This window comes from Vanellus vanellus (genome assembly GCF_965231255.1).
Source record: "Vanellus vanellus genome assembly, chromosome: Z".
Classification (NCBI taxonomy): domain Eukaryota; kingdom Metazoa; phylum Chordata; class Aves; order Charadriiformes; family Charadriidae; genus Vanellus; species Vanellus vanellus.
This window is the reverse complement of record NC_138908.1, coordinates 25,727,388-25,797,047: the sequence shown is the minus strand read 5'-3', so window position 1 is coordinate 25,797,047 and position 69,660 is coordinate 25,727,388. Positions and strand designations below refer to the sequence as shown.

At 52.5% G+C, this 69,660-nt stretch overlaps 2 protein-coding genes across 2 annotated transcripts; both read left to right on the top strand.

Annotated features, from left to right (window-relative positions):
* Positions 1–13,210: 13,210 nt before the first annotated feature.
* On the top strand, positions 13,211–18,326 carry LOC309683190 (tektin-3-like; the record flags this gene model as incomplete). The annotated part of the gene is made up of 7 exons (XM_082497391.1): positions 13,211–13,768; positions 14,315–14,398; positions 14,861–14,931; positions 15,181–15,324; positions 15,813–16,035; positions 16,863–17,017; positions 18,110–18,326. 7 exons carry the CDS (start codon positions 13,211–13,213, stop codon positions 18,324–18,326), a joined length of 1,452 nt encoding a protein of 483 aa, XP_082353517.1.
* Positions 18,327–46,774: 28,448 nt separating this feature from the next.
* Positions 46,775–51,903, top strand: LOC309683189 (tektin-3-like; the record flags this gene model as incomplete). The annotated part of the gene is made up of 7 exons (XM_082497390.1): positions 46,775–47,332; positions 47,879–47,962; positions 48,424–48,494; positions 48,744–48,887; positions 49,376–49,598; positions 50,426–50,580; positions 51,687–51,903. The coding sequence occupies 7 exons, from the start codon at positions 46,775–46,777 to the stop codon at positions 51,901–51,903; spliced, it is 1,452 nt and encodes a 483-aa protein (XP_082353516.1).
* Between the last annotated feature and the right edge of the window lie 17,757 nt (positions 51,904–69,660).

The window sequence follows — 69,660 nt, the reverse complement described above, 5'->3', positions numbered from 1 at the left end:
CCCTGTTAAGACCGTGCTTTTGTTGTCAGTTTTCCTGAATGTGATGCAGGGGTGGTTTCATGTGAAACACCGGTGCAGGGAGAGCAGTAGGGGGACCGGGCGCTGCCGCCACTCAGACCCGCGCAGCCGCTCGGCGATCTGCAGCGGCGCAAACCGCGGCCCCGCCCGGCCCGGCCGCAGCCGCCCCCCCCACCGCAACGGCACAGGCGCCTGCACCGCCGCGCCGCCGCCGCCTGCAGCGGCACCGGTACCACCGGCAGCCGACCCCCCCCACACACACCGCAACGGCACAGGCGCCTCCGCCGCCTGCAGCGGCACCGGTACCACCGGCAGCCGACCCCCCACACACACACCGCAACGGCACAGGGGCCTCCGCCGCCTGCAGCGGCACCGGTACCACCGGCAGCCGAGCCCCCCACACACACACCGCAACGGCACAGGCGCCTCCGCCGCCCTTCCCGGCGCAAGCCCTGCCCCCGCCCTGCAGCGGCACAAGCCACGCCGCCGCCTGTCCCGGCACAAGCTACTCCAGCCACTACGAGTGTGATAAACTCAGTATCGTTTGTTCACCAAACCTAAAAACTTACATTTCCACAAGAAGGCAACTGCTTAACAAGAGGTGGCAAGATGGCCAACATTTTACTGTGTAAACAAGATATGCATGATTGTGCAGGCAAAACTAAGCTGCAGGGTCAAGTTATGTAGACAAAGTATAATAAATTGTGAAAAGACTTGAAGGAGAGAAACCTTCACCCCAAGACCACTGGCAATACTAGTGTTTAAGATGTTAATTTGTGTAATTTTAAAGGTGTTCGTTTAGTACTGCCAGAGTTTTAGAGATACCTATAGCACTTAGATAAATACTTTGAGAAAATGTTAGATGAAGAATCCTTATAGAATTTACTAACTCTTTAGAAAAAGGGGGGGGGACTAAGTCAAAGATATAGTACTAATTAACTAGTAGTAATTCATAACCTAAAAGACAGGCCTGATAAAAAATGGACGAAGCAAGAAGTCTTGAGGCATTGCCAAGGACAGCTCCTGATAACAAATAAAAGAAGGCCTTGAAAGGCGGCTGAAACCAACCCTGCAGTCTGGACAGAGACCAAAAAGAAAAACTGAGTCTGCGCAGGGACAAAAGGTTACTTGAAGTGATGAAGAAGAATTTGCAGCCTTCATCCTCAAGACCCTCAGCAACCACCACCACAAAGCATTGCGCAAGCGCAGTTAGGAGGAGTTTATGAAAATGACTTCTTAAAGCTAATTTTAATACGAAGCGGGGATAGGTTATGCATATGTATAGCCGTATTAAGAGATCTTATGATTATGTAAAAAGTACCATATATATTTGAGAAAGCCGCTGCATTGAGTGCGCGCCGTCGGTGGAGTGAGACTCCCGGGCCGCCCAGCGCTGTTTTGCTTGCTGCCGCTTGCTAATAAATACTCCAAATTTTAATTGACTCTGTCTCACGTCAATTTTGTGAGATCAACTTATAACACGAGCAGTACCAAAACTACTCAATCTCCATCAAAATCGGTACAAGCTGCCCCAGTAACCAGGAAGAAGAGAAAGCAGTCAGATCGTTCCCCTGTCGCTCACGACAAGGACCAGCTGTCCCAAGACAGCTTGGGAGGGAGTTCTGAAGGAGATCCAGGAGAAGGCCCTTCTAGAGTAGATCCAGGAGAGGGTCCTTCAAGCAGCCAGGGACCAGGTTAGGAAAGCTAAAGGCCTGAAAGAATTAAATCTTGCCAGAGAGGTCAAGGGCAACAAGAAAAGCTTCTACAGGTATGTCGGTAATAAAAGCAAGACTAGGGAAAATGAAAGGAAGAGGAAAACATTAAAAATAGAAATGATCCAGAAAAAGCCAGGTCACTGAAGCCTACAAACAACTTAATACCTTGCAAATGGATAATGTTAGTTATACACGAATTTCAAGTCTTTGATCTAAAACACAGGACACAATTATAGTGTTGATCTTCTCTGCTAAAAGTTTGCTCCTAGCAAGAAAAAAAGCTCCTATAGAAAGTTCTTATTTTGGACAAAAGATGCTTAAGCACAAGGTGCATTAAACACAGTTGAACCACATCCATTTTTAGAAACACTTTGTGTCTGTTTCACAGATATTTATGGCCTACACAGTTGATTTGATTTCTCAGACGCAAAGGATATTGCATTCTTCCTGACCTACACTATGTATTTTGAACCTGGGGCGTTTCCACACAAACAGATTGTTGAACCGAGTCCTGTGAAAGTCAGTGTGCCTCTGAGCAGGTGAAGAGCCTGCCAATACAGATGAGCCTAAAGGTAAGGATTGGAAGCCCACGTGCTTATGTTGTAGTATCGGAGGCTTATTTGCAAGCCAAGATGAGTCCACACTTAATTCTGACAGCAGGATGAAATAGATCAGCCTTTCAAGGTCCACAGGCCACTTGCTGTGCTTGTTGGGGACGGCAAACACTCCTTCATTAATGAGCGTGTACAGAGTTGGAAGTTTAACTTTAACGCTGCTTTACAGTTTGGGGATTTTCACTGCATCTCTTTTTTACGCCAAACTCTGTCTTTATTTTAAGAACTGCAACGTGACAGCGTCCTCCTTTATTCCCTTAACAATCAAACCAACTTTCGATTTAACTTAAATGGACATTTGTTCCTTAATGGAAAACTTTGTCATAATTTTGTCAATATCGTCCCAGAGCAGTTCCGTTTACCTATACAGATCGGACCTTGCAGACTATCTATGGAAACGACATCGCAGTTACTGTGGCTCTTCTCCTTTACTGATATCGGTCAGTGCTGTCTTGTCTCTCTGTCTTACTCTTTTCCACGCTGCAAAAAGGAAAAAGCAGACCTCGAAATCAATGCGAGTTCCTCTTTTCCCCAAATTAATCCTCAGGCCTCCTCTTTTGAGAGTGAGGGGAACAGGTCTCTCTGAAGAGCAGCAACAGTGACACCCAGTGGCCACCTACAAATTAGACTTGAAACAGCCCTCAGGGCACAGGAGGTCTGTGTTGTCTACCACTGAAAGTGAACAGCTCGAAAGAGTAGTTTAAAGTCATAACGGCCTGGGCAAGCTGGAGAGGCGGAGCTGCCGGCATCCCCAGCAAGGGCAGCTGTGGGGGTGCTGGGGAGCTGGCCCACGTTGTGTGTGGCAGGGCTGCCGGAGGGGGCTGGGCTGGGTGCAGGAGACCCTCCCCGGGAGGCAACAGGGCTGCCCTCCCACCCCCCAGGAGCATGGATGCCCTTCAGCTCCAGCACATGGTGGGCCCCCCTGCCGCACATTCGTGTCACAGCGTTGACAAGATCGTTCACAAACATCGCTGTGCGCTTACGTAGCAGGAGCCGCAGGAGCCAGACCAGGAGATCTTTGTCCGGTCCAAAGCTGACGAGGCAGGACAAGATAATGTCCTCTGCGATGGACGCCTGCTGATGGTGGTCCTCAAACATCAGCTCCAGCACCTGGCGCAGCCAGGGCAGCAAGTGTTGCAGGAGAAGCGAGTACTCCGCGAAAAGGCTTGCCCATTCGTGAGCCTCGAGCCTGTCCACTACAGCCATGGTCAGCTGTCCAGCAGCCCGTGGTGGAGAAGCTGCAGGGCTGTGGGGGGCCTGGTACGGGACGGCTAGTGATGCTGGAGGTGGTCTGACGGGATACTGTGGGAAGTAATAGTCCGTCTGCACTGAAGGTATGACGGCATCCACCTCCCCCTTGCAGAGGGGGTACTCGGGCTTTATCTCAGCCCACCGCCAGAAGCAGACGAGACAGAAGTGGTGGCAGCATGGCAACACATAGCTGGCTTCCTCCCAGCTGTCCAGGCATATGGGACAGTGGTCGTCCAGCTCTGTGGCCATGCTGTCTATCTGGGGAGGTGGGCTGGGGAGAGACAGCGATCACAAGCTGCTCCCTCTCACTGGTCCTCGCAGCAGCAGATGTCGCACTAGAAAAGGAAGCGAGGCCATGCTCATTGGCTGGCCTGGGCAGGGGTGGAGGAAATGCCCAGGCCCCTCAAGAGGGAAACCCTCCCAGTTCCCCAGGGTGAGGTTTCCCCGTACAGCTCACCTCTGCTGCTGCAAGCACGCCTCCTGGCTGCCCCGGCTGCCCGAACCTGGCAGGGCCGGGGAAAACCAGAACCCATCGCTCAGTGATGTCACTGTCCCTTCCTCGGGGACATGGCAATGGGCTGTCCTTGCCCACGGCGCTTGCCCTGGCAGTGCTGCGGACCCAGCACATGCCTCGGGGGTTACCGCAACGCCACTGCTCATTCCGTCTGCCACCTCTGGTCCCGTGCTCGGCGTCAGTGTTTCATGCCAGTGAGGTCTTGGCTGTGTCTTCCCAGGGTCCCGTCAGGTTCCGGTGGCCGTGGTACATATCTCCAGGCACATACAGCAAGAGGGTTCATTTGATAATGTCCCATGCCTCCCTGGGAGGCTGCAGGACAACGTCCCACAGGCTGTCCACGTACTCCAGGACTGTTGGCCAGCCCTTTGGGCTCCCCTGCTTCCTCCCACAGCACATCGAAGAACCAGCGCCTAAGGACAAATAGAAAGAGGGGAAGAGGCCTCCAAAGGCTGTGCCTCTCGTCCTCTGCCTCACCTCCAGGAATTCTTTTCCAGACTGGGTGGAAAGACATGTTCAGCTGCTGAGAAATATGCGCCTATGACACCATACACGGGAATGGGTGAAATCAATTCTATTTTGAAATAAAAATCTTCCTCCCCGCCTTGCTTTGAACTTTGCAAAATTTTTGAGATTTGTTGCTCCTGTTTACAACAGAGGATTTTATCTGGGATGCCCTGAATACCCCAGGGAATGCTCACAAACTCTGCGTGGAGACCAGTGATGCAACTTGATCAAAACAATTCAAGGATAAGATTACTTACCATATTGCATGGCCCTTCTCCTCGCTCACAGTGCGGTTTAGGGGGCACATTGCTATTCAGGAGTTAAAATCATTCCATTTCTAAATGAATACAGTGTGCTATAGGGAGTCTGGAAGCAAAGCATGGCCTCTACCTGTTTCTATATCCCCAGGTTCTTTATTTGAGTCTGACATTCTAACATATGTTGCCTCACGTTCTAACGTGATATACGTTTCCGCATGGGGAAACATATAGAAAAAAGAGTGAATGCCTTGCACTATCAGAAGCTGTCCTCTAATTTGATGGTATAGTTATAACCTGCTGTGCACGTGGTCACAAAGCAACCAACAAAGACAAGAAAAACAAGCCAGCAAGCAAAGTCTCACAGTCTCTCCCCACGCTTCAGCACTGCTGGCCAGCCCTCTTGGGCTCCCCTGGTTCCCCCCACGGGGAGTCAGGGGCAGCACTTGGCTCTCTTGCAGGGAGTTTTTCCAATTTTTCTCCCCTAGCCAGAGGGCGCAAGGCTGATCACCTCTGCTCAGCACCCATCAGGCCTCATCTGGGCACTGCGTCTTGTTTGGGGTTCAGCAATGGGCCCACGTTTTCTCTAGTGCTTGAGAGAACAGACCGGTGAATGTAGCATTACAGCGTTGGTGGATAAGGGAAGAGCAACTATCACCTACCCGGAAAGGATTTGACGCTGTCACACACAACGTTCACGTCTCCCAGTTGGAGAGACATGGGTTCCACGGATGGACTACTCGGTGGAGAAGGAATTGGCTGGGTGGCTGCACTCAAAGAGTTGCGGTCAACTGATCAATGTCCAAGTAGAGACCAGTGAGGAGCGGCATTCTTCAGGCGTCGCTATTGGGACTGGCGCTGTTTAGCGTCTTTGCCGGTGACATGGGTGTTGGGATGGAGCGCACCCTCGGCAAGTTTGCCAATGGCACCCAGCTGCGTGTTGCAGTCGACACGCTGGAGGGAAGGGATGCCATCCAGAGGGACCTGGACAGGCTGGAGAGGCCGGCCCGTGCCGAGCTCGTGATGTACAACAAGGCCAAGTGCAAGGTCCTGCACGTGGATCAGGGCAATCCCATGCACAAATACAGGCTGGGTGGAGAATGGATTGAGAGCAGCCTCGCCGAGAAGGACTTGGGGGTGCTGGCTGGTGGGAACCTGCTTAGCATGAGGCGGCAATGTGCGCTCACAGCCCAGAAAGCCAACTGCCTCCTTCTGGTACCTTCCTCATCACCACCTACCTGAAATATCAATAGTGGGTAGTAAGCTGATGTCTTAACCAGGGAAGGGAGTTTTCTCTGTATGTCCTTAATTCTGGCGCCAGGCAGGCAGCTGACTTCCCTGTGGGATGTCTCCGGTCTACAGATAGGGCCCTCTGTTCCCCTCAGAAGGGAGTCACCTACTACAATTACCTTGCTTTCTTTCTTGGTTGAGGAAGTCCTGAGGCGTGGGGGTGGGTGCCCAGCACTGGGCATCTCACTGGAGGGATCATCCTTTCCATCCTCAATCGCCTGGTCCTCGATTTCCAAAGCCCCATACCTATTATGCAAGGGCAATTGGGATGGTGAGGGGGGCTGTGAGGGGTTTCGCTTGCCTCTCCGAGGAGGGATCTGACTCCACTCCCCCTTATCCCTTGAGTTCTCTCCTTCTGCAAACTGATGAGCAAACCGATGAGTTGAGCAAACTGATAAACTGTTTGATAAACTAACCAAGGTGGAGGAAAAACTCCTTCTTTCCCTGCACAGACCCATGTTGCAGCTGCTAAGAAGAAACGCCCTCCTACTCAAGAGAAAAAACACCCTCTGACTCAAGAGAAATCAAACCCGATACGAGATATCCTGTGGTTTTGCCTCTGTGAATATGGAGAAGACATGAAGAAACGGGATGAAGAACCTACGTCAGCCCTACAGGCACGGGTGCTTGAGTTGCAAAATGAAGCAGATAGAAGAAAGGATTCTTACAGGAGGAAGGCTGCTCTGACCTACGGTAGGCGATCCTACGGACCAGGTAGGAACCGATCTGATAATCGTAGGTACTACGGTCAACGTTAGAGGTGCCCTGCCTCCGGCCAGGAGGAGGAGAGGGACAACCGAATTTATTGGACTGTGTGGATTCGATGGCCTGGCACATTAGAGCCACAAAAGTATAAAGCCCTGGTGGACACTGGTGCACAGTGTACCCTATTGCCCTTGAATCATAAAGGGGCAGAAACTGTCACCATGTCTGGAGTGACAGGCGGATCTCAAGAACTGACTGTATTAGAGGCTGAAGTGAGCCTACCTGGGAATAAATGGGAGAAACACCCCATTGTTACTGGTCCAGATGCTCCGTGCATCCTTGGCATAGACTACCTCAAGAGAGGGTGTTTTAAAGACCAAAAAGGGTATCGGTGGGCTTTTGGTATAGCAGCTGTAGACACTGAGGATGTTACACAGCTGTCTACCTTACCCGGTCTTTCAGATGACCCTTCTGTTGTGGGACTGCTGAGGGTTGAAGATCAGCAGGTGCCAATTGCTACTGCCACGGTGCATCGACGACAGTATCGCACCAACCGAGACTCCCTGATTCCCATCCATCCCCTGATTCGCCGGCTAGAGAGCCAAGGAGTGATCAGCAAAACTCGCTCACCCTTTAACAGCCCTCTATGGCCAGTGCGAAAGTCTGACGGGGGACTGGAGATTAACAGTAGACTGTCGTGGCCTGAATGAAGTCACACCACCACTGAGTGCTGCTGTGCCAGACATGCTACAACTTCAGTATGAACTGGAGTCAAAGGCAGCCCAATGGTATGCTACAATTGACATTGCTAATGCCTTTTTCTCTATTCCTTTAGCAGCAGAGTGCAGGCCACAGTTTGCTTTCACCTGGAGGGGTGTCCAGTACACCTGGAATCGACTGCCCCAGGGGTGGAAACACAGCCCTACTGTTTGCCATGGACTGATCCAGACCGCACTGGAGAAGGGTGGAGCTCCAGAACACCTACAATACATCGATGACATCATTGTGTGGGGTAATTCGGTGGAAGAAGTTTTCCACAAAGGTAGGAAAATAATTAAGATTCTTCTGAAAGCAGGTTTTGCCATTAAAGGAGGTAAGGTCAAGGGACCTGCACGAGAACTCCAGTTCTTGGGAATTAAGTGGCAAGATGGCCGTCACCAGATCCCAACGGATATGATTAACGGAATAACATCTATGTCCCCACCTACTAACAAAAAGGAAAGACAAGCCTTTTTAGGTGTTGTGGGTTTCTGGAGAATGCATATTCCAGGTTATAGCCAGATTGTGAAACCTCTCTATGAAGTGGCTCGAAAGAAAAATGAGTTTCTGTGGGGCCCTGAGCAATGACAAGCCTTTGAGCAAATTAAACAAGAGATTGTGCATGCAGTAGCCCTTGGAGCAGTCCAAACTGGACGGGACATTAGAAATGCACTCTACACTGCAGCCAGGGACAATGGCCCTACCTGGAGCCTCTGGCAGAAAGCACCAGGGGAGACTCGAGGTCGACCCCTAGGATTCTGGAGTGGAGGATATAAAGGCTCCGAGGCCAACTATGCTCCAACTGAGAAAGAAATCTTGGCAGCATATGAAGGAGTTAGAGCTGCTTCAGAAGTAATTGGTACTGAGGCACAGCTCCTCCTGGCGCCCCGATTACCAGTACTGGGCTGGATGTTCAAGGGTAAAGTTCCTTCTACTCATCATGCCGCTGATGCTACCTGGAGTAAGTGGGTTGCCTTAATCACGCAGTGAGCTCGAATAGGAAAGCCAGATGGCCCAGGAATCGTAGAATTCATCACAAATTGGCCCGAAGGCAAAGACTTGGGGAAGGCACTAGAGGAGGTGGTGACACGTGCTGAGGAAGCTGCACCATATAATGAACTGTCAGATAATGAGAAACAGTATGCCTTGTTTACTGATGGGTCTTGTCGTATTCTAGGAAAACATGGAAGGTGGAAAGCTGCTGTGTGGAGTCCTACACGACAAGTCACGGAAGCTGCTGAAGGACAAGGTGAATCGAGTCAATTTGCAGAGGTAAAAGCCATCCAGCTGGCGTTAGATGTTGCTGAACGAGAAAAGTGTCCAATACTCTATCTCTATACTGACTCATGGATGGTGGCAAATGCTCTGTGGGGGTGGGTAAAGCAGTGGAAGCAGAGCAACTGGCAGCGCAGAGATAAACCCGTCTGGGCTGCTGAGCTGTGGCAAGACATTGCTGAGCGGCTAGCGAACCTAGTCGTAAAGGTACATCACGTAGATGCCCACGTACCCATGAGTCGGGCCACCGAGGAACATCAAAACAATCAGCAAGCGGATCAGGCTGCTCAAATTTTCCAGACAGACTTGGACTGGGAACATAAAGGTGAACTATTCTTAGCTCAGTGGGCCCGTGACACTTCCGGTCATCAAGGAAGGGATGCAACATATAAATGGGCCCATGACCGAGGGGTGGATTTAACCATGGACACTATTGCGCAGGTTATCCGCGACTGTGAAACATGCGCCGAAATCAAGCAAGCTAAATGGTTAAAACCTTTGTGGTATGGGGGACAGTGGCTGAAATATAGGTATGGGGAGGCTTGGCAAACTGATTACATCACGCTCCCTCAAACTCGCCAGGGTAAGCGCTATGTGCTTACAATGGTGGAAGCAAGCACCGGATGGTTGGAAAGCTCTGCCGTACCCCATGCCACTGCCCGGAATACTATCCTGGGCCTTGAAAAGCAAGTCGTGTGGCGACATGGCGGCCCAGAAAGAATTGAGTCAGACAACGGGACTCATTTTGAAAACAATCTTATAAGTAATTGGGCAAAAGAAGATGGCGTAGAGTGGATATATCCTATCCCCTATCATGCACCAGCTTCTGGGAAGATTGAGCGATACAATGGACTGTTAAAAACCACCCTAAAAGCAATAGGAGGGGTGGAACCTTTAAAAATTGGGACAAGCATTTAGAGCAAGCTACCCGGCTAGTTAACACCAGGGGATCTATCAATCGAGCTGGTCCTGCTCAATCAGACCTTTTACATACTGTAGAAGGGGATAAAGTCCCTGTGGTGCATGGAAGGAATTTGTTAGGGAAAACTGTTTGGGTTTTTCCTGCTTCAGGCAAAAGCAAACCCATTCGTGGGACTGTTTTTGCTCAAGGACCTGGATGTACTTGGTGGGTGATGCTGAAGGATGGAGAAGGTCAATGTGTACCTCAAGGGAATTTAACCCTTGGTGAGAATACTCAATCCTGAGCAGTATGATGCTGATCACTACATAATACTAACAGTGTTCCATACGTGCTTTTCAGGATAATAGAGAGGTGATGAAACCTGAGATAGCTTCATCAAGTGGCATCCAGCAAGCTCTTCAAGATGAACATGCTATCCGTGGGCACAAACCAGAGTGAATTTCGTACCATCTTTCCTGCCCTGAGATGAGATCCTGCAATCATGAACTAAATGGACTTTTGCATATAACTTTTGTAGGTAAATGTAAACCATAGATGAGTGACCTGCATGTATCCATCTCATATATATAATCTGTGTGTGTGTAAATTTGATAGATAAAAGTAATAGTAATCTGAGCAAGATGCAAATGGTATGGAATAAGGGGTGGAATGTCCTGGTTTGAGGTAAAACAGAACCAATTTTGTTCAGTAACTTCGCTTGTTAGCTGGGCCTCTTCTAACTACTGAAATTAACTGCATATTGTGCAGACAGTGTTCACTCTCTCAGAGTGATAAGACCACTTGTTTGTAGCTGATGCCCAGACATGGTATGCAGAGAGGCTCCTGCTTATACTTATTGCTATAACCCCCAAGGCCAACCAACTTTGTTATTTGCCCCGTTGGAGGGTCGGAAGCGGAAAAGCATAGTGGAGTCCCACCTGCAGGGAGAAGCGGACAGGACAGGTGACCCAAAACTCACCAACAGGGTATTCCATCCCATCTGCCTCATGCTCAGTATAAAAGCTGAGGGATCAAAGGGGCAGCTCTTCCTTCAACGGCCGACGTCTGAGGAGGACTCTGTTCATCTGCCTGTGATCCCGATTCTGAATCCAGATCCGGAATCCAGTTCCCGTCCGTCACTGCGTCCAGCCTGGGACTGCCCCAGTGCCAGCCGGTGACGTCATTGTCATCTCGGGAGCTTGATAGGGTTTTGTGTCTATTTTTCATTTTTTCTTTTCTTTTATTATTAATACTTCATTAAAGTACTTTAGTTCCTTCTAAACTCATAAGTCTCTTTTTCCTCCTCTGCCTCTCTCTTTGAAGAGGGGTAGAGGGGAGCATCTGTCGGTGCCATCTGGGGTGCCTCAGGTCCCCAGTAGTGGATTTTGGCCTAAACCACGACAGTCCCGTAGCTTGTGAATTTGACTGGTTTCCCTGTGCCATGAAGTCGATTTTAACCCGACTAAAGCAAGACATGTATTTAAAGTGAAATCAAAGTGTGCTAACCTTTGTATACAGAAAACAGTTGGAGTTCTTCTCTATCTCAGATCTTTGGCAGCAGAGGCATTGCTTTCTCATGGAGGCCGGCTCCGTGTGTATGTGTGCACAGAAAGCAGGAGCGGTGGGGCAGGGTGTCAGTGCACCCCTGAGAAGCTGTAAAACATTTGGTCCGGTCTCAGTGTGCAGCTGCAATAGCTGGGAAAACGGGAGGAAACCAAAGGCGGCAATGAGAAGACAGCTGTATCAGCCTGAGTATTTGATGAGCCATATACATAGCTCACAGTTAACCTCAAGTGGTAACATGAAGGAAATGAAAATGTTTCTTCTGGGGACTATGGGGCACAGGGGTGCTGACAGTTGGCCTGATGGGTGTTATCAAAAGTTGGAGACAAGTCCCCTTGATTGGCCGGAGCAGACGCCCAAAGGCTGTACTGGGTTGCCCATGGATGGCAGCGGGAGCTGTCCAGGGACGGGATCAATTGTCCCAGCAAAGGCAGTCTGGTTGCCCAGAGTCTGCACTGAGCTGCCCACGGGTGGCCCCGGGTTGCCCATCAAGAGCACCGGGCACCAAAGTGCTGCATCAGGTTGCCATAGCGGCTGCAGGGAGCTGCCCGGGCAGAACCCGGTCCCTGAGCGCCCTGCGCCCCTGGCAACGCTGCCCTGGTTCTGTGTCACACAGGGCACTGGGGACGCTGCAGTGTCTGGCAGTGCTGCCACCGAACCCCACAGCACAGCAGGGAGTAGCCGCCCTCCCGGGCACTCCCAAGCCTCTGGAGGTTTCGGGTGAGTATGTACCATTATGGGAAAGTATTTTTTATGCAAACTTCCCATTTTTGAAGGACTCAAGTGGCTTTCACGCTGTAACAGATGGGATTGAGCACATGCTTTGTGTCAAACCCCACTCCCACCCAGGCATCTTGTTGCAGCACACCAGTGTCCTCACCTTTCACTGGGCTCTGAGCCAGGCTGGGAGCCGTGGGGAGGGGATGGGGTACCTCCTGAGTCCCCTCCTGAGGGTTTGGCCTCAGATGCGGTGTGTTAGGGACATTTGCTGGCCCTCTGCATGATGTTTCTGACAACAACTGACTGATACCCTGAATCTGAAAAGAGCAGTAGCACCCACAATGCCGTATGCAGTTCTCGGTAGCAAAATCTTCACGTGTGGCCATTCCTCCTAGGGCTCCTGCAAGGCTGCTGTTTACACACCCCTCTGAAAAGACTGTCTGGGATTTCTCCTTTCCAAGTGCATCGATTTTACGTCAGGTGAGGCGTAGGCATTTTTCTTCCTTTGCAAGTCAAGAGAGGGCTGTTCTCTTGAGACTGAAATAGCTGGAGGGGGGTCAAATTTGGATATAGATCTGCAAAGCATCAATGCAAGTGAAGGTGGGGGGTGAGGATTGAGTCCCTGACCCACCAATCACACTGGGTTGGTCCAAAGGGGCGCAGCTATCGGGGCTGGAAAGGGCACTTTGAAAGAGAAAAGGACATCTGGAGTACTAGAAGATCAGCACATACGCCAACCAAAAGAAGCCAATGAACACAAGACAATCACCAGCTACACTTTCACGGGATTGACAGATTTGAGGAGAATGAAGGCTAATATCTGTCATTCTCCTGAGCAGCCATGCTTTGCTTTTCTCCGCATTTCAATACTTGAGGCTAGATACTAAACAAATTCAAATCCCTTTCCAGATACAAATGCTTGGGGTGCTGTGAGAAGGCATTTGCTTTCAAGAGTTTTAGGCCTGTACAGGTGACCAGTGGGTGCTGTGTGCGTTGCTGTTTGTGTTAGAAGCTGCATGTGTTGCTGTAAGAAGGAAGGCAAGTGCAGGAGCTGACTGAGGGAAGTTGTCTTCTATCTCCTCCTCTGTGCAGGACAAGTACTTGAAGAGCAGTGGTCAGGAATGGAGGCTGTCGGCTTTCCCTTAACGGCAAGACGTGCCAAGGTTCTGCCTGCCATCAACACCATGACTGCCAGCTATAAGGACCGTTTCCCGTACTACCCGTTGCCTCAGAGCTCCAGCCTCCCCTGGATGCCCAGCACCTACTCTAAAAGAGATGCCATCAAACCAGCTTTGGCTCCCTTTTCCAAAACTTCCCAGGGGATGACCACCAGCGAGAAGCTCCCTTACATTTCCAACAGAACAACCCTCTTCACCCGCTACACCCCTGACGACTGGTACAGGTCCAACCTGACCAAGTACAAAGAGTCAGAGACTTCCCGGCACAATGCGGAGGCTCTGAGAGTTGATACCACCCGCATGATTGAGCATAAATACCAGCAGACAAAGAAAACACAAGCAGAAAGCACCAAAAGCCTGGGAGGACGTGTGAATGCTATTGAGTTTTGGAAAGGGGAGCTCTGCCGTGAGCTGGATGAGATGATCGGGGAGACCAACACGCTCACAGACATGAAGAAGAGACTGGAGAGAGCCTTGGCCGAGACGGAGGCCCCTCTCCAGGTAAGCACTCTGTCCAGTGGGCTGCAAGCTGTAGCCTACTGCTGGAACAACTGCAGCCATTCAAATGTCTAACTAAGTTCCACTGCAGCTCCGCAAGACCTAGAGAGTTTTTATGAAGAGACCATAAGTTAAGTTTGCAATGTCTTCCCATCTGCTGCATCCCCTATCAGCCCGTTATGAGCTCATCACAATTCTATTTGCTTAACCAAATATTTGTGTAGGCGGAACATCCAAATTCCTGGACTGGGAGACAGAAGCCCATGTCTTCCTACAACACCCTGGGGAGGTCAGCATCAAGGCTGACACAGGTGCCTGTGCCACAGCTCTGGTTGCAGCTGGGACACGCGTGCTTCCTCATGTTGATTTGATGCATACGGTGCAGTTCGGTTTCTTGTTGTCAGCTGAAGCAGCCGCCCTGGGCACTTTGTTCCCCTGGTGTCCCCTCTGTGCCCGCCTAGAATTTCTTTTCTTCCATTTCTTGAGATGGGGACTCTCTCTATAGAGAATCCTGCCCCTGCACCGACAGTGATGGCATGTCCCCAACAGGTCGCTCAGCAGTGCTTGCTTCAGCGGGAGAAGAGGATGGGCATTGACCTCGTCCATGATGATGTGGAGAAAGAGCTCTTCACGGTAAGTTGGGCCACCCAGATCATGTGTTAAAGCCAGTTTTACCTAAACTGCCCTACTGAGGCTTTGCAGCCTTCTTCCCTACCTGGCTCCTTACCGCTGGGGAGGTGCTCAGCTCTTCAACCCCCCCAAAACCTGCTGGGCCAGGGGATGGGGTTCCCCCAGGCAGCAGCATGCCCACGCAGTGTGGGTATGACTTGGCCGTACAGAGGAAGGAATAGCTGAAGAGCAGCTGCGTGTTTGGGTAGCGTGTGGGGGTTCTGTGACCATCTTCAGGGAGTAGTGCACTAAAGACATGCACGCAGTTTGGGGGCACTTTCTCCACTCCCTGCCTGTTTACTCTGGGCAGAAAGACAAGCAGGCAAGTTCTTGCTGTGTGCAGGGTTGGGGAGGTCTGAGGGGACGAGTGGCATCAGGACAACTGAGTACAGACACTGATGATGGGGCCATGTGTCCTTTACCCAGGAAGTCAATGTCATCAGGTCGTGCCAGGAGAAGATGCAGCGGTACCTGGATGAAGCCAAAGCCCAGCTCGCGTAAGGAGGAGCTCCTTATGTCATGCTGTAGGGCTGATGTGCATTTGCAGTTGTGATGTGGACCCCCAGCAGACCCCGACCTCTCCCCACACCCTGCAGATGGAAAAGCCAGGCGGGCTCCCCGGGAAGTGGGCAGTGATGCTCATGGGAGGACAGAGCTGCGTGGGAGGGAGCTGCGGGGAACTGGAGCGGGGAGGAAGCCCTTCCACCTGAACATCCCCAGCGATGGCTGTTGTTTGCATGTTGAAGGTCCAACAGGGCGGCCCAGCACGAGCTGGAGAGGGACCTGGCCCACAAGCAGGCGGCCCACCGCATCGATGACAAGTGTCACCACCTGAGGAGCACCTCCCACGGCATCAGCTACTACCCAGCGGTGGAGTGGGTCGATGCCACGTGAGTGCACGCTGGGCGGCACGCCAGCAGCAAGCTGTGCCCGGGATGCACGGTGCCTCTCCCTGGCAGGGAGCTGCTTGTCCCCAGCCCACTGTCAAGGCACGTGCATCCCGCCTGGAGACAGCTGCCTGAGTGGGACCGTTTCTCTCTGCTTATTGTTATTCTTACTGTTATTGTTATTGTTAACCTTACCTTTATTCTTACCCTTACTCGTACTCTTCTTCTCATTCTTATTTTCTGTTGTTGTTCTATTAAACTGTCTCTATCTCCACCCGTGAGTCCTGTTCTTTCTCTTTCCCCTCCATTGAGAGTGGCTGTGTGGTCCTAGCTGCTGGCCAGAGTTAAACCACAACCTATGCTCAAATTAAAGACGGAGATTTCAGATACGTTTAATCAGTGCTGCTCCCAGGCAGGCTTCATGCCTGCCCACGTCCAGCTTCAGCACTACGGGCTTACCGGGGCCTCTTCTTCCCCCTCACCTCCTGAAGGATCTCGGTGCCGGACTCTTGGGCCAAGATCACAGACGACAACATCCTCCGCTCACAGAGCCAACGGGCGGCCTCCTCCAAGCTGCGGGACAACATCGAGAACCTGCTGGTGGTGGTGGCAAACGAGATGCGGAGCCAGTTCAACAGGGTGAACATCGCCTTCACCAAACGCATCAGCGAGACAGCCGATGCCAAGAGCAAGATCCGGACCCACCTGGCCAAGGTAGTCGGAACCCCTCCCTTTCGGTGTGTCACTGTCACTTCCTAGTGACACCCCTGAGGTGGGACCCTTAGGAGTTGGCACCGTAATTTCATCTCAAGGGATCTGTTTTTGCTAGGGCATCCTCACTGGCAGCCTGGGAGCACAGGGATTGCCAGCAGAAAATGCCAATGCTGGTTGCATCTCCTGGTAGTTCCTTCAGAAGCGCTGGCTGCCCTCCAGAACGGCCTTGCTGGGCCTCTGCTGGGCTGCCTGCTGGGGGGGTTGCAGGCTTGCTTCTCCTCCAAGGACGTGCTTTCACTCTCCGTGCTCTGGGGCTGCTGCACGGGCATGCGTGTGTTTGCTTTGCCAAGCAGAGTCAGTGGAAATCAGTGATGGACACCTGCCTCAGAGCTGTGGGTCTCATAGAAAGCTTCCTGAAACGTGCCCGACACTGTATTGAGTAACTGAGGGAAGACGGGGCTTGCAGCACTGCGAGCTGATGCCACGTCTTTCAGTGAGGATCCATGAAGAACCTTCCCTCTCTGAGTTACTGTTGATGGATGATTAGTTCCAGCAAGCGGTAATTTTGGGAAGCTGGGAATTCAATAGGTCCATCAGTGCTCCAAAACCTCCTCTGATGTGACAGCAAGAGCCAAGAGAGGTTTTTCCCTGAAGAAAAATTACTCTTGGCTCTGCGCCTTGATGTGTAGCAGAATGACAGGGGTCTGAGCCCAGGGTCTGCTTATTGAACTTGTATTGTTCTGCAGATGGACAAGAGGAAAGGGTAATTATGTTGTCACTTGAGAAGATACTTTTTAATTTGTGCATGGGTTTCTTTTTTACGCCAGACGCTGCAGGAAATCTTCCAGGTGGAGAAGACCATGGAAGCCATCCAAAAGGCCATTAGGGACCAAGGGCCTCCCTTAAAAGTGGCTCAGAGCCGTCTGGACGAGCGCACACGCAGACCAAACGTGGAGCTGTGCCGGGACACTGCCCAGCTCCGGTAAGGCAGGAGCGTGGGTCTGGTGGGCTCCTTGAGGAGTTACGGCTGGTAGCACCCGGGGGTAGCACTGCATGAAAAATTAAGCATGGGCTTTTCTTTCAACAGTCCTTCCATAAGCGCACTGCTATAATCAAAAGCAATGAGCAGGTATTGCAGCCTTTGGGTGCTGGGAGAGCTCTGCGCCCACAAAGGAGGCTGTACACCATGGCCGGGTATAGCCTGATGGCACCCCATGAGGGGATGGATTCTTCCCGCTTGGGTAAGCCCCATCTTCTCTCCAGCCTGCTTCCCGGCAGTTGGATGTGCTCAGTTTTGAAGGACGAGCCCTTTACTCTCCAACAGGATCCTGCTGAGATCCCTTAGGCCCTTCCTTTTGGGGAACTGCAAGGAAGGGTGCCCCCTATGGAGAAGCAGAAAGGGCTGTCCTCACCTTCTCCGAGGACACTGGAAATCCTTTCAAGGACACAGTGGTCTGTTTGGGATTGCACGCCGAGGAGCTGTGGAGGAGTAGGCTGGCCTGAGCGCCCAGCAGCACCCCCTCTGAGGCACCCCAAAGTTCACCCCTCCTGGGAGCCCGTTGGGCAAGACTCCAGCTGAAGCCTTTTCAGAGCAATTGAAACCCAGCCCCACAGCCTTTGCAGCATCTCGTACAACAAGGGTTTTTTCCATCCTCCCCTTGTTTCACATTCACTTTTAGCCTCTCCCAGATGTCCTGTTTTCTTTGTGTGCATCTGTGGGCATGGGGAGGATGCCTGCACAGGGAAATCCAGGAGGGGGAGCCAACAAACCCCCCAAACCAAGCAGGAACAGGAAACCACACCTGCTCATCCCTCTTCTTGCTGGCCCGAGCTGCTCTGGGAGAGGCGGCTGCGCATTGCCAAAGCCTTTGAGCAGACTTAACCATGCCTCCCCGCTGAGGTCTGGAGGAACTCTGCCCTCAGCTTTCCCATGCGTCTGCCAGAAACGGGGGTCTGAGTTAGTCTGAGCACGCTGAAGGGGGAAATCCTGTGACCAAGGGGCCCTTCAGCAATGCCACGCTAGAAACCACCCCCACGATGGCACTGTTAACCAGGGTTTCTTGCTGTTTTCCAGCCTTGTCAACGAGGTCCACAAAATCAACGAGACGGTCCAGAGCCTCCAGCAGCGCCTGAGAGACACCGAGGACACCCTGCAAATGCTGGTTCATACCAAGTCGGTCTTGCAGCATGACCTGGCCGTCAAAGCCAACACACTCTTCATTGATGAGGAGAAGTGCATGGGCATGCGCAAGACCTTTCCCAGCACGGTGCGGCTGCTGGGTTCCATTTAGGCTCAGCTGAACTCACTGAATCTGTTGTGGGAGGGATTCCCAGTTTGGCTAAGAGGCTTTGGAAATACTTGATTAGAGTTTCACTTCCTGCTGAAAGCCATGAGTAGAAATTAAATGATCTGTTTGTGTGTTATACGGTCTACCGGTATTTTTTTTGCCTTTGTTTTTTCTCTTTCCACTGTACTTTCACGGTGTGCCAGAAAGTCACTGAAAATACTTTGTAAGCGACTAAGAGTAAATCCACCCACGGGGATTCAGTCCTACCCTCTCAGTCGGTGATTTTAGGAGAAAAACTGTCGTGTCTGCCTCCTTTTGAGGCACCTTCTTATCACCTTCTTAGAGGAACACCTTTTCATTCCTTGGTGTTTCCTTCTTGCCTCATCGCTGGAAGACTTCAGGTGTCCTGCAGCGTAGCCAGCACATCTCAGAGCAACAGCCTGTGGGCCCTCGCTAGCACCCTGTCCCTCTAACCTTGGCGTGTCATCTCACAGCTTGTCACAGGTAAGCCTGATATTGTCCCCCTCTCCCTTCAAGCCTCGTTTTAAGCGCTGTCAGGGAGCCCTGATAGCTGGTGAGCAAAGACCTTCTTCCCCCTTTGAGACAAGTGAATCCCATCTGACGCCGGCAAGCCTGGTGCTGTGTAGGCCATCCCCTTATCAAAAAAAACAAAATTCTGTTGGTCACACCAGCCATGGAGCCACCTATTAATAGACTGGGCTTGTCTGTATGTTTCTTCCAATGTCGCTGCCTGTAACTGGAAGGAAAGAGGAAAAAATAACCTGTGCCCCACATCCCCTTACCAACCGTCCCAAGGCCCTGAAGTCTCTTTTGATCGCCATAGGAGGACATGTTGCAGCTTCACCACCACACACACGGAAGAGCAATAATGGGTAATAGTCCAGGTGAGCTGTGTGGGGACATCGCACCCTGGGGAGCTGGGAGGGTTTCTTTCTTGAGGGACCTGGGCATTTCTTCCAGCCCTCCTCAGGCCAGCCAGTGACCGTGGCCTCTCTTCCTTTTCCAGCCTGACACCGGCTGCTGCAGCGCCACAGGGAGGGAGCACTTGGTCACCCCCAGCTCCCCCTAGCACGATGCAGCGAGTGGAGAGCATGGCAATGGACCTGGACAACCGCTGCCCAGTGTGCCTGGACAGCTGGGACGATGCCGCCTATGCCATGCCATGCCTCCACCAATTCTGTTACCAGTTCATCCTGCGCTGGGCTAACAGCAAGCCCGAGTGCCCTCTCTGCAAGAGGAGAGTGCGATCCATCGTGCACTCGGTGAGGGCAGACAATGACTTCGAAGAGGTTCCCATCGCGTCATCTGCCTCAGCCCCCGCACCAGTTGGCACCCGGCAGGCCGGAGGAGCGCCCAGGCACCCAGACACCCACAGCCCCCCTCGCCGCTCTGTAACACCTCAGCCGCTGGCAGTGGAGTCGGTGCCCAGGGCTCTGGTGGGCGGCCTCCAGCCCCATACCTGGGCGTTCCTCTTTGACGACCACCCGGCTCTCCTCCAACGCTTTCTGCCCTGGCTCCAACAGCAGCTGGGGCTGATCTTTGCCGAGGAGCCTTCAGCAGCCGTTGTGATGGAGGACCTCATCTTGGCCGTCCTGGGCTTCTTTGGTCTGGACGAAGAGGTCCTGGTCCGGCTGCTGCAGGTCAGCCTCCAGGATCGCGCGGCGACATTTGTACAGCAGCTTATCAACGTCGCCGTGCAACGCTGCAGCGCGGAGGCCCACCGTCTGCTGGGCCTCGAGGACAGCCATGCTGCCGAGGAGCGGGAGGGCAGCCCCGTGGCTGTCCCTCCTCCTGCTGCCTCCAGAAGGGGGTCTCCTGGCCCTGGCCAAGCCACCTCCCGCAGCCCTGCCGCAGACGATGAAGAGGAGCGACCCAACACCTCCACCGCTGCTCTTCATGGGGCTCCCGGCAGCTGCCCGATGCCCCTGTTCCAACCAACGGGGAACAGGAGGAGCTGCATGACGATCCAGGGGAGGTTGCCGCAGGTCCCTCTACTCCCAGCCGCAGCAGGGACCTCTCCCGTGGGGGGCCACGGCGAGGCCCGAAGAGGAGGGCCAGCAGCTCCCAACATTCACCTCAGCCACCCAAGAGGCCACCCCGCCGGCACAACTAGAACAAGGCCCCAGGAGCTGCCAAAACCAGGGCCAGGCCAGCAGCTGGGACACATGCCGGCCAACGGTTCAGTCAGAAGGGGGACTCCAGGGCTGGACCATTCCCCACTGCCAAACGTCCCATGCCTGGTCTCCTCCTCACCACATCATCTGCCCCCACCTCCCGGGGATCTGCTCTCCTACCAGCCTCTACTGCCCCGTCATGCCCTGCAACACTGGCACCCAAATCTTTCCTCCTGCTCAGAGTCTGCACCACTTGGCTCTGCCCTCTGCATCACCCCATGCTCACACCCTGCCAAGGCAGGAGCCACAAGAAGTTCAACAGGAGAAAGAAGTGAAGTCCAGAACCTGGCGAGGGACAACCCCAGGAACCAGCACATTTGGCGCGCTGCTCGGCTGGAAAGCAGCTTGGCGTAAAAAGCCCTGCAGGTCCTGGTGGCCACCCAGCTGATCATGAGCCAACAGTGTGCCCTTGCCACCAGGAGCACTGATGGTGTCCTGGGCTGGACTGGAGAGAGAGTCTGGAGAGAGAGTCTGGCAAAGGAGTGTGAAGATGATAAAGGCACTGCAGCATCTCTCCTCTGAGGAAGGGCTGAGCGAGCTGGCACCGCTTAGCCTGGTGAAGAGAAGGCTCGCAGGGGAATTGATCAATGCATAAAAAGCCTGATGGGAGGCTGCAGAGAAGATGGAGCCAGACCCTGGCTGAGCGGCGCTGGCTGTCTCTGCTGCAGCAGGCGGCTATCGCAAGATGACATCCAGAGGTCCCTTCCAACCTCAGCCTTTCTGTCATTCAGTGAAAGTATTTGAATTGCCTAAAGAATCTATATGAATAACTTCAGTGCTGTTCTATAAAGTCAATAAAGAAAAGAAAGTAGTACAAACTTGCTGACGTTCCTCAAACTCTATTGATCGAATCATTAATACTGTGAAGTTCCAACACGCAGGGACGTCCCCAAATTCACTTATATGTTCTGGAAGACTGCCTCAGCTCAGTGAGCATGACCCCGACATGGGGTACAATTCTGCTGTGCTTATACTTAGTTGCCATCCTCAGGACACGTACCAGATGTATGACACAGGTGCAGGTTCTGCTGCTGAATAAAAGGACTGTAATCTAGGGCTGCTAAGAAAGACCCATAACAATTATGCTATAGAAGAAATATTTCCTCTCTCTTCTGCTGATCTTGCAATTTTTAGTTTAGTGGAAACTGCTCAGTTTTCTTCACCTTACTTTGAGTATTTCCCACTGTTATGCCTGTCCTCAAGGATAAAAAAAACAACAGCAACAAAATCACACATCTCTACTTCCACTATTACACGTAAAACCATTCTGGGAGCTCAATACAGTTTTGTATATATTCATTATTTCCTTTTTATTTTATTCTTAACGTTTTAGTCAAGTAGTTCAGTTCCTTCTGAAATCCTGAGTCTCTCTTTCTCTCTCCTGCCTCTCTTTGAAGACACGTTGACGAGAGCATCTGTCCTGCCACCCAGTGGCCAATCCGGCCCAAACCACAACAGCCATAGAGAATCATACCTCCAGTATCAACTCTGTGCTACAGCTCATAATCAAACCTTACCAGCTATTTAGTCCTCTCAGTTTTTATTGACACAGAGCAAGTTTTGCAGACCCAGTCCAGTTTTGTTCCGGGGAAATTCTATCTGGCCTCATCTTTCCAGGGCCAGGCATCACACACCGCAGCAGGTAAAACATCCTGTCCTGCAGAACGCCCGTTTTCATGGGGGAGGGAAACAGCACTGCGGGTAGCATGATAACGTAGACCACAGAAGCAAGTGGGCAGAGCTCCATGAAAACACTGCCAGGCTTTTTGCCACACAAGGACTACCCCTGCAGTCTTGTCAGAGGTTGCTTACTTAGCTTATAGCAGTCCACCCCTCCAACGTCAAAGGTGTCGCTGCAAGACTGAGACCCCAGAGATGCCACAGAAAGCACCATCTCCACCCCTTTACCAAAGCGGTTCCCGGTTAAGTACCAACAGCAGGAATTGCTGCTGCCCACTGCTCTGGGCATCCGCCACCATCCACCCCACACAAAGGGCCAGCTGGGTATCTCCCCCATGGGCACGCCAACTCTGCAGACTCCTTTCAGGTGTCTTTTCAGGCAGAGCAGACACAGACCAGATGAGTTTCAAGCTGAAACACGACTTTGTCATGCAGGCAGAGAAAAAAGCTCTCAGAACTTGAGAGTTTTATTTCACAATCTGAAAAATGACACACAGCGTAGGTACAAAGACAAGGAGACGCTACAGTCCACAGCAGGAGCGGTGGTCAGGCACTCTCCCTGCACCTCTTTGCCAGGGACGGTGCTCTTGCACAGGCAGAGGTATCTTCTCCCCTCCCCAAAAGCGCACCGACCCCACAGACAGACATTTCTCCCACACCTCCTCTGAAGGAAGGCTACCAGCGTCCCACCTGCAGAATTAGCCAGAGACTTCTCAGCACCTTATCATGCCGCTGTGCTTTCAGTCAGAACGGCATTTTTGATTATAAGCAACTAAGGGCAGAACTAAAGTAAATCTCCATCAAAATGCAGCAAAACCATGACACTGTTCTTATTCCTCCGGCTTCTTTCCAGAGTCATTTACAAAATACCATTCCTCTCTAGGCCACTCCTAATGGACAGCCTTTCAAGATTTTTCAAATCCACAGCAGCATCTTCTTTAAGAGTTTAGCACCCAACACAGAGCTGAAGGCATTTCTCCTTCTCCTAAGAAAGCCCAGCTCAATCTCTACTTTGCTTCCCATCTTCCCCACCCCAACTCACACCAACACAGCGCACGCACCTCCTCAAGCAACACTTTCTTTCACCAAAACACAGGACCTGTTTCTGAAGTCAACTGCCGGAGGGACCAGCGAGAACTGCTTGGGCTCTTCTACCTGTGACATTGAAAGGGATGTTGAAGTGGGATTTCAGTAGTGAACTCAACATGACAAACTCCAGCAGAGGTAAGAAAAACACGTTTTTTAGGAACTAGTTCAAAACAGGGCCCAGGAGCACCACTAAGTGTTTCAGTGCCACATCCCCCCTCTCCAGTAACACCAGAGTCGCAGCAGAACTCTAATCTGTAACAATAAACGTACGAGGCACATACTGCCTGTAAAAGCAGAATATCCAAAACTGCAGGCAAATCCTCACTGGCACAGAGCAGCACACTTCAGTCCTCCTCAGGGTCTCTGTTGAAAGGGTGGTAACTGGAGCAACGGGATTTGCCACTGCCTCCTTTCTTCCTACAGAAGAAAGCTATCGAGTATTGCCATACATTTGCCTTTCTGCTCTGGCAGAGCCCTTTCTTCCGCAGGCCTCTCTGAAGTCCTTGGGAAGTGCGGAGTGCCCACAGCTCTCCTGTCCCACCCCCAGCGCTGGAGGCAACCCAGGGGAGAATTAGAGCAGTCGAGAAGCTGCTCTGGCTTGCGTTGCTGTGTGAACGCATGCCGACCACCTCCACAGACGCAAGGCTAACGGCAACCCACCAGCAAGGAACGCTTCTTGCACCAGCCTTCTTCAATACCTACATACTTTTGTGGGCCTAAGCCCAGGTCTCCCATGACAATTTTCATTAAGCTGCATTCTAAGTGATGATTTTTCAAAACACTCTGGAGATTGTCCTTTCTTAGCAGCTTTCTAACTGCTCAATCAATGCAAAGTATTATTTTTCCCACACAAATGGAAACTCATTGGTCTCAACCTGATATTACTCGGTGTTCCTCAAGAGTATCAGCCTTTTCTCCCAGCTGACACTTCAAGAGCAGATGCAGCAGCTCAGCCATTTCCCAAGAAATTCTACACAAATTTGCAGTACCTGGAACTAGGTGCCTACACAGAAGTCACATCTCATGGGAAAACACACGTTTAAGGCCATCCCTCACACTCTGGTGTTGCTGGCCTTCTTTTGCATACATTTGTTTTCCTAGGTATAAGGATTAACAAAACCATGAATCATTTGGGTCAGTCTGCCACACCCTGCAGGTAATACTGCATAGCATGTTTTCCAAGTGTTCACGGCCCTGGGAGTCACGCTTGCCCACATGGAACAATAAATGCTCAATAATGCCCAGATCACAAAGCCAATACGCTGCTTGTGTGCACCAAATAGAAGGCAAAAGCACAGGAACTCCTATGCAACAAGGGTCCGAAGAAGCAGAAGAAGCTGCAAGTCGAAACCTGAGTCATCAGATCCCAAATTTGGTCCAGTTGTTTTGTGAGTACGAGTAGCAATGAAGACACACAGAGCGACAAACACAGCAATCCTCTTGGTGTCTTCAGGAAGAACCTAAATCATTAGGCACAGTCAGAAATGGTGAGCGTCCTCAGATCATGTGCCTGAGCTCAAAAAGGAAACGTTTCTCCTCCAGACTGGCACAACCTGTGGAAATAAGACTATCAGGAATGCTGCTGAGAAGGAGAGAGATTAAGATGGGCAGATCAAAAGTCAGCATGTTGCACCTTAACCTGCGGAGGGACAAGGGCAAAAGGTTACAGAATTTGCAAACGCGTGCTCAGGGAACAAAGAAATACTGGAAGCAAAGCCGCGGCTCCCCAAGGCTTGTGTCCTGGGCTCATGGGAAGGAAGCACGGCTAGCAGCTTGGAAACCTGCAAACCTGATGCTCAGGCTTTCCTGAGATAAGGCTCCAAGGCAATCCTCAACAGCTGTCTTTTCCCTTTACTTCCAGGAGCTGCAACAACAGAAAGGAAAGAAGGAGGAGAGAGACAATGGAGGAAAAAGGAATGAAACCAAGCTCACCAAGTGCCAAGGTATAGCCATCCCTGCTGAAAGGAGCACTCCCCCATTGTTTAAATCCTTCCTTTCTGCTCCTTGGCTCCGTCAGGATCCTGCCAGCCTGTGCTTTCAGCAGCAGCCTTTCTCTCCCGGGTGAAAGCAGAGCGCTCCAGCTCGCTCTTAGCTGCCCTTGAGCATCTGCCCGTGACAGCACACACACCCAACTTCACGCATCTCCTGCCACGGGCAGCCGAATCCCAGAGGCGTGCATGCAGCAGCTCTCTTCTCCCCCAAACACTCTTGCTGGCATGTTACCCACCTGCCTACTCAGAGGTCGACAACTGCTTAGAGGGTCTGCTATCTTAACCGGCAGTCAAGTAGTGCCAGACTATCCAGTCCACAAGCCAGCTGTAGCTCGCAAATCTCTGGGTGGGGGTTCAGCACACAAGTAAAACTTTTGCTGCCACCCACCCACTGATGCTCCGTGGATTCCCTCCTGTGCTGCAGCCCTGACTTCTGTGGCTCCCTTTGCTCAGGGGCACTTCAGACTTGCAGCAAATTGTGCTCAGATTCCAGCCCTTCAAATACAAGCCGCATGTTTTAGTCATTCCACATAGGGGAATCAACCCAAGATCACAGTACATCATCAATCAAGTTCATAAAGAAAAAGGCTGTCAGTAGGTGAGGGGTTTGGGGGTATTTTATAGGAAAGAGCACCTGCTCTTCCAGGTGTCTCAGCCTTCCAAGACCAAAGCGTGGAATACTAAGAACTACGTAGATACAGCATTTCCATCGCTTGAGCCTGCACTTGTTTGTGGCCTCAGAAGGGTCCGCACAGCTCCGTCATTTAAGAGAGCTGCTGCTCTAAAGGCAGGCACTCCAATGAAGAATTCTCAAGCAGTTCACCACACTCCATCATGAAGCTGCCTCTCCTGAACAATGCAGAAAAACAGGCTGCATATAAGGTGTTTCTAAGGAATCATTTTTCTGGTACTGGTTCAATAAGTCACACACCTACCTAAGCACTAAGGCTCTGCCTAAGAAAGCAACGACACAGAGAATTGCTCACACCACAACTAGAAAGTACAAAGTTAAATCTTATCAAAATGAAACGGAAATATTGGAACGGTCACAGGTTTGTTGTTGTTTTAGTTTTTGGGTTTTTTTTAAATTTATTGGATGTCACCAGGTCTCTCTTTAAGCCATAAAGCACTGATTCAGCTGATGAAGAACATGACATGACATCATTGAGGCAATGAGCTCTGTGCTTGAGTTCTCTTCCCTCAACTCTGAAGGCACAGAGAGTCCCCACCAAGCAGCAGATCTTCTCTGTGCAACACCAGGGTGGGTCTGGCGTCATCTTCAACCACCCATTGGGTAGCTGAGGCAAGAACCGGCCGGGGACAGCAACCCGCCATGGGCCTTCCCGTCCGCAGACTGAACACCCCTCCTCCAGGCCCCAAGGACCTCGGTGGCCCTACAATGGACTCCTCCTGTCGCCCCTGCGCAGCAGCATGCACCAGGCCAGGCCCTCTGACACTGTGGCCGCTGTCCTGTTGAGGCCTGGCACAAGGAGGGGGCTGGAGCCCAGGGCACACCAGGGGACATGGAGGGCAGACCCACTGCTCAAGGGGCAGCCTTTCTCTCTGGAAGCAAAAGGGCCGCCCGCAATGGGGCCTTCAGGGCCTCAGGGGCCCCCCTCCCAGCCACAGCAACGTCCGTTGGTGACATCACCGGCTGGCCGTTAGGCAAGCAGGCAGCCCTGTGGCTGGCCCACAGCTCGCTCAGCAGCCGGACACAGTCATGCCAAGCCTGCTTGCGAGAGGAGGAGGCGGCCAAGGGAGGCGAGTGCCCACAGTGAGTGGCACCAGTGCCTACATTGAGTGGGCCCAGGGCCAAGAGGCTCATTGGAAGCCCTGAGGATGCCTCCCCAGCCCAGGAAACGCCAGTGGGCTGGTGCCAGCAGCAGCAGCCCTGCCCAGAGAGATGAGCCCATGGAGGTCGACCCGCCACAGAAGAGGGATAAGGAAGAGCCCATGGAGGTGGATCCCCCCACAGATGACACAGAGCCCATGGAGGTGGATCCATCTCCCGCAGGCCTGGTGGGGCACACCACCACCACGGCCAGGCTGCCTCCAGCAGCACGCTGTCCAAAGCGCCGCAGGACCCTCGCAGGCTGCCAGGGACAGCCACAGCGCAACAAGCGGCGCCAGCCGCACAGACGACGCTAGCCGTAAGTGGGCAGCGGGTGGAGGGAGGTGATGGGTGCCCTCTGCTGTGTCCTGCTCTGGGTTCCCCCGTGCCAGACAGAGATGGCCATAGTGGAGAAAAGCCATGCCCCGGTGCCTCCCGGTAACCACCCAGCTTCCGTTGAGCTCCCAGTGTTTGTCAGTTGCAGCCAAGAGCCACCAGAGACAGCAGGATGGAGCTGTGCTGGCCCAAAACAGCACCAGCAGCAGCACCCCGCATCCCATCCTTACTGTGGCTGCCTGGGCCGTGTCCTTGGGGCACGGCCAGGGTCCTCCAGTCCCGGGTGGAATGGGCCAGGCCAACTGCTGCTGTGGCTCTAGGTGGGCTCTCCCTGGGGCTCGGGGACACGCGGGCATGGCCGGGCCCCACAGCAGCAGCCTTTCACATACCCACCGCTCTCTGCTCTGCAGGGAGCCTCTCAGAAAGGGCACGGTGGTGCTGAGCATGGATGTATGGTTGAGCCAGGGCTGCAAGAGAAGCCAGAGGTGCCTTTGCCTCCTCCAGCAGAAGCTGCTCATTGCCAAGTTGCAGTAAGTGCCTGCAAGCCCAGCCGCCTTTCCCCCAGCCCTGTCCCTGGCAGCGGGGCAGGGACACCCTGGCACCAGCCTCAGCCCCCGGGGGCACCTTGCTGCTGGATGCACCCATGTCTGCCCCAACGGCAGGCGGGGGACAGGGCTCCGGCAGGCTCCACCTCCAGCTCCCTGCCTGCCTCTCCGCTCTTCAGATGTGGCACCACCCTGCGCCCACGGCTCTGCCTGGCCCTGGACCAGCTGTGGGTGCTGAGTGCTGACAAGGAGGCAGCAAGAGCAGAAAAGGAAGGAAGTGATGAGGATGGGACCTCCATCATCCTCTCCTGGCCCAGCAGCTCCTGTGTTGCCCCTTTCAGGTGAGTCATGGTGCCACGTCCCATGACTGGGCAGGAGAGGTTCCCAACTGGGCCCATGGCATCCTGTGAATGGCCTCTGCCCTCCGAGCAGAGCCTGAGCAGGGAGCAGGCAGCACGCTGGCACATAGGAATAGGGGCATTTCTACATCCTGAATCCCCTGGTCACCTTTTGGTGCCCAGAAGGGAAGGGCAGAAGAAGCTGCAATGCCAAGAGAAAGGGAGAAGAGGCAGCTTGGGCTTGACCCAGCTCCCTCCCTGTCCCTTCCTGGTGCACAGGACACCAGAAGGAGACAAGAGAGCCCGGGTGAGCTGCCTCCCATCCATCAAGCACCTGGAGAAGGAGCTGAGCCGCTGCCACGCTGTGAGTGTTTCTGTCCCTAACAACCGCTCCTCCAGCCGAGCAGCAGATGCATCGCTGCTCACCTTCTTCCACTCCTTCTTGCCCAGTGGAGGACATTCAATCCCAGGAGCCTGGAGAAGCTGCTAGAGGTGAGAATGGCCTTTCCCCCACCCATGGCTGTGCAGGATGTGTGGTGAGTGGGGTGAGCCCCGGAAGGCAGAGGGTCCCACCGCTAATGCTCTCAGGCTGCTGGTGCCGCCTGGCAGCTTGCCAGTGGCCCTTTCTGCTGCGAGGCTGCTCTCTAACCGCTCTCTGATTCTTGTAGGATGATCCCAAGCAAGCACCGCTGCTTGCCCCATCTGTCAATAAAGGAGGACATCACCGCTCAGGTAAGTTTTGGAAAGAAAGGCAGGGAGGGCCTTTTGTCCTCCTGCAAGCGGCACGTCTGCAGAATTGAGGATTCTGCTGCCCTTCACCCGGAGGATATCTGTGCCCATCACGCTGCAGCAGGAGAGAGCTCAGCCCTTGGTACCCTTCGACATTGCGGAGCGCTTGAGGTGCTTCCTGCTTCACTCCGTCCCCAGAACTAAATTGACCTCTGCTCCTCGGCCAGAGCCGGGAGGAGCCATGCTCACTTGTCCCTTGAGTGTCCCTATGCAGGTGTGGCAGCCCAAGGGAGGACGTCACCTGAAGGAGCAAGGGGACCCGCTGGGCAGCGGCTGCTGGACCTGGTTCTGCGGGGACACGGAGCCTCTGCTGCTGCCCACAGCTTGGAGGAGGAGGGCAGGGCGAGGGCTGGGCAGGGCTGTCGTGGTGGCATGCCGGCTCTCAGGAGCATCCCAGCTGGAACTGCTGAGCCAGAGCCGCGGTTCCAGCTGCTGGCCCCCTGCCCGTCCTGCCCCATCGCACCACGCTGCAGGCAGGGCAGGGCAGGGCAGGCTCTGGGAGCGCTGGGCTGGTGGTCTCCATTGACGGGCTCTTACTCTGTTTTCCTTTGCAGCGGGAGGGAGCAGCAGCAGGAGGAGGAGGAGGGGGCTGCCCTTCCCCCAGGTACAGGGGTAGCAGACGTGGTGTACCAGGCAAAAGCTTTCCTGGAGGCACCACCCTCTCTGCTAGTCCTCAAGGAAGTAGAAGTGGCAGATACGGAGGCAGGATTGGAAATAGCAGAGGTATGGCAGGTCCACAAACACTGCAACAATGTGTCTCGTGGAGGAGGGTATGTCTTAATGAGTCCAAGGAGCTGCTGTGCCTCTTCCCAGCATTCATTGCCTTCTGGCTTTGTGTGGGTTTTTTTTATCCCCCAGAACAGGGCAGTGTAAGTGAAAGTGGAAAGGTGGTTTCTCCAATGCGTTAGGAATGTGCTTATTCAAAGGAAATACCTACAAAATACCTGCAGAAGGACAGACTCCAAAAGCAAAGCCTGCCACCGCAGAAGGGGGTGTTGCACCAAAGGGGTATCTGCAGAGTTCTGTCTCGGGAGGGCAGAAGAAACGGCAGGAGAAAGAAGTGGGCAAGCCTTTTCTTGCCCGCAGGGGACCGCAGGGTGTCTGCTGAATGGCCCCTGCAAATTAGCAGAGTGTCACACACCTGTGAGAACGTTGTGTTCGAAAGTGAGGCCCTTGGAAGAAAGGGCTAATGCCAACCAGCCCAAGGCACCTTCTCTAGAGAGCTAAGGGAGCAATTTGCCAAAAAGTCGCTTACTCCTCCAGGGCATCCCTTGCCTCCTGCTAACGCCAACATTTCTGGTTTAGGACACGACCACTTTTCCTCCAACCGCCCCCGAGACCACGACAGAGTCCCTGCGATGTGCAGAAGATCAAAAGAACCTTTCAAAGGCACAAAGGTAAAAGGAGTGAGCTTGGGTTAAATGGAGAACTGATTGATCCAGTTGATCCTGGCTTTACCTCTCCAATCCACTGTGGGATGGAAAGGTTTGCAGGCTCCCTCCAGGAAACCGAAAACCAAAGCAAAAGGAAGAGACCAGAGGCCTGGGAAGAGGAGATGGAATGTAAACAAGAAGAAAAAAGAAGGAAGAGAGGAAGAAGACTGCGACTGAAGAGAAGAAGAAAGGTCCAGATGGTGAAGAAGCCCAGGTGAGTCCCAGGCTCTGCTGCCCATCTTTCCCAACTCCTTAAACTGCGCTAAGTCAGTCCAAGGGGCTGGCAAGGGACGGCCAGGGATGGTGCCGTGCAGGCTTTGGGAAGAAGTCCATGGCAGCTCCCCAGGGGCTCCCGATGGAGCCCTGCTGCGTGGCACAGGCGCACTGTGCATCCCTGCAGACGCACAGTCTCAAAGGGCGTTCCCCATGGGGACAAGGCGCCAGAGCCACCCCCTGCTCAATGCCAGCTGGGCTAGAAACCCTTCCTTGCCGGCTGTGTTTCCCAAAGGAAGGGGAACCAAGTCCTGTCTCGTCCTGCCTTTGGGCTTTACCAGCGTTTTCTGACTCTGTCCTTGTAGGTGCCCGTTTCCTGTTAGTGCCTGAACCCCTGTGACTCCTGGGCTCCCGCACGCCATGTTCACAATAAAAGGATCTTTTCTCTCTTAATACAGTTGTGGATATAGTGTGCATGTGTCTTTAGTTTCTCTCTTTTTTTTGGTTGAGGTTTTCATTAAAGTAATTTAATTTGTTTTTTAAACTGGTGAGTCTCTTTTCTCTCTCATCCTCTCCCTCAGAGAGTTAAACTTACTGGAGTTGTGGGAACTTGTGCTGTGTGCCCAACTGCAAAAGATAACTTATGACGCCCTGGCAGAAACGCGTATGACATATCCTGCACCACAAAAGGGGTAACCTGTCCGGCCTTCCCCACCCAGACCGTTCCTGTTTTCTGTCTTTTTAACAGACATGATGTACTCCACCAATGCCATCATGGGACAAATAGCATCTGTCCTTGTTTGAAGTAAAACGGAACCGATTCTCTCTTCAGTCACTTCACTTTTTAGCTAAGCCTCTTCTAACTACTGCAGTGAGCAGCCTATTGTGCAGAAACCGTTCACTCTCAGAGTGACGAGACCTGTGTTGATAGTTGATGCCAGGCATGGTATGCAGAGAGGCTCTTGCTTAGACTTAGGGCTATAACACCCAAGGGCAGATAACGTGGCTATTTGCCCCGTTGGAGGGTGGGAAGCGGAAAAGCGCAGAGGGGTCGCACCTGCGGGGAGGAGCGGACTAGACAGGTGACCCAAAATTGCCCAACAGGGGATTCCATCCCATCTGCCTCACGCGCAGTAGAAAAGCTGAGGGATCAAAGGGTCAGCCCTCTTTCTTCGATGGTCGACGCCTGAGGAGGACTCTGTCTGTTCATGTGCATTTGGTCTCGATCCTGAATGCAGCTCCGGAATCCAGTTCCCATCCGTCACTGAGTCCAGTCTGGGGCTTCCCCAGGGCCAGCTGGCGAGGTGACTGTCATCCTGGGAGCTCGATACGGTTTTCTATACATTTCATTATTTCCTTTTTACTTTTCTATTAATATTTCATTAAAGCAGTTTAGTTCCTTCTAAACTCGTATGTCTCTCTCTCTCTCTCTCCTGCCTCTCTTTTTTTTTTTACTGAAGAGAGGGAGCGGGGAGCATCTGTCACTTGCCTTGTGGCCGTTTTGGCCCAAACCATGAGAGGCAGGTAGAGTGTTTACAGGAGAGAGAGCAATATTCAAAAGTGGCATGAAAACGGCGACTTGGCAATGTTATGGGTACGTGTAGACTCATGACGGATGCTATAAAAGATCTGGATCGGGGTATTTTCAGAAGGGCAGCTTATGAGCCAGTGTAATCCTGTAGTAACGGACAGCAAGAACGTAGCGCTGCAACAGAAAGATGGACAGCTTTTGGCAGTCAATTTTGTGCTTAGGTGACTAAGTAGTTAGATTCTCAGGGAGATACTTAGAGAAGTACTACTTGAACTAAGTAGTTTGAATAACTAGGCAGACCTGGGCCGATGTGCAGAAAATTGGCGCCCCTGCTTAGTATCTGCCGCACGTTTGCACCCATGGTTTCTTTTTTGGTGAGCTAAAATGGTCGAGGCTTTGGGACAAACTGTCTCCTCCCATGTCTATCAAAACTGGACATGCCTTAGCACAACTGGGAGTGGTAGTTTTGTAATTTTAGTGAATTTGCTGCTGTTGGAGCTGTAGTCAAAATTAAGGAAGGAGTTTAATTACTTGCATAAAGGGAGAGCATGCGAGTAGTCTACTGACTTTGGTGTGGTCCCCAGAGCACGAGGGATTTGGGGACCACTTACTACTGGGTGTAGTTGAGAACTTCGTGCTGGAGAGTCACTGTCCTGGTTTGAGGTAAAACAGAACCAATTTTGTTCAGTAACTTCACTTCTTAGCTGGGCCTCTTCTAACTACTGAAGTTAACTGCATATTGTGCAGACAATGTTCACTCTCAGAGTGATAAGACCAATTGTTTGTAGCTGATGCCCAGACATGGTATGCAGAGAAGATCCTGTTCATACTTATTGCTATAACCCCCAAGGCCAACCAACTTTGTTATTTGCCCCGTTGGAGGGTCAGAAGTGGAAAAGCATAGTGGAGTCCCACCTGCAGGGAGGAGCGGACAGGACAGGTGACCCAAAATTCACCAACAGGGTATTCCATCCCATCTGCCTCATGCTCAGTATAAAAGCTGAGGGATCAAAGGGTCAGCTCTTCCTTCAACGGCCGACGTCTGAGGAGGACTCTGTTCATCTGACTGTGATCCCGATCCTGAATCCAGATCCAGAATCCAGTTCCCGTCCAGCCTGGGACTGCCCCAGTGCCAGCCAGTGACATCATTGTCATCTTGGGAGCTTGATACGGTTTTGTATATATTTTTCATTATTTCTTTTTATATTATTAATAATATTTCATCAAAGTACTTTAGTTCCTTCTAAACTCGTAAGTCTCTTTTTCCTCCTCTGCCTCTCTCTTTGAAGAAGGGTAGAGGGGAGCATCTGTCGGTGCCATCTGGGGTGCCTCAGGTCCCCAGTAGTGGATTTTGGCCTAAACCACGACAGATTAATTGGCGCCCAACGTGGGGCCCGAGCAGTGCTCGATCAGACCTGTGATAAATTGCCCAAATAGTTTGAGTTCCAGCTTGCTCAGAGATTAGAACAGACAGCTTGCATCATGTCATTCTTAGACGAAATCTTGTATCATGCCTTTAAGCAGCTTTGTTCGACCTTAATGCAGTCAGCTTGGTTTAACCTGCCAAATGTGTTTCAAAGTTCATTTATTCTTTGTCTTTTTATGCGAAGGTTTAAAGGTGCTGTTTTGGTGTGGTTCGCAATTCCTATGTATAACATGATGAGTTGGGTAAGGGCTCTACCTGTATATCTCGGGCCTCTCATGATGGACTCTGTTATTAATTATACTTTCGGTTCTACCTGGGGAATGTTTACTTCGCCCTTTGATAATTATGCTAATGTGACACCATCAGAGGTGGGGCACGGCAACCTTCTGGGCTCTGAGGATAAGGATTGGTGCCCTGTTAAGACCGTGCTTTTGTTGTCAGTTTTCCTGAATGTGATGCAGGGGTGGTTTCATGTGAAACACCGGTGCAGGGAGAGCAGTAGGGGGACCGGGCGCTGCCGCCACTCAGACCCGCGCAGCCGCTCGGCGATCTGCAGCGGCGCAAACCGCGGCCCCGCCCGGCCCGGCCGCAGCCGCCCCCCCCACCGCAACGGCACAGGCGCCTGCACCGCCGCGCCGCCGCCGCCTGCAGCGGCACCGGTACCACCGGCAGCCGACCCCCCCCCACACACACACACACACCGCAACGGCACAGGCGCCTCCGCCGCCTGCAGCGGCACCGGTACCACCGGCAGCCGACCCCCCACACACACACACCGCAACGGCACAGGCGCCTCCGCCGCCTGCAGCGGCACCGGTACCACCGGCAGCTGACCCCCCCCCACACACACACCGCAACGGCACAGGCGCCTCCGCCGCCTGCAGCGGCACCGGTACCACCGGCAGCTGACCCCCCCCACACACACACCGCAACGGCACAGGCGCCTCCGCCGCCCGTCCCGGCGCAAGCCCTGCCCCCGCCCTGCAGCGGCACAAGCCACGCCGCCGCCTGTCCCGGCACAAGCTACTCCAGCCACTACGAGCAGTACCAAAACTACTCAATCTCCATCAAAATTGGTACAAGCTGCCCCAGTAACCAGGAAGAAGAGAAAGCAGTCAGATCGTTCCCCTGTCGCTCACGACAAGGACCAGCTGTCCCAAGACAGCTTGGGAGGGAGTTCTGAAGGAGATCCAGGAGAAGGCCCTTCTAGAGTAGATCCAGGAGAGGGTCCTTCAAGCAGCCAGGGACCAGGTTAGGAAAGCTAAAGGCCTGAAAGAATTAAATCTTGCCAGAGAGGTCAAGGGCAACAAGAAAAGCTTCTACAGGTATGTCGGTAATAAAAGCAAGACTAGGGAAAATGAAAGGAAGAGGAAAACATTAAAAATAGAAATGATCCAGAAAAAGCCAGGTCACTGAAGCCTACAAACAACTTAATACCTTGCAAATGGATAATGTTAGTTATACACGAATTTCAAGTCTTTGATCTAAAACACAGGACACAATTATAGTGTTGATCTTCTCTGCTAAAAGTTTGCTCCTAGCAAGAAAAAAAGCTCCTATAGAAAGTTCTTATTTTGGACAAAAGATGCTTAAGCACAAGGTGCATTAAACACAGTTGAACCACATCCATTTTTAGAAACACTTTGTGTCTGTTTCACAGATATTTATGGCCTACACAGTTGATTTGATTTCTCAGACGCAAAGGATATTGCATTCTTCCTGACCTACACTATGTATTTTGAACCTGGGGCGTTTCCACACAAACAGATTGTTGAACCGAGTCCTGTGAAAGTCAGTGTGCCTCTGAGCAGGTGAAGAGCCTGCCAATACAGATGAGCCTAAAGGTAAGGATTGGAAGCCCACGTGCTTATGTTGTAGTATCGGAGGCTTATTTGCAAGCCAAGATGAGTCCACACTTAATTCTGACAGCAGGATGAAATAGATCAGCCTTTCAAGGTCCACAGGCCACTTGCTGTGCTTGTTGGGGACGGCAAACACTCCTTCATTAATGAGCGTGTACAGAGTTGGAAGTTTAACTTTAACGCTGCTTTACAGTTTGGGGATTTTCACTGCATCTCTTTTTTACGCCAAACTCTGTCTTTATTTTAAGAACTGCAACGTGACAGCGTCCTCCTTTATTCCCTTAACAATCAAACCAACTTTCGATTTAACTTAAATGGACATTTGTTCCTTAATGGAAAACTTTATCATAATTTTGTCAATATCGTCCCAGAGCAGTTCCGTTTACCTATACAGATCGGACCTTGCAGACTATCTATGGAAACAACATCTCAGTTACTGTGGCTCTTCTCCTTTACTGATATCGGTCAGTGCTGTCTTGTCTCTCTGTCTTACTCTTTTCCATGCTGCAAAAAGGAAAAAGCAGACCTCGAAATCAATGCGAGTTCCTCTTTTCCCCAAATTAATCCTCAGGCCTCCTCTTTTGAGAATGAGGGGAACAGGTCTCTCTGAAGAGCAGCAACAGTGACACCCAGTGGCCACCTACAAATTAGACTTGAAACAGCCCTCAGGGCACAGGAGGTCTGTGTTGTCTACCACTGAAAGTGAACAGCTCGAAAGAGTAGTTTAAAGTCACAACGTCCTGGGCAACCTGTTGTAGGTGACCCTGCTTGAGCAGAGGGTTGGAGTACGCAATGACCGGAGGTCTCTGCCAACCTCGGTCACTCTGGGATCTTGGATCCAAATTCTGAGATGTGATAATCAGCTGTGATCGAGTTTGGAATGTTTAGCACTGATGGCAAGTAGCCCAAACTGGTTTGTGACCACATAACAGTTATTTCCTAATAGAAAAAAAGAAAGATGAGTGTCTCTAGACCTACTTTACTTGACAGCCTTTGTCTCCCATTTATCTTGAAAACTTTATGCAATTTTCACATTGAAATAAGTAAATGAACTAATACTGTTGTTACCACTCCATAGTAAGAGAAAGCAACTCATCACAATTAATCAAACATGCATGGGTAGTCTGAATATACCCTACTAGAAAACTTGCATTTTCATTTCCTCAGACTGGCAGACTCACTTGAAAAAAAAAAAAAAACAACCCAGAAAATTCCATGAGATGGAATTCAAGTAGGGCCACTGTAAGAGCACGGGGCCGGGTGCCATGGCACTGTGCTCAAGGGAAATGGGCCCTGCAAGAGCAGAGGGCCAAGACCCAGGGGGCTGTGCTCTGGGGAGAGATGCACTCTGAGAGTAACAGGGGAGTAACTACCCTGGGGTAGTCCAAGCAGGGTAACGAGGTTGTGCCAGACCAGAGGGGGAAGCCCCGTGCTGCTCTTCTAAGAACACAGAGAGGAAACAGCGGGTATAGCACCGGGAAAAGACAGCACGGGTGAGGATAGCAACGCCACCTGCATTGTTAGGAACACGGAGACTGTTTCTGGAGCTTTCGTGCCTTTATTCCTCTCTCTGATCACTACATCCAGACTACTAAGGAGAGGCTTCTGATCTTCCTGGGGGCTGGCACATGCCCTAGATGATGGCCCAGCCCTGGTTTCAGCAGCTCCTGGGTCGTTCTTCTAGCGTTGCTGGTGGGCTGGCCTCTTGTTGGGTGGTGAAGAGTCCTCAGGGCTGCCAGCCCTCCTCTTTGCGGGTCGCTGTGTCTCCCCAGGGGAGCGTTCCCTGCCCTGGCTGGAAGTGGAGGGACCTGGCGCAGTGTCCTCTGGCTCCTCCTGCAGCTCTTCTTGCTCCTCTGGGATGGGAATGGGGGCAGAGGCGGAGCTGCCGGCATCCCCAGCAAGGGCAGCTGTGGGGGTGCTGGGGAGCTGGCCCACGTTGTGTGTGGCAGGGCTTCTGGAGGGGGCTGGGCTGGGTGCAGGAGACCCTCCCCGGGAGGCAACAGGGCTGCCCTCCCACCCCCCAGGAGCATGGATGCCCTCCAGCTCCAGCACATGGTGGGCTGCCCCGGCTGCCTGAACCTGGCAGGGCCGGGGAAAAGCAGAACCCATCGCTCAGTGATGTCACTGTCCCTTCCTCGGGGACATGGCAATGGGCTGTCCTTGCCCACGGCGCTTGCCCTGGCAGTGCTGCGGACCCAGCACATGCCTCGGGGGTTACCGCAACGCCACTGCTCATTCCGTCTGCCACCTCTGGTCCCGTGCTCGGCGTCAGTGTTTCATGCCAGTCAGTGAGGTCTTGGCTGTGTCTTCCCAGGGTCCCGTCAGGTTCCGGTGGCCGTGGTACATATCTCCAGGCACATACAGCAAGAGGGTTCATTTGATAATGTCCCATGCCTCCCTGGGAGGCTGCAGGACAACGTCCCACAGGCTGTCCACGTACTCCAGGACTGTTGGCCAGCCCTTTGGGCTCCCCTGCTTCCTCCCACAGCACATCGAAGAACCAGCGCCTAAGGACAAATAGAAAGAGGGGAAGAGGCCTCCAAAGGCTGTGCCTCTCGTCCTCTGCCTCACCTCCAGGAATTCTTTTCCAGACTGGGTGGAAAGACATGTTCAGCTGCTGAGAAATATGCGCCTATGACACCATACACGGGAATGGGTGAAATCAGTTCTATTTTGAAATAAAAATCTTCCTCCCCGCCTTGCTTTGAACTTTGCAAAATTTTTGAGATTTGTTGCTCCTGTTTACAACAGAGGATTTTATCTGGGATGCCCTGAATACCCCAGGGAATGCTCACAAACTCTGCGTGGAGACCAGTGATGCAACTTGATCAAAACAATTCAAGGATAAGATTACTTACCATATTGCATGGCCCTTCTCCTCGCTCACAGTGCGGTTTAGGGGGCACATTGCTATTCAGGAGTTAAAATCATTCCATTTCTAAATGAATACAGTGTGCTATAGGGAGTCTGGAAGCAAAGCATGGCCTCTACCTGTTTCTATATCCCCAGGTTCTTTATTTGAGTCTGACATTCTAACATATGTTGCCTCACGTTCTAACGTGATATACGTTTCCGCATGGGGAAACATATAGAAAAAAGAGCGAATGCCTTGCACTATGAGAAGCTGTCCTCTAATTTGATGGTATAGTTATAACCTGCTGTGCACGTGGTCACAAAGCAACCAACAAAGACAAGAAAAACAAGCCAGCAAGCAAAGTCTCACAGTCTCTCCCCACGCTTCAGCACTGCTGGCCAGCCCTCTTGGGCTCCCCTGGTTCCCCCCACGGGGAGTCAGGGGCAGCACTTGGCTCTCTTGCAGGGAGTTTTTCCAATTTTTCTCCCCTAGCCAGAGGGCACAAGGCTGATCACCTCTGCTCAGCACCCATCAGGCCTCATCTGGGCACTGCGTCTTGTTTGGGGTTCAGCAATGGGCCCACGTTTTCTCTAGTGCTTGAGAGAACAGACCGGTGAATGTAGCATTACAGCGTTGGTGGATAAGGGAAGAGCAACTATCACCTACCCGGAAAGGATTTGACGCTGTCACACACAACGTTCACGTCTCCCAGTTGGAGAGACATGGGTTCCACGGATGGACTACTCGGTGGAGAAGGAATTGGCTGGGTGGCTGCACTCAAAGAGTTGCGGTCAACTGATCAATGTCCAAGTAGAGACCAGTGAGGAGCGGCATTCTTCAGGCGTCGCTATTGGGACTGGCGCTGTTTAGCGTCTTTGCCGGTGACATGGGTGTTGGGATGGAGCGCACCCTCGGCAAGTTTGCCAATGGCACCCAGCTGCGTGTTGCAGTCGACACGCTGGAGGGAAGGGATGCCATCCAGAGGGACCTGGACAGGCTGGAGAGGCGGGCCCGTGCCGAGCTCGTGATGTACAACAAGGCCAAGTGCAAGGTCCTGCACGTGGATCAGGGCAATCCCATGCACAAATACAGGCTGGGTGGAGAATGGATTGAGAGCAGCCTCGCCGAGAAGGACTTGGGGGTGCTGGCTGGTGGGAACCTGCTTAGCATGAGGCGGCAATGTGCGCTCACAGCCCAGAAAGCCAACTGCCTCCTTCTGGTACCTTCCTCATCACCACCTACCTGAAATATCAATAGTGGGTAGTAAGCTGATGTCTTAACCAGGGAAGGGAGTTTTCTCTGTATGTCCTTAATTCTGGCGCCAGGCAGGCAGCTGACTTCCCTGTGGGATGTCTCCGGTCTACAGATAGGGCCCTCTGTTCCCCTCAGAAGGGAGTCACCTACTACAATTACCTTGCTTTCTTTCTTGGTTGAGGAAGTCCTGAGGCGTGGGGGTGGGTGCCCAGCACTGGGCATCTCACTGGAGGGATCATCCTTTCCATCCTCAATCGCCTGGTCCTCGATTTCCAAAGCCCCATACCTATTATGCAAGGGCAATTGGGATGGTGAGGGGGGCTGTGAGGGGTTTCGCTTGCCTCTCCGAGGAGGGATCTGACTCCACTCCCCCTTATCCCTTGAGTTCTCTCCTTCTGCAAACTGATGAGCAAACCGATGAGTTGAGCAAACTGATAAACTGTTTGATAAACTAACCAAGGTGGAGGAAAAACTCCTTCTTTCCCTGCACAGACCCATGTTGCAGCTGCTAAGAAGAAACGCCCTCCTACTCAAGAGAAAAAACACCCTCTGACTCAAGAGAAATCAAACCCGATACGAGATATCCTGTGGTTTTGCCTCTGTGAATATGGAGAAGACATGAAGAAACGGGATGAAGAACCTACGTCAGCCCTACAGGCACGGGTGCTTGAGTTGCAAAATGAAGCAGATAGAAGAAAGGATTCTTACAGGAGGAAGGCTGCTCTGACCTACGGTAGGCGATCCTACGGACCAGGTAGGAACCGATCTGATAATCGTAGGTACTACGGTCAACGTTAGAGGTGCCCTGCCTCCGGCCAGGAGGAGGAGAGGGACAACCGAATTTATTGGACTGTGTGGATTCGATGGCCTGGCACATCAGAGCCACAAAAGTATAAAGCCCTGGTGGACACTGGTGCACAGTGTACCCTATTGCCCTTGAATCATAAAGGGACAGAAACTGTCACCATGTCTGGAGTGACAGGCGGATCTCAAGAACTGACTGTATTAGAGGCTGAAGTGAGCCTACCTGGGAATAAATGGGAGAAACACCCCATTGTTACTGGTCCAGATGCTCCGTGCATCCTTGGCATAGACTACCTCAAGAGAGGGTGTTTTAAAGACCAAAAAGGGTATCGGTGGGCTTTTGATATAGCAGCTGTAGACACTGAGGATGTTACACAGCTGTCTACCTTACCCGGTCTTTCAGATGACCCTTCTGTTGTGGGACTGCTGAGGGTTGAAGATCAGCAGGTGCCAATTGCTACTGCCACGGTGCATCGACGACAGTATCGCACCAACCGAGACTCCCTGATTCCCATCCATCCCCTGATTCGCCGGCTAGAGAGCCAAGGAGTGATCAGCAAAACTCGCTCACCCTTTAACAGCCCTCTATGGCCAGTGCGAAAGTCTGACGGGGGACTGGAGATTAACAGTAGACTGTCGTGGCCTGAATGAAGTCACACCACCACTGAGTGCTGCTGTGCTAGACATGCTACAACTTCAGTATGAACTGGAGTCAAAGGCAGCCCAATGGTATGCTACAATTGACATTGCTAATGCCTTTTTCTCTATTCCTTTAGCAGCAGAGTGCAGGCCACAGTTTGCTTTCACCTGGAGGGGTGTCCAGTACACCTGGAATCGACTGCCCCAGGGGTGGAAACACAGCCCTACTGTTTGCCATGGACTGATCCAGACCGCACTGGAGAAGGGTGGAGCTCCAGAACACCTACAATACATCGATGACATCATTGTGTGGGGTAATTCGGTGGAAGAAGTTTTCCACAAAGGTAGGAAAATAATTAAGATTCTTCTGAAAGCAGGTTTTGCCATTAAAGGAGGTAAGGTCAAGGGACCTGCACGAGAACTCCAGTTCTTGGGAATTAAGTGGCAAGATGGCCGTCACCAGATCCCAACGGATATGATTAACGGAATAACATCTATGTCCCCACCTACTAACAAAAAGGAAAGACAAGCCTTTTTAGGTGTTGTGGGTTTCTGGAGAATGCATATTCCAGGTTATAGCCAGATTGTGAAACCTCTCTATGAAGTGGCTCGAAAGAAAAATGAGTTTCTGTGGGGCCCTGAGCAATGACAAGCCTTTGAGCAAATTAAACAAGAGATTGTGCATGCAGTAGCCCTTGGAGCAGTCCAAACTGGACGGGACATTAGAAATGCGCTCTACACTGCAGCCGGGGACAATGGCCCTACCTGGAGCCTCTGGCAGAAAGCACCAGGGGAGACTCGAGGTCGACCCCTAGGATTCTGGAGTGGAGGATATAAAGGCTCCGAGGCCAACTATGCTCCAACTGAGAAAGAAATCTTGGCAGCATATGAAGGAGTTAGAGCTGCTTCAGAAGTAATTGGTACTGAGGCACAGCTCCTCCTGGCGCCCCGATTACCAGTACTGGGCTGGATGTTCAAGGGTAAAGTTCCTTCTACTCATCATGCCGCCGATGCTACCTGGAGTAAGTGGGTTGCCTTAATCACGCAGTGAGCTCGAATAGGAAAGCCAGATGGCCCAGGAATCGTAGAATTCATCACAAATTGGCCCGAAGGCAAAGACTTGGGGAAGGCACTAGAGGAGGTGGTGACACGTGCTGAGGAAGCTGCACCATATAATGAACTGTCAGATAATGAGAAACAGTATGCCTTGTTTACTGATGGGTCTTGTCGTATTCTAGGAAAACATGGAAGGTGGAAAGCTGCTGTGTGGAGTCCTACACGACAAGTCACGGAAGCTGCTGAAGGACAAGGTGAATCGAGTCAATTTGCAGAGGTAAAAGCCATCCAGCTGGCGTTAGATGTTGCTGAACGAGAAAAGTGTCCAATACTCTATCTCTATACTGACTCATGGATGGTGGCAAATGCTCTGTGGGGGTGGGTAAAGCAGTGGAAGCAGAGCAACTGGCAGCGCAGAGATAAACCCGTCTGGGCTGCTGAGCTGTGGCAAGACATTGCTGAGCGGCTAGCGAACCTAGTCGTAAAGGTACATCACGTAGATGCCCACGTACCCATGAGTCGGGCCACCGAGGAACATCAAAACAATCAGCAAGCGGATCAGGCTGCTCAAATTTTCCAGACAGACTTGGACTGGGAACATAAAGGTGAACTATTCTTAGCTCAGTGGGCCCGTGACACTTCCGGTCATCAAGGAAGGGATGCAACATATAAATGGGCCCATGACCGAGGGGTAGATTTAACCATGGACACTATTGCGCAGGTTATCCGCGACTGTGAAACATGCGCCGAAATCAAGCAAGCTAAATGGTTAAAACCTTTGTGGTATGGGGGACAGTGGCTGAAATATAAGTATGGGGAGGCTTGGCAAACTGATTACATCACGCTCCCTCAAACTCGCCAGGGTAAGCGCTATGTGCTTACAATGGTGGAAGCAAGCACCGGATGGTTGGAAAGCTCTGCCGTACCCCATGCCACTGCCCGGAATACTATCCTGGGCCTTGAAAAGCAAGTCGTGTGGCGACATGGCGGCCCAGAAAGAATTGAGTCAGACAACGGGACTCATTTTGAAAACAATCTTATAAGTAATTGGGCAAAAGAAGATGGCGTAGAGTGGATATATCCTATCCCCTATCATGCACCAGCTTCTGGGAAGATTGAGCGATACAATGGACTGTTAAAAACCACCCTAAAAGCAATAGGAGGGGTGGAACTTTTAAAAATTGGGACAAGCATTTAGAGCAAGCTACCCGGCTAGTTAACACCAGGGGATCCATCAATCGAGCTGGTCCTGCTCAATCAGACCTTTTACATACTGTAGAAGGGGATCAAGTCCCTGTGGTGCATGGAAGGAATTTGTTAGGGAAAGCTGTTTGGGTTTTTCCTGCTTCAGGCAAAAGCAAACCCATTTGTGGGACTGTTTTTGCTCAAGGACCTGGATGTACTTGGTGGGTGATGCTGAAGGATGGAGAAGGTCAATGTGTACCTCAAGGGAATTTAACCCTTGGTGAGAATACTCAATCCTGAGCAGTATGATGCTGATCACTACATAATACTAACAGTGTTCCATACGTGCTTTTCAGGATAATAGAGAGGTGATGAAACCTGAGATAGCTTCATCAAGTGGCATCCAGCAAGCTCTTCAAGATGAACATGCTATCCGTGGGCACAAACCAGAGTGAATTTCGTACCATCTTTCCTGCCCTGAGATGAGATCCTGCAATCATGAACTAAATGGACTTTTGCATATAACTTTTGTAGGTAAATGTAAACCATAGATGAGTGACCTGCATGTATCCATCTCATATATATAATCTGTGTGTGTGTAAATTTGATAGATAAAAGTAATAGTAATCTGAGCAAGATGCAAATGGTATGGAATAAGGGGTGGAATGTCCTGGTTTGAGGTAAAACAGAACCAATTTTGTTCAGTAACTTCGCTTGTTAGCTGGGCCTCTTCTAACTACTGAAATTAACTGCATATTGTGCAGACAGCGTTCACTCTCTCAGAGTGATAAGACCACTTGTTTGTAGCTGATGCCCAGACATGGTATGCAGAGAGGCTCCTGCTTATACTTATTGCTATAACCCCCAAGGCCAACCAACTTTGTTATTTGCCCCGTTGGAGGGTCAGAAGCGGAAAAGCATAGTGGAGTCCCACCTGCAGGGAGGAGCGGACAGGACAGGTGACCCAAAACTCACCAACAGGGTATTCCATCCCATCTGCCTCATGCTCAGTATAAAAGCTGAGGGATCAAAGGGTCAGCTCTTCCTTCAACGGCCGACGTCTGAGGAGGACTCTGTTCATCTGCCTGTGATCCCGATCCTGAATCCAGATCCAGAATCCAGTTCCCGTCCGTCACTGCGTCCAGCCTGGGACTGCCCCAGTGCCAGCCGGTGACGTCATTGTCATCTCGGGAGCTTGATAGGGTTTTGTGTCTATTTTTCATTTTTTCTTTTCTTTTATTATTAATACTTCATTAAAGTACTTTAGTTCCTTCTAAACTCATAAGTCTCTTTTTCCTCCTCTGCCTCTCTCTTTGAAGAGGGGTAGAGGGGAGCATCTGTCGGTGCCATCTGGGGTGCCTCAGGTCCCCAGTAGTGGATTTTGGCCTAAACCACGACAGTCCCGTAGCTTGTGAATTTGACTGGTTTCCCTGTGCCATGAAGTCGATTTTAACCCGACTAAAGCAAGACATGTATTTAAAGTGAAATCAAAGTGTGCTAACCTTTGTATACAGAAAACAGTTGGAGTTCTTCTCTATCTCAGATCTTTGGCAGCAGAGGCATTGCTTTCTCATGGAGGCCGGCTCCGTGTGTACGTGTGCACAGAAAGCAGGAGCGGTGGGGCAGGGTGTCAGTGCACTCCTGAGAAGCTGTAAAACATTTGGTCCGGTCTCAGTGCGCAGCTGCAATAGCTGGGAAAACGGGAGGAAACCAAAGGCGGCAATGAGAAGACAGCTGTATCAGCCTGAGTATTTGATGAGCCATATACATAGCTCACAGTTAACCTCAAGTGGTAACATGAAGGAAATGAAAATGTTTCTTCTGGGGACAATGGGGCACAGGGGTGCTGACAGTTGGCCTGATGGGTGTTATTAAAAGTTGGAGACAAGTCCCCTTGATTGGCCGGAGCAGACGCCCAAAGGCTGTACTGGGTTGCCCATGGATGGCAGCGGGAGCTGTCCAGGGACGGGATCAATTGTCCCAGCAAAGGCAGTCTGGTTGCCCAGAGTCTGCACTGAGCTGCCCACGGGTGGCCCCGGGTTGCCCATCAAGAGCACCGGGCACCAAAGGGCTGCATCAGGTTGCCATAGCGGCTGCAGGGAGCTGCCCAGGCAGAACCCGGTCCCTGAGCGCCCTGCGCCCCTGGCAACCCTGCCCTGGTTCTGTGTCACACAGGGCACTGGGGACGCTGCAGTGTCTGGCAGTGCTGCCACCGAACCCCACAGCACAGCAGGGAGTAGCCGCCCTCCCGGGCACTCCCAAGCCTCTGGAGGTTTCAGGTGAGTATGTACCATTATGGGAAAGTATTTTTTATGCAAACTTCCCATTTTTGAAGGACTCAAGTGGCTTTCACGCTGTAACAGATGGGATTGAGCACATGCTTTGTGTCAAACCCCACTCCCACCCAGGCATCTTGTTGCAGCACACCAGTGTCCTCACCTTTCACTGGGCTCTGAGCCAGGCTGGGAGCCGTGGGGAGGGGATGGGGTACCTCCTGAGTCCCCTCCTGAGGGTTTGGCCTCAGATGCGGTGTGTTAGGGACATTTGCTGGCCCTCTGCATGATGTTTCTGACAACAACTGACTGATACCCTGAATCTGAAAAGAGCAGTAGCACCCACAATGCCGTATGCAGTTCTCGGTAGCAAAATCTTCACGTGTGGCCATTCCTCCTAGGGCTCCTGCAAGGCTGCTGTTTACACACCCCTCTGAAAAGACTGTCTGGGATTTCTCCTTTCCAAGTGCATCGATTTTACGTCAGGTGAGGCGTAGGCATTTTTCTTCCTTTGCAAGTCAAGAGAGGGCTGTTCTCTTGAGACTGAAATAGCTGGAGGGGGGTCAAATTTGGATATAGATCTGCAAAGCATCAATGCAAGTGAAGGTGGGGGGTGAGGATTGAGTCCCTGACCCACCAATCACACTGGGTTGGTCCAAAGGGGCGCAGCTATCGGGGCTGGAAAGGGCACTTTGAAAGAGAAAAGGACATCTGGAGTACTAGAAGATCAGCACATACGCCAACCAAAAGAAGCCAATGAACACAAGACAATCACCAGCTACACTTTCACGGGATTGACAGATTTGAGGAGAATGAAGGCTAATATCTGTCATTCTCCTGAGCAGCCATGCTTTGCTTTTCTCCGCATTTCAATACTTGAGGCTAGATACTAAACAAATTCAAATCACTTTCCGGATACAAATGCTTGGGGTGCTGTGAGAAGGCATTTGCTTTCAAGAGTTTTAGGCCTGTACAGGTGACCTGTGGGTGCTGTGTGCATTGCTGTTTGTGTTAGAAGCTGCATGTGTTGCTGTAAGAAGGAAGGCAAGTGCAGGAGCTGACTGAGGGAAGTTGTCTTCTATCTCCTCCTCTGTGCAGGACAAGTACTTGAAGAGCAGTGGTCAGGAATGGAGGCTGTCGGCTTTCCCTTAACGGCAAGACATGCCAAGGTTCTGCCTGCCATCAACACCATGACTGCCAGCTATAAAGACCGTTTCCCGTACTACCCGTTGCCTCAGAGCTCCAGCCTCCCCTGGATGCCCAGCACCTACTCTAAAAGAGATGCCATCAAACCAACTTTGGCTCCCTTTTCCAAAACTTCCCAGGGGATGACCACCAGCAAGAAGCTCCCTTACATTTCCAACAGAACAACCCTCTTCACCCGCTACACCCCTGACGACTGGTACAGGTCCAACCTGACCAAGTACAAAGAGTCAGAGACTTCCTGGCACAATGCGGAGGCTCTGAGAGTTGATACCACCTGCATGATTGGGGATAAATACCAGCAGACAAAGAAAACACAAGAAGAAAGCACCAAAAGCCTGGGAGGACGTGTGAATGCTATTGAGTTTTGGAAAGGGGAGCTCTGCCGTGAGCTGGATGAGATGATCGGGGAGACCAACACGCTCACAGACATGAAGAAGAGACTAGAAAGAGCCTTGGCCGAGACGGAGGCCCCTCTCCAGGTAAGCACTCTGTCCAGTGGGCTGCAAGCTGTAGCCTACTGCTGGAACAACTGCAGCCATTCAAATGTCTAACTAAGTTCCACTGCAGCTCCGCAAGACCTAGAGAGTTTTTATGAAGAGACCATAAGTTAAGTTTGCAATGTCTTCCCATCTGCTGCATCCCCTATCAGCCCGTTATGAGCTCATCACAACTCCATTTGCTTAACCAAATATTTGTGTAGGCGGAACATCCAAATTCCTGGAGTGGGATACAGAAGCCCATGTCTTCCTACAACACCCTGGGGAGGTCAGCATCAAGGCTGACACAGGTGCCTGTGCCACAGCTCTGGTTGCAGCCGGGACATGTGTGCTCCCTCATGTTGATTTGATGTGTATGGTGCAGTTCGGTTGCTTGTAGTCAGCTGAAGCAGCCGCCCTGGGCACTTTGTTCCCCTGGTGTCCCCTCTGTGCCCGCCTAGAATTTCTTTTCTTCCATTTCTTGAGATGGGGACTCTCTCTATAGAGAATCCTGCCCCTGCACCGACAGTGATGGCATGTCCCCAACAGGTCGCTCAGCAGTGCTTGCTTCAGCGGGAGAAGAGGATGGGCATTGACCTCGTCCATGATGATGTGGAGAAAGAGCTCTTCACGGTAAGTTGGGCCACCCAGATCATGTGTTAAAGCCAGTTTTACCTAAACTGCCCTACAGAGGCTTTGCAGCCTTCTTCCCTACCTGGCTCCTTACTGCTGGGGAGGTGCTCAGCTCTTCAACCCCCCAAAACCTGCTGGGCCAGGGGATGGTGTTCCCCCAGGCAGCAGCATGCCCACGCCATGTGGGTATGACTTGGCCGTACAGAGGATGGAATAGCTGAAGAGCAGCTGCGTGTTTGTGTAGCGTGTGGGGGTTCTGTGTCCCTCTTCAGGGAGTAGTGCACTAAAGACATGCACGCAGTTTGGGGGCACTTTCTCCACTCCCTGCCTGTTTACTCTGGGCAGAAAGACAAGCAGGCAAGTTCTTGCTGTGTGCTTGGTTGGGGAGGTCTGAGGGGACGAGTGGCATCAGGACAACTGAGTACAGACACTGATGATGGGGCCATGTGTCCTTTACCCAGGAAGTCAATGTCATCAGGTCGTGCCAGGAGAAGATGCAGCGGTACCTGGATGAAGCCAAAGCCCAGCTCACGTAAGGAGGAGCTCCTTATGTCATGCCCTAGGGCTGATGTGCATTTGCAGTTGTGATGTGGACCCCTAGCAGACCCCGACCTCTCCCCACACCCTGCAGATGGAAAAGCCAGGCGGGCTCCCCGGGAAGTGGGCAGTGATGCTCATGGGATGACAGAGCTGCGTGGGAGGGAGCTGCGGGGAACTGGAGCGGGGAGGAAGCCCTTCCACCTGAACATCCCCAGCGATGGCTGTTGTTTGCATGTTGAAGGTCCAACAGGGCGGCCCAGCACGAGCTGGAGAGGGACCTGGCCCACAAGCAGGCGGCCCACCGCATCGATGACAAGTGTCACCACCTGAGGAGCACCTCCCACGGCATCAGCTACTACCCAGCGGTGGAGCGGGTCGATGCCACGTGAGTGCACGCTGGGCGGCACGCCAGCAGCAAGCTGTGCCCGGGATGCACGGTGCCTCTCCCTGGCAGGGAGCTGCTTGTCCCCAGCCCACTGTCAAGGCACGTCCATCCCGCCTGGAGACAGCTGCCTGAGTGGGACCGTTTCTCTCTGCTTATTGTTATTCTTACTGTTATTGTTATTGTTAACCTTACCTTTATTCTTACCCTTACTCGTACTATTCTTCTCATTCCTATTTTCTGTTGTTGTTGTATTAAACTGTCTCTATCTCCACCCGTGAGTCCTGGTCTTTCTCTTTCCCCTCCATTGAGAGTGGCTGTGTGGTCCTAGCTGCTGGCCAGAGTTAAACCACAACCTATGCTCAAATTAAAGACGGAGATTTCAGATACATTTAATCAGTGCTGCTCCCAGGCAGGCTTCATGCCTGCCCACGTCCAGCTTCAGCACTACGGGCTTACCGGGGCTTCTTCTTCCCCCTCACCTCCTGAAGGATCTCGGTGCCGGACTCTTGGGCCAAGATCACAGACGACAACATCCTCCGCTCACAGAGCCAACGGGCGGCCTCCTCCAAGCTGCGGGACAACATCGAGAACCTGCTGGTGGTGGCGGCAAACGAGATGTGGAGCCAGTTCAACAGGGTGAACATCGCCTTCACCAAACGCATCAGCGAGACAGCCGATGCCAAGAGCAAGATCCGGACCCACCTGGCCAAGGTAGTCGGAACCCCTCCCTTTCGGTGTGTCACCGTCACTTCCTAATGACACCCCTGAGGTGGGACCCTTAGGAGTTGGCACCGTAATTTCATCTCAAGGGATCTGTTTTTGCTAGGACGTCCTCACTGGCAGCCTGGAAGCACAGGGATTGCCAGCAGAAAATGCCAATGCTGGTTGCATCTCCTGGTAGTTCCTTCAGAAGCGCTGGCTGCCCTCCAGAACGGCCTTGCTGGGCCTCTGCTGGGCTGCCTGCTGGGGGGGTTGCAGGCTTGCTTCTCCTCCAAGGACGTGCTTTCACTCTCCGTGCTCTGGGGCTGCTGCATGGGCATGCGTGTGTTTGCTTTGCCAAGCAGAGTCAGTGGAAATCAGTGATGGACACCTGCCTCAGAGCTGTGGGTCTCATAGAAAGCTTCCTGAGACGTGCCCGACACTGTATTGAGTAACTGAGGGAAGACGGGGCTTGCAGCACTGCGAGCTGATGCCACGTCTTTCAGTGAGGATCCATGAAGAACCTTCCCTCTCTGAGTTACTGTTGATGGATGATTAGTTCCAGCAAGCGGTAATTTTGGGAAGCTGGGAATTCAATAGGTCCATCAGTGCTCCAAAACCTCCTCTGATGTGACAGCAAGAGCCAAGAGAGGTTTTTCCCTGAAGAAAAATTACTCTTGGCTCTGCGCCTTGATGTGTAGCAGAATGACAGGGGTCTGAGCCCAGGGTCTGCTTATTGAACTTGTTTTGTTCTGCAGATGGACAAGAGGAAAGGGTAATTATGTAGTCACTTGAGAAGATACTTTTTAATTTGTGCATGGGTTTCTTTTTTACGCCAGACGCTGCAGGAAATCTTCCAGGTGGAGAAGACCATCGAAGCCATCCAAAAGGCCATTAGGGACCAAGGGCCTTCCTTAAAAGTGGCTCAGAGCCGGCTGGACGAGCGCACACGCAGACCAAACGTGGAGCTGTGCCGGGACACTGCCCAGCTCCGGTAAGGCAGGAGTGTGGGTCTGGTGGGCTCCTTGAGGAGTTACGGCTGGTAGCACCCGAGGGTAGCACCCGGGAGTAGCACTGCATGAAAAATTAAGCATGGGCTTTTTTTTCAACAGTCCTTCCATAAGTGCACTGCTATAATCAAAAGCAATGAGCAGGTATTGCAGCCTTTGGGTGCTGGGAGAGCTCTGCGCCCATAAAGGAGGCTGTACACCATGGCCGGGTATAGCCTGATGGCACCCCATGAGGGGATGGATTCTTCCCACTTGGGTAAGCCCCATCTTCTCTCCAGCCTGCTTCCCGGCAGTTGGATGTGCTCAGTTTTGAAGGACGAGCCCTTTACTCTCCAACAGGATCCTGCTGAGATCCCTTAGGCCCTTCCTTTTGGGGAACTGCAAGGAAGGGTGCCCCCTATGGAGAAGCAGAAAGGGCTGTCCTCACCTTCTCCGAGGACACTGGAAATCCTTTCAAGGACACAGTGGTCTGTTTGGGATTGCACGCCGAGGAGCTGTGGAGGAGTAGGCTGGCCTGAGCGCCCAGCAGCACCCCCTCTGAGGCACCCCAAAGTTCACCCCTCCTGGGAGCCCGTTGGGCAAGACTCCAGCTGAAGCCTTTTCAGAGCAATTGAAACCCAGCCCCACAGCCTTTGCAGCATCTCGTACAACAAGGGTTTTTTCCATCCTCCCCTTGTTTCACATTCACTTTTAGCCTCTCCCAGATGTCCTGTTTTCTTTGTGTGCATCTGTGGGCATGGGGAGGATGCCTGCACAGGGAAATCCAGGAGGGGGAGCCAACAAACCCCCCAAACCAAGCAGGAACAGGAAACCACACCTGCTCATCCCTCTTCTTGCTGGCCCGAGCTGCTCTGGGAGAGGCGGCTGCGCATTGCCAAAGCCTTTGAGCAGACTTAACCATGCCTCCCCGCTGAGGTCTGGAGGAGCTCTGCCCTCAGCTTTCCCATGCGTCTGCCAGAAACGGGGGGTCTGAGTTAGTCTGAGCACGCTGAAGGGGGAAATCCTGTGACCAAGGGGCCCTTCAGCAATGCCACGCTAGAAACCACCCCCACGATGGCACTGTTAACCAGGGTTTCTTGCTGTTTTCCAGCCTTGTCAACGAGGTCCACAAAATCAACGAGACGGTCCAGAGCCTCCAGCAGCGCCTGAGAGACACCGAGGACACCCTGCAAATGCTGGTTCATACCAAGTCGGTCTTGCAGCATGACCTGGCCGTCAAAGCCAACACACTCTTCATTGATGAGGAGAAGTGCATGGGCATGCGCAAGACCTTTCCCAGCACGGTGCGGCTGCTGGGTTCCATTTAGGCTCAGCTGAACTCACTGAATCTGTTGTGGGAGGGATTCCCAGTTTGGCTAAGATGCTTTGGAAATACTTGATTAGAGTTTCACTTCCATGAAAAAGCCATGAGTAGAAATTAAATGATCTTTTTGTGTGTTATACGGTCTACCGGTATTTTTTTTGCCTTTGGTTTTTCTCTTTCCACTGTACTTTCACGGTGTGCCAGAAAGTCACTGAAAATACTTTGTAAGCGACTAAGAGTAAATCCACCCACGGGGATTCAGTCCTACCCTCTCAGTCGGTGATTTTAGGAGAAAAACTGTCGTGTCTGCCTCCTTTTGAGTCTGTCTGATGTGGGAAAAGCACAGGGTGAAGCCATGCCGGCTGTCTCAAATCACCTCCCTGTCCTCCACGGGCCTTAGCATAGCTTCAAGGAGAGTCCGTTCCAGGATCTTCCCAGGCACAGAGGTGAGGCTGACAGCTGGGGACTTCCCAGGCTCCCCCTTTCCCCCTTTTTCAAAAATGGGTGCCACATTTCCCTTCTTCCAGTCACTGGGGACTTCCCCTGACTGCCATGACTTTTCAAATATCACCTTCTTAGGTGATATCACCCTTTCATTCCTTGGAGGTATTTCACTGGTGTTTCCTTCTTGCCTCATCGCTGGAAGACTTCAGGTGTCCTGCAGCGTAGCCAGCACATCTCAGAGCAACAGCCTGTGGGCCCTCACTAGCACCCTGTCCCTCTAACCTTGGCGTGTCATCTCACAGCTTGTCACGGGCAAGCCTGATATTGTCCCCCTCTCCCTTCAAGCCTCGTTTTAAGCGCTGTCAGGGAGCCCTGATAGCTGGTGAGCAAAGACCTTCTTCCCCCTTTGAGACAAGTGAATCCCATCTGACGCCGGCAAGCCTGGTGCTGTGTAGGCCATCCCCTTATCAAAAAAAACAAAATTCTGTTGGTCACACCAGCCACGGATCCACCTATTAATAGACTGGGCCTGTCTGTATGTTTCTTCCAATGTCGCTGCCTGTAACTGGAAGGAAAGAGGAAAAAATAACCTGTGCCCCACATCCCCTTACCAACCGTCCCAAGGCCCTGAAGTCTCTTTTGATCGCCATTGGAGGACATGTTGCAGCTTCACCACCACACACACGGAAGAGTAATAATGGGTAATAGTCCGAGGGCCGTACCAGGCTTGGAAGTTTCCTAGTGATATCCTTAAGCTGGGGCCCAGGGAGGAAGCAGACATCCCATCGGAAGAATAAGGGTTTGGACCAATTTATGTCATTCATGTTCATGGTATGAAAATAATCTTGTATGTTATGAAATAATCTTGCCGGCCAGCTTGGGTCAAGTGCTCACGTCTCACTCCTCCTCATCCCTGCGCCTGGCAAGCTCAAAATCTCTGAGCCCTTGAAACCCACACACCATAGCCAGCTATAAAGTACATATTTTCACAAGTTCAGACACTGGAGTCTTCTAAAAGTGCAGGCTTCCCAACTATTAGAAGAGAAGTTAGTCCTGTGTCGCTCAAAGCAGGACACACTATAACAGTTTTTCATCGCAGGAGAGAGCATATTATTCTCTTTGCATAACCTCATGCAAAATGACTGCAATTCAAAGTGCAGAGCACTCAGGCCTGGTGGCCCTATCTCCCTTAAGCTCTCAGTTTCGCAGCTGCTCACTGAGTTCACGAAAAACACAGTCAGAGTTTTTATTCATTAAGCACAGTCTTTAAGGCAGCTATCTTGTCAGGTTTTGAAAGCCGAGCTCTTGTCCTCAGCTCCTCTGCTCTTCTCCTGGGCACACAGTAGCTACTGGAAACAGCTGAAGAGGCACTGCTCATTGTGTGTTGCTATCAACATATTTACATTAGTTTAGTCTAAAATACACCCCGTGATTATGTAAAGGTTTGGAAAGGACCAGGCCAAGTCGGGACAGCTGAGGCCACCTGGGCTAGTATCAAGGCTGATTTGGTACTAGCAGACGATTGTTTCTCTTTGGAAGAGCAATTACACAAAACAGTGAAGGTGATCTGAAGCTTTGTTGAGGCGGGTGCACTGCATACCCTGACCTCTGAGTTCATGATCTGCTTCCCCTCCTAATCAATGGGCAGAAATAGCACTTCTTTGATACAGTTCCAGTGACTTCAGACATTGGTTTTAACAGATTTTGACTTGACGCACAGAGGCACGCGTCTTTCCACTGAAAGAGGGTTTAGTTCATGACGAGGCAGGAAGTTGCAATAATACTGTTAGGTGAGATTGCATCCACTATGAACAGCCATGCAAGGATGATGATGGTTTTGAAAAGAATCAAAATTTTTATCACAGCTCCCATAAAATTCAATAGAGCCCAAAACCTCTGGTGCAAACTGTAGGAACAAATCTCAAGAATGTGGCAAAGTTCAAAGCACGGAGGGGAGGAAGATTTTTATTTCAAGATAAAAGTGATTTCACCCCTTCATGTGCATGCTGTCCTATCCTCCCAGCAGCTAAATGTGTATTTCCACCCAGCCTGGACACAATTCCCCGAGCCGATACAGAGGACAAGAGACACAGCTTTGGGAGGCCTCTGCATATCTCCCGGATGGTCCCTGCCTGGGTGAACAACGCTCACATCTGCCCCTTCACACTGGGTTATACCAACAACCAAACCACTCAAGTGCCCCTACTGGAAGAGGCCTCTTGTGCAACTCGGAGACGGCTCAGGGAAGGGTCAACAAGGAATATAGACCTGGATGCTCTGGAGTGTGGCATCGCAGGTCTGGACGGATTGACCTCCAGGCTCAGGGATCCCACAGCCTCTCTGGCAACCCACTCCACTGCTTTATGAGTCTCACAAGGATTTTCTTCTGGATTCCTGCTCTCCAGCCTGAACCTCTCCACTTTCAGGAGATGCCACCAGGCAGTGCTGGCAAGACGTTCCAAGTGATGGGTTCTGTTGTCACCGAGGGATGGGCTCTGATGTCACCAAGCGACGGATTGTGAACACGTGCCCCTCGCTGCTTAAATCCGGGCGCCGAGTCCCATCCAGCTGGTTCATACCCGCATTCCAGCTGAGCAGTTGGCGAGGCTGGAGTGTTGAGCCAAGCCTTGGCGCTGGTGTCCTGACTGGGGAGTTAGTTGCTCGCGGCAGCTCTCCATCTGTGCCCCAGAGCCCGCAAAGGATTTTCCCTGGCCCTGTCAGCTTCAGGCAGCCGGGGCAGTCAGGAGGCACGCTCGCAGCAGCAGAGGTGAGCTGTGTGGGGACACCGCACCCTGGGGATCTGGGAGGGTTTCTTTCTTGAGGGACCTGGGCATTTCTTCCAGCCCTCCTCAGGCCAGCCAGTGACCGTGGCCTCTCTTCCTTTTCCAGCCTGACACCGGCTGCTGCAGCGCCACAGGGAGGGAGCACTTGGTCACCCCCAGCTGCCCCTAGCACGATGCAGCGAGTGGAGAGCATGGCAATGGACCTGGACAACCGCTGCCCAGTGTGCCTGGACAGCTGGGACGATGCCGCCTATGCCATGCCATGCCTCCACCAATTCTGTTACCAGTGCATCCTGCGCTGGGCTAACAGCAAGCCCGAGTGCCCTCTCTGCAAGAGGAGAGTGCGATCCATCGTGCACTCGGTGAGGGCAGACAATGACTTCGAAGAGGTTCCCATCGCGTCATCTGCCTCAGCCCCCGCACCAGTTGACACCCGGCAGGCCGGAGGAGCGCCCAGGCACCCAGACACCCACAGCCCCCCTCGCCGCTCTGTAACACCTCAGCCACTGGCAGTGGAGTCAGTGCCCAGGGCTCTGGTGGGCGGCCTCCAGCCCCATACCTGGGCGTTCCTCTTTGACGACCACCCGGCTCTCCTCCAACGCTTTCTGCCCTGGCTCCAACAGCAGCTGGGGCTGATCTTTGCCGAGGAGCCTTCAGCAGCCGTTGTGATGGAGGACCTCATCCTGGCCGTCCTGGGCTTCTTTGGTCTGGACGAAGAGGTCCTGGTCCGGCTGCTGCAGGTCAGCCTCCAGGATCGCGCGGCGACATTTGTACAGCAGCTTATCAACGTCGCCGTGCAACGCTGCAGCGCGGAGGCCCACCGTCTGCTGGGCCTCGAGGACAGCCATGCTGCCGAGGAGCGGGAGGGCAGCCCCGTGGCTGTCCCTCCTCCTGCTGCCTCCAGAAGGGGGTCTCCTGGCCCTGGCCAAGCCACCTCCCGCAGCCCTGCTGCAGACGATGAAGAGGAGCGACCCAACACCTCCACCGCTGCTCTTCATGGGGCTCCCGGCAGCTCCCCCGATGCCCCTGTTCCAACCAACGGGGAACAGGAGGAGCTGCATGAGGATCCAGGGGAGGTTGCCGCAGGTCCCTCTACTCCCAGCCGCAGCAGGGACCTCTCCCGTGGGGGGCCATGGCGAGGCACGAAGAGGAGGGCCAGCAGCTCCCAACATTCACCTCAGCCACCCAAGAGGCCACCCCGCCGGCACAACTAGAACAAGGCCCCAGGAGCTGCCAAAACCAGGGCCAGGCCAGCAGCTGGGACACATGCTCAATACAGTTTTGTATATATTTCATTATTTCCTTTTTATTTTATTCTTAACGTTTTAGTCAAGTAGTTCAGTTCCTTCTGAAATCCTGAGTCTCTCTTTCTCTCTCCTGCCTCTCTTTGAAGACACGTTGACGAGAGCATCTGTCCTGCCACCCAGTGGCCAATCCGGCCCAAACCACAACAGCCATAGAGAATCATACCTCCAGTATCAACTCTGTGCTACAGCTCATAATCAAACCTTACCAGCTATTTAGTCCTCTCAGTTTTTATTGACACAGAGCAAGTTTTGCAGACCCATTCCAGTTTTGTTCCGGGGAAATTCTATCTGGCCTCATCTTTCCAGGGCCAGGCATCACACACCGCAGCAGGTAAAACATCCTGTCCTGCAGAACGCCCGTTTTCATGGGGGAGGGAAACAGCACTGCGGGTAGCACTGATAACGTAGACCACAGAAGCAAGTGGGCAGAGCTCCATGAAAACACTGCCAGGCTTTTTGCCACACAAGGACTACCCCTGCAGTCTTGTCAGAGGTTGCTTACTTAGCTTATAGCAGTCCACCCCTCCAACATCAAAGGTGTCGCCGCAAGACTGAGACCCCAGAGATGCCACAGAAAGCACCATCTCCACCCCTTTACCAAAGCGGTTCCCGGTTAAGTACCAACAGCAGGAATTGCTGCTGCCCACTGCTCTGGGCATCCGCCACCATCCACCCCACACAAAGGGCCAGCTGGGTATCTCCCCCATGGGCACGCCAACTCTGCAGACTCCTTTCAGGTGTCTTTTCAGGCAGAGCAGACACAGACCAGATGAGTTTCAAGCTGAAACACGACTTTGTCATGCAGGCAGAGAAAAAAGCTCTCAGAACTTGAGAGTTTTATTTCTCAATCTGAAAAATGACACACAGCGTAGGTACAAAGACAAGGAGACGCTACAGTCCACAGCAGGAGCGGTGGTCAGGCACTCTCCCTGCACCTCTTTGCCAGGGACGGTGCTCTTGCACAGGCAGAGGTATCTTCTCCCCTCCCCAAAAGCGCACCGACCCCACAGACAGACATTTCTCCCACACCTCCTTTGAAGGAAGGCTACCAGCGTCCCACCTGCAGAATTAGCCAGAGACTTCTCAGCACCTTATCATGCCGCTGTGCTTTCAGTCAGAACGGCATTTTTGATTATAAGCAACTAAGGGCAGAACTAAAGTAAATCTCTATCAAAATGCAGCAAAACCATGACACTGTTCTTATTCCTCTGGCTTCTTTCCAGAGTCATTTACAAAATACCATTCCTCTCTAGGCCACTCCTAATGGACAGCCTTTCAAGATTTTTCAAATCTACATCAGCATCTTCTTTAAGACTTTAGCACCCAACACAGAGCTGAAGGCATTTCTCCTTCTCCTAAGAAAGCCCAGCTCAATCTCTACTTTGCTTCCCATCTTCCCCACCCCAACTCACACCAACACAGCGCACGCACCTCCTCAAGCAACACTTTCTTTCACCAAAACACAGGACCTGTTTCTGAAGTCAACTGCCGGAGGGACCAGCGAGAACTGCTTGGGCTCTTCTACCTGTGACATTGAAAGGGATGTTGAAGTGGGATTTCAGTAGTGAACTCAACATGACAAACTCCAGCAGAGGTAAGAAAAACACATTTTTTAAGAACTAGTTCAAAACAGGGCCCAGGAGCACCACTAAGTGTTTCAGTGCCACATCCCCCCTCTCCAGTAACACCAGAGTCGCAGCAGAACTCTAATCTGTAACAATAAACGTACGAGGCACATACTGCCTGTAAAAGCAGAATATCCAAAACTGCAGGCAAATCCTCACTGGCACAGAGCAGCACACTTCAGTCCTCCTCAGGGTCTCTGTTGAAAGGGTGGTAACTGGAGCAACGGGATTTGCCACTGCCTCCTTTCTTCCTACAGAAGAAAGCTATCGAGTATTGCCATACATTTGCCTTTCTGCTCTGGCAGAGCCCTTTCTTCCGCAGGCCTCTCTGAAGTCCTTGGGAAGTGCGGAGTGCCCACAGCTCTCCTGTTCCACCCCCAGCGCTGGAGGCAACCCAGGGGAGAATTAGAGCAGTCGAGAAGCTGCTCTGGCTTGCGTTGCTGTGTGAACGCATGCCGACCACCTCCACAGACGCAAGGCTAACGGCAACCCACCAGCAAGGAACGCTTCTTGCACCAGCCTTCTTCAATACCTACATACTTTCGTGGGCCTAAGCCCAGGTCTCCCATGACAATTTTCATTAAGCTGCATTCTAAGTGATGATTTTTCAAAACACTCTGGAGATTGTCCTTTCTTAGCAGCTTTCTAACTGCTCAATCAATGCAAAGTATTATTTTTCCCACACAAATGGAAACTCATTGGTCTCAACCTGATATTACTCGGTGTTCCTCAAGAGTATCAGCCTTTTCTCCCAGCTGACACTTCAAGAGCAGATGCAGCAGCTCAGCCATTTCCCAAGAAATTCTACACAAATTTGCAGTACCTGGAACTAGGTGCCTACACAGAAGTCACATCTCATGGGAAAACACACGTTTAAGGCCATCCCTCACACTCTGGTGTTGCTGGCCTTCTTTTGCATACATTTGTTTTCCTAGGTATAAGGATTAACAAAACCATGAATCATTTGGGTCAGTCTGCCACACCCTGCAGGTAATACTGCATAGCATGTTTTCCAAGTGTTCACGGCCCTGGGAGTCACGCTTGCCCACATTGAACAATAAATGCTCAATAATGCCCAGATCACAAAGCCAATACGCTGCTTGTGTGCACCAAATAGAAGGCAAAAGCACAGGAACTCCTATGCAACAAGGGTCCGAAGAAGCAGAAGAAGCTGCAAGTCGAAACCTGAGTCATCAGATCCCAAATTTGGTCCAGTTGTTTTGTGAGTACGAGTAGCAATGAAGACACACAGAGCGACAAACACAGCAATCCTCTTGGTGTCTTCAGGAAGAACCTAAATCATTAGGCACAGTCAGAAATGGTGAGCGTCCTCAGATCATGTGCCTGAGCTCAAAAAGGAAACGTTTCTCCTCCAGACTGGCACAACCTGTGGAAATAAGACTATCAGGAATGCTGCTGAGAAGGAGAGAGATTAAGATGGGCAGATCAAAAGTCAGCATGTTGCACCTTAACCTGCGGAGGCACAAGGGCAAAAGGTTACAGAATTTGCAAACGCGTGCTCAGGGAACAAAGAAATACTGGAAGCAAAGCTGCGGCTCCCCAAGGCTTGTGTCCTGGGCTCATGGGAAGGAAGCACGGCTAGCAGCTTGGAAACCTGCCAACCTGATGCTCAGGCTTTCCTGAGATAAGGCTCCAAGGCAATCCTCAACAGCTGTCTTTTCCCTCTACTTCCAGGAGCTGCAACAACAGAGAGGAAAGAAGGAGGAGAGAGACAATGGAGGAAAGAGGAATGAAACCAAGCCCACCAAGTGCCAAGGTATAGCCATCCCTGCTGAAAGGAGCACTCCCCCATTGTTTAAATCCTTCCTTTCTGCTCCTTGGCTCCGTCAGGATCCTGCCAGCCTGTGCTTTCAGCAGCAGCCTTTCTCTCCCGGGTGAAAGCAGAGCGCTCCAGCTCGCTCTTAGCTGCCCTTGAGCATCTGCCCGTGACAGCACACACACCCAACTTCACGCATCTCCTGCCACGGGCAGCCGAATCCCAGAGGCGTGCATGCAGCAGCTCTCTTCTCCCCCAAACACTCTTGCTGGCATGTTACCCACCTGCCTACTCAGAGGTCGACAACTGCTTAGAGGGTCTGCTATCTTAACCGGCAGTCAAGTAGTGCCAGACTATCCAGTCCACAAGCCAGCTGTAGCTCGCAAATCTCTGGGTGGGGGTTCAGCACACCAGTAAAACTTTTGCTGCCACCCACCCACTGATGCTCCGTGGATTCCCTCCTGTGCTGCAGCCCTGACTTCTGTGGCTCCCTTTGCTCAGGGGCACTTCAGACTTGCAGCAAATTGTGCTCAGATTCCAGCCCTTCAAATACAAGCCGCATGTTTTAGTCATTCCACATAGGGGAATCAACCCAAGATCACAGTACATCATCAATCAAGTTCATAAAGAAAAAGGCTGTTAGTAGGTGAGGGGTTTGGGGGTATTTTATAGGAAAGAGCACCTGCTCTTCCAGGTGTCTCAGCCTTCCAAGACCGAAGCGTGGAATACTAAGAACTACGTAGATACAGCATTTCCATCGCTTGAGCCTGCACTTGTTTGTGGCCTCAGAAGGGTCCGCACAGCTCCGTCATTTAAGAGAGCTGCTGCTCTAAAGGCAGGCACTCCAATGAAGAATTCTCAAGCAGTTCACCACACTCCATCATGAAGCTGCCTCTCCTGAACAATGCAGAAAACCAGGCTGCATATAAGGTGTTTCTAAGGAATCATTTTTCTGGTACTGGTTCAATAAGTCACACACCTACCTAAGCACTAAGGCTCTGCCTAAGAAAGCAACGGCACAGAGAATTGCTCACACCACAACTAGAAAGCACAAAGTTAAATCTTATCAAAATGAAACAGAAATATTGGAACGGTCAGGGGGTTGGTTTTGTTTTTGTTTTTTTTTTTTTTAAATTTATTGGATGTCACCAGGTCTCTCTTTAAACCATAAAGCACTGATTCAGCTGATGAAGAACATGACATGACATCACTGCGGCAACGAGCTCTGTGCTTGAGGTCTCTTCCCTCATCTCTGAAGGCACAGAGAGTCCCCACCAAGCAGCAGATCTTCTCTGTGCAACACCAGGGTGGGTCTGGCATCATCTTCAACCACCCATTGGGTAGCTGAGGCAAGAACCGGCCGGGGACAGCAACCCGCCATGGGCCTTCCCGTCCGCAGACTGAACACCCCTCCTCCAGGCCCCAAGGACCTCGGTGGCCCTACAATGGACTCCTCCTGTTGCCCCTGCGCAGCAGCATGCACCAGGCCAGGCCCTCTGACACTGTGGCCGCTGTCCTGTTGAGGCCTGGCACAAGGAGGGGGCTGGAGCCCAGGGCACACCAGGGGACATGGAGGGCAGACCCACTGCTCCAGGGGCAGCCTTTCTCTCTGGAAGCAAAAGGGCCGCCCGCAATGGGGCCTTCAGGGCCTCAGGGGCCCCCCTCCCAGCCACAGCAACGTCTGTTGGTGACATCACCGGCTGGCCGTTAGGCAAGCAGGCAGCCCTGTGGCTGGCCCACAGCTCGCTCAGCAGCCAGACACACTCACGCCAAGCCTGCTTGCGAGAGGAGGAGGCGGCCAAGGGAGGCGAGTGCCCACAGTGGGTGGCACCAGTGCCTACATTGAGTGGGCCCAGGGCCAAGAGGCTCATTGGAAGCCCTGAGGATGCCTCCCCAGCCCAGGAAACGCCAGTGGGCTGGCGCCAGCAGCAGCAGCCCTGCCCGGCGAGATGAGCCCATGGAGGTCGACCCGCCACAGAAGAGGGATGAGGAAGAGCCCATGGAGGTGGATCCCCCCGCAGACGACACAGAGCCCATGGAGGTGGATCCATCTCCCGCAGGCCTGGTGGGGCACACCACCACCACGGCCAGGCTGCCTCCAGCAGCACGCTGTCCAAAGCGCCGCAGGACCCTCGCGGGCTGCCAGGGACAGCCACAGCCCAACAAGCGGCGCCAGCCGCGCAGACGACGCTAGCCGTAAGTGGGCAGCGGGTGGAGGGAGGTGATGGGTGCCCTCTGCTGTGTCCTGCTCTGGGCTCCCCCATGCCAGACAGAGATGGCCATAGTGGAGAAAAGCCATGCCCCGGTGCCTCCCGGTAACCAGCCAGCTTCCGTTGAGCTCCCAGTGTTTGTCAGTTGCAGCCAAGAGCCACCAGAGACAGCAGGATGGAGCTGTGCTGGCCCAAAGCAGCACCAGCAGCAGCACCCCGCATCCCATCCTTACTGTGGCTGCCTGGGCCGTGTCCTTGCGGCACGGCCAGGGTCCTCCAGTCCCGGGTGGAATGGGCCAGGCCAACTGCTGCTGTGGCTCTAGGTGGGCTCTCCCTGGGGCTCGGGGACACGCGGGCATGGCCGGGCCCCACAGCAGCAGCCTTTCACATACCCACCACTCTCTGCTCTGCAGGGAGCCTCTCAGAAAGGGCACGGCGGTGCTGAGCGTGGATGTGTGGTTGAGCCAGGGCTGCAAGAGAAGCCAGAGGTGCCTTTGCCTCCTCCAGCAGAAGCTGCTCATTGCCAAGTTGCAGTAAGTGCCTGCAAGCCCAGCCGCCTTTCCCCCAGCCCTGTCCCTGGCAGCGGGGCAGGGACACCCTGGCACCAGCCTCAGCCCCCGGGGGCACCTTGCTGCTGGATGCACCCATGTCTGCCCCAACGGCAGGCGGGGGACAGGGCTCCGGCCAGGGGGTACCTCTAGGAGGCCACCTCCAGCTCCCTGCCTGGCTCTCCGCTCTTCAGATGTGGCACCACCCTGTGCCCACGGCTCTGCCTGGCCCTGGACCAGCTGTGGGTGCTGAGTGCTGACAAGGAGGCAGCAAGAGCAGAAAAGGAAGGAAGTGATGAGGATGGGACCTCCATCATCCTCTCCTGGCCCAGCAGCTCCTGTGTTGCCACTTTCAGGTGAGTCATGGTGCCACGTCCCATGACTGGGCAGGAGAGGTTCCCAACTGGGCCCATGGCATCCTGTGAATGGCCTCTGCCCTCCGAGCAGAGCCTGGGCAGGGAACAGGCAGCACGCTGGCACGGAGGAATAGGGGCATTTCTACATCCTGAATCCCCTGGTCACCTTTTGGTGCCCAGAAGGGAAGGGCAGAAGAAGCTGCAATGCCAAGAGAAGGGAGAAGAGGCAGCTTGGGCTTGACCCAGCTCCCTCCCTGTCCCTTCCTGGTGCACAGGACACCAGAAGGAGACAAGAGAGCCCGGGTGAGCTGCCTCCCATCCATCAAGCACCTGGAAAAGGAGCTGAGCCACTGCCACGCTGTGAGTGTTTCTGTCCCTAACAACCGCTCCTCCAGCCGAGCAGCAGATGCATCGCTGCTCAGCTTCTTCCACTCCTTCTTGCCCAGTGGAGGACATTCAATCCCAGGAGCCTGGAGAAGCTGCTAGAGGTCCAGGCAGAGGTGAGAATGGCCTTTCCCCCACCCATGGCTGTGCAGGATGTGTGGTGAGTGGGGTGAGCCCCGGAAGGCAGAGGGTCCCACCGCTAATGCTCTCAGGCTGCTGGTGCCGCCTGGCAGCTTGCCAGTGGCCCTTTCTGCTGCGAGGCTGCTCTCTAACCGCTCTCTGATTCTTGTAGGATGATCCCAAGCAAGCACCGCTGCTTGCCCCATCTGTCAATAAAGGAGGACATCACCGTTCAGGTAAGTTTTGGAAAGAAAGGCAGGGAGGGCCTTTTGTCCTCCTGCAAGCGACAAGTCTGCAGAATTGAGGAGGATGCTGCCCTTCACCCGGAGGAAGTCTGTGCCCATCACGCTGCAGCAGGAGAGAGCTCAGCCCTTGGTACCCTTCAACATTGTGGAGCGCTTGAGGTGCTTCCTGCTTCACTCCGTCCCCAGAACTAAATTGACCTCTGCTCCTCAGCCAGAGCCGGGAGGAGCCATGCTCACTTGTCCCTTGAGTGTCCCTATGCAGGTGTGGCAGCCCAAGGGAGGACGTCACCTGGAGGAGCAAGGGGACCCGCTGGGCAGCGGCTGCTGGACCTGGTTCTGCGGGGACACGGAGCCTCTGCTGCTGCCCACAGCTTGGAGGAGGAGGGCAGGGCAAGGGCTGGGCAGGGCTGTCATGGTGGCATGCCGGCTCTCAGGAGCATCCCAGCTGGAACTGCTGAGCCAGAGCCGCGGTTCCAGCTGCTGGCCCCCTGCCCGTCCTGCCCCATCGCACCACGCTGCAGGCAGGGCAGGGCAGGGCAGGCTCTGGGAGCGCTGGGCTGGTGGTCTCCATTGACGGGCTCTTACTCTGTTTTCCTTTGCAGCGGGAGGGAGCAGCAGCAGCAGGAGGAGGAGGGGGCTGCCCTTCCCCCAGGTACAGGGGTAGCAGCCGTGGTGCACCAGGCAAAAGCTTTCCTGGAGGCACCACCCTCTCTGCTAGTCCTCAAGGAAGTAGAAGTGGCAGATACGGAGGCAGGATTGGAAATAGCAGAGGTATGGCAGGTCCACAAACACTGCAACAATGTGTCTCGTGGAGGAGGGTATGTCTTAATGAGTCCAAGGAGCTGCTGTGCCTCTTCCCAGCATTCATTGCCATGTGGCTTTGTATGGTTGTTTTTATCCCCCAGAACAGGGCAGTGTAAGTGAAAGTGGAAAGGTGGTTTCTCCAATGTGTTAGGAATGTGCTTAGTCAAAGGAAATACCTACAAAATACCTGCAGAAGGACAGACTCCAAAAGCAAAGCCTGCCACCGCAGAAGGGGGTGTTGCACCAAAGGGGTATCTGCAGAGTTCTGTCTCGGGAGGGCAGAAGAAACGGCAGGAGAAAGAAGTGGGCAAGCCTTTTCTTGCCCGCAGGGGACCGCAGGGTGTCTGCTGAATGGCCCCTGCAAATTAGCAGAGTGTCACACACCTGTGAGAACGTTGTGTTCGAAAGTGAGGCCCTTGGAAGAAAGGGCTAATGCCAACCAGCCCAAGGCACCTTCTCTAGAGAGCTAAGGGAGCAATTTGCCAAAAAATTGCTTACTCCTCCAGGGCATCCCTTGCCACCTGCTAACGCCAACATTTCTGGTTTAGGCAACCACCACTTTTCCTCCAACCGCCCCCGAGACCACGACAGAGTCCCTGTGATGTGCAGAAGATCAAAAGAACCTTTCAAAGGCACAAAGGTAAAAGGAGTGAGCTTGGGTTAAATGGAGAACTGATTGATCCAGTTGATCCTGGCTTTACCTCTCCAATCCACTGTGGGATGGAAAGGTTTGCAGGCTCCCTCCAGGAAACCGAAAACCAAAGCAAAAGGAAGAGACCAGAGGCCTGGGAAGAGGAGATGGAATGTAAACAAGAAGAAAAAAGAAGGAAGAGAGGAAGAAGACTGCGACTGAAGAGAAGAAGAAAGGTCCAGATGGTGAAGAAGCCCAGGTGAGTCCCAGGCTCTGCTGCCCATCTTTCCCAACTCCTTAAACTGCGCTAAGTCAGTCCAAGGGGCTGGCAAGGGTCGGCCAGGGATGGTGCCGTGCAGGCTTTGGGAAGAAGTCCATGGCAGCTCCCCAGGGGCTCCCGATGGAGCCCTGCTGCGTGGCACAGGCGCACTGTGCATCCCTGCAGACGCACAGTCTCAAAGGGCGTTCCCCATGGGGACAAGGCGCCAGAACCACCCCCTGCTCAATGCCAGCTGGGCTAGAAACCCTTCCTTGCCGGCTGTGTTTCCCAAAGGAAGGGGAACCAAGTCCTGTCTCGTCCTGCCTTTGGGCTTTACCAGCGTTTTCTGACTCTGTCCTTGTAGGTGCCCGTTTCCTGTTAGTGCCTGAACCCCTGTGACTCCTGGGCTCCCGCACGCCATGTTCACAATAAAAGGATCTTTTCTCTCTTAATACAGTTGTGGATATAGTGTGCATGTGTCTTTAGTTTCTCTCTTTTTTTTGGTTGAGGTTTTCATTAAAGTAATTTAATTTGTTTTTTAAACGTGTAAGTCTCTTTTCTCTCTCATCCTCTCCCTCAGAGAGTTAAACTTACTGGAGTTGTGGGAACTTGTGCTGTGTGCCCAACTGCAAAAGATAACTTATGACGCCCTGGCAGAAACGCGTATGACATATCCTGCACCACAAAAGGGGTAACCTGTCCGGCCTTCCCCACCCAGACCGTTCCTGTTTTCTGTCTTTTTAACAGACATGATGTACTCCACCAATGACATCATGGGACAAATAGCATCTGTCCTTGTTTGAAGTAAAACGAACCGATTCTCTCTTCAGTCATTTCACTTTTTAGCTAAGCCTCTTCTAACTACTGCAGTGAGCAGCCTATTGTGCAGAAACCGTTCACTCTCAGAGTGACGAGACCTGTGTTGATAGTTGATGCCAAGGCATGGTATGCAGAGAGGCTCTTGCTTAGACTTAGGGCTATAACACCCAAGGGCAGATAACGTGGTTATTTGCCCCGTTGGAGGGTGGGAAGCGGAAAAGCGCAGTGGGGTCGCACCTGCGGGGAGGAGCGGACTAGACAGGTGACCCAAAATTGCCCAACAGGGGATTCCATCCCATCTGCCTCACGCGCAGTAGAAAAGCTGAGGGATCAAAGGGTCAGCCCTCTTTCTTCGATGGTCGACGCCTGAGGAGGACTCTGTCTGTTCGTGTGCATTTGGTCTCGATCCTGAATGCAGCCCCGGAATCCAGTTCCCATCCGTCACTGAGTCCAGTCTGGGGCTTCCCCAGGGCCAGCTGGTGAGGTGACTGTCATCCTGGGAGCTCGATACGGTTTTCTATACATTTCATTATTTCCTTTTTACTTTTCTATTAATATTTCATTAAAGCCGTTTAGTTCCTTCTAAACTCGTATGTCTCTCTCTCTCTCTCTCTCCTGCCTCTCTTTTTTTTTTTACTGAAGAGAGGGAGCGGGGAGCATCTGTCACTTGCCTTGTGGCCGTTTTGGCCCAAACCATGAGAGGCAGGTAGAGTGTTTACAGGAGAGAGAGCAATATTCAAAAGTTGCATGAAAACGGCGACTTGGCAATGTTATGGGTACGTGTAGACTCATGACGGATGCTATAAAAGATCTGGATCGGGGTATTTTCAGAAGGGCAGCTTATGAGCCAGTGTAATCCTGTAGTAACGGACAGCAAGAACGTAGCGCTGCAACAGAAAGATGGACAGCTTTTGGCAGTCAATTTTGTGCTTAGGTGTCTAAGTAGTTAGATTCTCAGGGAGATACTTAGAGAAGTACTACTTGAACTAAGTAGTTTCGATAACTAGGCAGACCTGGGCTGATGTGCAGAAAATTGGCGCCCCTGCTTAGTATCTGCCGCACGTTTGCACCCTGGGTTTTCTTTTTTGGTGAGCTAAAATGGTCGAGGCTTTGGGACAAACTGTCTCCTCCCAGGTCTATCAAAACTGGACATGCCTTAGCACAACTGGGAGTGGTAGTTTTGTAATTTTAGTGAATTTGCTGCTGTTGGAGCTGTAGTCAAAATTAAGGAAGGAGTTTAATTACTTGCATAAAGGGAGAGCATGCGAGTAGTCTACTGACTTTGGTGTGGTCCCCAGAGCACGAGGGATTTGGGGACCACTTACTACTGGGTGTAGTTGAGAACTTCGTGCTGGAGAGTCACTGTCCTGGTTTGAGGTAAAACAGAACCAATTTTGTTCAGTAACTTCACTTCTTAGCTGGGCCTCTTCTAACTACTGAAATTAACTGCATATTGTGCAGACAATGTTCACTCTCAGAGTGATAAGACCAATTGTTTGTAGCTGATGCCCAGACATGGTATGCAGAGAGGCTCCTGTTTATACTTATTGCTATAACCCCCAAGGCCAACCAACTTTGTTATTTGCCCCGTTGGAGGGTCAGAAATGGAAAAGCATAGTGGAGTCCCACCTGCAGGGAGGAGCGGACAGGACAGGTGACCCAAAACTCACCAACAGGGTATTCCATCCCATCTGCCTCATGCTCAGTATAAAAGCTGAGGGATCAAAGGGGCAGCTCTTCCTTCAACGGCCGACGTCTGAGGAGGACTCTGTTTGTCTGCCTGTGATCCCGATCCTGAATCCAGATCCAGAATCCAGTTCCCGTCCGTCACTGCGTCCAGCCTGGGACTGCCCCAGTGCCAGCAGGTGATGTGATTGTCACCTCGGGAGCTTGATACGGTTTTGTATATATTTTTCATTATTTCTTTTTATATTATTAATAATATTTCATCAAAGTACTTTAGTTCCTTCTAAACTCATAAGTCTCTTTTTCCTCCTCTGCCTCTCTCTTTGAAGAAGGGTAGAGGGGAGCACCTGTCGGTGCCATCTGGGGTGCCTCAGGTCCCCAGTAGTGGATTTTGGCCTAAACCACGACAGATTAATTGGCGCCCAACGTGGGGCCCAAGCAGTGCTCGATCAGACCTGTGATAAATTGCCCAAATAGTTTGAGTTCCAGCTTGCTCAGAGATTAGAACAGACAGCTTGCATCATGTCATTCTTAGACGAAATCTTGTATCATGCCTTTAAGCAGCTTTGTTCGACCTTAATGCAGTCAGCTTGGTTTAACCTGCCAAATGTGTTTCAAAGTTCATTTATTCTTTGGCTTTTTATGCGAAGGTTTAAAGGTGCTGTTTTGGTGTGATTCGCAATTCCGATGTATAACATGATGAGTTGGGTAAGGGCTCTACCTGTATATCTCGGGCCTCTCGTGATGGATTCTGTGATTAATTATACTTTCGGTTCTACCTGGGGAATGTTTACTTCGCCCTTTGATAATTATGCTAATGTGACACCATCAGAGGTGGGGCACGGCAACCTTCTGGGCTCGGAGGATAAGGATTGGTGCCCTGTTAAGACCGTGCTTTTGTTGTCAGTTTTCCTGAATGTGATGCAGGGGTGGTTTCATGTGAAACACCGGTGCAGGGAGAGCAGTAGGGGGACCGGGCGCTGCCGCCACTCAGACCCGCGCAGCCGCTCGGCGATCTGCAGCGGCGCAAACCGCGGCCCCGCCCGGCCCGGCCGCAGCCGCCCCCCCCACCGCAACGGCACAGGCGCCTGCACCGCCGCGCCGCCGCCGCCTGCAGCGGCACCGGTACCACCGGCAGCCGCCCCCCCCGCCCCGCCACACACACACCGCAACGGCACAGGCGCCGCCGCCGCCTGCAGCGGCACCGGTACCACCGGCAGCCGACCCCCCCCACACACACACACCGCAACGGCACAGGCGCCTCCGCCGCCTGCAGCGGCACCGGTACCACCGGCAGCTGACCCCCCCCCCACACACACCGCAACGGCACAGGCGCCTCCGCCGCCCGTCCCGGCGCAAGCCCTGCCCCCGCCCTGCAGCGGCACAAGCCACGCCGCCGCCTGTCCCGGCACAAGCTACTCCAGCCACTACGAGCAGTACCAAAACTACTCAATCTCCATCAAAATCGGTACAAGCTGCCCCAGTAACCAGGAAGAAGAGAAAGCAGTCAGATCGTTCCCCTGTCGCTCACGACGAGGACCAGCTGTCCCAAGACAGCTTGGGAGGGAGTTCTGAAGGAGATCCAGGAGAAGGCCCTTCTAGAGTAGATCCAGGAGAGGGTCCTTCAAGCAGCCAGGGACCAGGTTAGGAAAGCTAAAGGCCTGAAAGAATTAAATCTTGCCAGAGAGGTCAAGGGCAACAAGAAAAGCTTCTACAGGTATGTCGGTAATAAAAGCAAGACTAGGGAAAATGAAAGGAAGAGG